This window comes from Rhea pennata, chromosome 3 (assembly GCF_028389875.1).
Source record: "Rhea pennata isolate bPtePen1 chromosome 3, bPtePen1.pri, whole genome shotgun sequence".
Taxonomy (NCBI): domain Eukaryota; kingdom Metazoa; phylum Chordata; class Aves; order Rheiformes; family Rheidae; genus Rhea; species Rhea pennata.
This window is the reverse complement of record NC_084665.1, coordinates 79816257-79888345: the sequence shown is the minus strand read 5'-3', so window position 1 is coordinate 79888345 and position 72089 is coordinate 79816257. Positions and strand designations below refer to the sequence as shown.

At 45.0% G+C, this 72089-nt stretch overlaps 1 protein-coding gene across 1 annotated transcript; it reads right to left on the bottom strand.

Moving 5' to 3' along the window:
• Positions 1 to 22122: 22122 nt before the first annotated feature.
• SCML4 (Scm polycomb group protein like 4) lies at positions 22123 to 71633 on the bottom strand. Its single transcript, XM_062570991.1, has 7 exons — positions 71478 to 71633; positions 62108 to 62237; positions 60212 to 60412; positions 56571 to 56765; positions 36237 to 36503; positions 27092 to 27237; positions 22123 to 22248 (listed from the first exon to the last, which is right to left on the bottom strand). The coding sequence occupies exons 1-7, from the start codon at positions 71631 to 71633 to the stop codon at positions 22123 to 22125; spliced, it is 1221 nt and encodes a 406-aa protein (XP_062426975.1).
• Positions 71634 to 72089: the final 456 nt, after the last annotated feature.

The window sequence follows — 72089 nt, the reverse complement described above, 5'->3', positions numbered from 1 at the left end:
ACTGTTTGTGTGGCAATCTTCTAGCTGTGAGGCCAGAAACCTCCATGTGAGAGAAGAGAAGGAGGAATACAGAGATGATCATTGGTTTTACTGCTTTCTTCCAAATCAATGAACAATTGCATTTACAGAGCAAAACTAAAAACTGTCATCACAAATCTGACTCAGACTCCTGATTGACAGACACCAAAAATGTATGTATATAAATATAGATCTATACTCTATGCACAACACTGTTTATGTGGACACAAGAGTTATACAGATATATAAGCAAAATGCGGCACTTGCAAGTATTAAAATAAAAGGGGAATCCTGGACAACATTGGACCTCAATGATGTTTAATGGCTAGAGAGCCCAAAGGACAGAATTTTCTCCTGCTCTTCCCCTCAGTAGTAGTGTTAAGACTATGTGTATTGTTCACAGCCCTGTGGTGAGATGGTATTTTGCCAGCTACCTGCTTTCCAACAGGCCTGGTTTTACTTTGGATTTGATGGTCACTCCGAGGATGTAGTGTTTGTACAGACTGCTCTGTGCCTGCAGAACAGCAATTTAGTCCTAGAAAAGCTAGGACAAAACTTCATATTCTGAAGTAAGACCAGAAATTAGTGGTCATGGCTGCTCAGCTCTCTGTTTAGTTCAGGACTATGCCTGCCTACCTCTGTTTTGTAATGACTTGGGTATTCGAAGGTATTTATTGCTCTTCTCTGGTACTGGGATACCTAAATGGTTGCTTAAGTCCTACAGGAGGTCAATGCATTGCAATGCAGGATGTCCCTGTGGGCAGTGGTGTGTGAACTCTGTCCCTGCAGTAAACTAATCCAAAGCCACATGGCCATGACTGATCATGAGATTATATACCCTGCCTTGTGATTGCCTGGCTTTTGTCTGGCTCTGAATGGAAGCAGAACAAAAACATGTTTACTGCTCCATGTTCTACAGTTATATAGGCTCCTAGCATACCCAAATACCAAATTCCAAATACCTTTGGAAAGTAACACTTGGGGATAAACCCAGGGCATCCCCATCAGGTGAAATAGTAATTGCTACTACACTGTGAATTTCTTGTGGCCTTGTGGGAACATAATGATCTTTGAAGACTGGCACTAAGGCCCTATACAATGCTTGAGTGGACCTTAAGAGAGGGAAGGAAGCTACTCAGAATATACATGGGGCAACTGCCTGAACTCATTCCTTGGGCATGTTGGCACCTAAGGTCTTCCACCCCTTAGACACTTTGCTAGCAGAAAAGTGTGCTATTACATAGCTATCTGCTCTCTCTTGAAATTAGGCACATTATAAGAAAATTAAATACATAATAATAAAAGGAAAGGATCTTTTTTTTAGGAAACATGAAGATGAGCAACACTGAAATCCTATAAAAATCTGGGCCCAAGATTACTGTTTTTAAGTGGTGAGTAGTAATCCAGTAATGGATTGTATGTGAATCAGACTCTCAGGTAAGGGAGTCACAAGTGGTCAGATTTTGCTCTCACTGGAAACCAGTGGGATAGTGTCACGGATAGTGTCAAGACAATATGGTTACATTATAACCAAAAGGAAATTCTGCATTGAGCTGCACTGAGATTCACGCTCTTGACCTTGCCTGAGCTGTCAGGGAGCAGCATGAGGGGCTGCCCCACGAGGGAGGGTGAGCCAGGAGCCGAGGGCGATGGTGCTACCCGCCAGGGTGATTTTGCCGGATGCCCAGCTAAGCATCCAGCAATTTTGTTCGCCACTTTTCGGTTGGAGGAGGCTAAGTGTCCGTTCCACGGAAACTTGGCAGGTAACTGGGCAGCAGGTCCAGGGAATTTGTCCAGAGCAGCCCTGCTGGTGTTTGGGGAACACGGACAAGATTCGCTGTGAAACAGGAACACAGAAAGCTCCTGCTTTGGGCAACTCATCAGGGCTTCCCTGCTCTGCGCCTCTCCCTTCCAGACAAAGCAATTAAACTCAAGGCAGAAGTAACTTTCTTCTGATTTTGTCTAACATCGCTATTGAAGTCCCTTCTGATACTGGGTTTCTAGGAGAAAACCTGAGCAATGTAAATTATTCCTTTGCTCATGAAACGCCTGTCACTTGGCTATGAGGAGGTGGGCGCTAAGTCCCACCAGCCTGGAGCCGGGAAGCGGGTGGGCAAGAGCCTAAATCAGAAAAGTGAGAGGAGCCAAGGTGCCGACCGTGCAGCGATTTCCATTTCAGGGGGCTTGGGCAGCCTTTTATCAGCGATTAGGTCAGGAAAGGCCCTCTTTGGGTTAATGTGTCTACCCCAGCCTTACTTCAGGAAAGTTTTCATTAGAGCTGGAGTGTTAGTGACAGCTAGAGCTAGAGCTGCCAAAGTGTTTCCATTATGTTATATCTCCCTGTTCTCAGTTGCTTAGTCCTATCCAAAAGTTTCACCTAAAAGGCTGAAATTTTCCAGGCCTCCTCTCTGCTCAAAGGTGAAGGTTTTTTTTGGAAAGCTGGAGTGAAAAAATAGAGAAAAAAATGATTCCTCTTTTTAAAATGACAGAGTCCAGGCTGAGGTGATAATTTAAGAAAACAAAATTTAATAAAAGCAAACAGAGCTATTGCAACCTCAGAAATGACTGACACTGAATTTTGGATAAAAGTCGGAGTAATTTCTTCTTTTGAGAGAGCCAGCTAATTTCTTCTTGGCCTTTTCGCCGCCTCCCTCTCTGTGGCTCAGGGCCCCCCTCAGCCCATCCTCCTCGCTCTCTCTGCTCAGCCTGCGGCTCCCTGCTCTGTCCCCCACCGTTTCCTCCCCAGGGCCTGGGGCTCGATGCCGGCTCTGTGACTATTTTCCTTACCTGAGAATAAGCCTGGTAAAATGTGGAGATCTCTGTCCTGGTTTCTGCAGAGGTGGGTCTGGAAATTGCAGTGTTCTCCATGTAGAGCTTTAATACAAGTATCCATTCAGCACCTTCAATGGTCTGGAAACAGCAGACTCTTATGTAACATGACCACATAGCATGAAACTCTAGGTAATAAATCTACAGTGTAAAAATTAATTAGCATTAATAGAGTTTTTATTAGCGCCAAATATAGATGCTATGATTTCTCCAGTAGCTGTGCAAAGTGGAGAAATCTGAAACTAAATAGGCTGTAGCAATTAATTATACTTTTTAATTTAGTTTACTTCTTAAGCTGGAGAATCTCTTCCCCAGGTTGTTTATTTGAAATTGTTCCTGAGCTAAGCATGGGTTGCAGTTCCAGGCCTACACAGCTGGTCTGTTCAGCTATACAATTGGTTAAAATGAGCCAGTTTGCATTTAAAACTCACACTTCACAGTTCTTTGCAAGAGAAACTACCAGTGATCTCACTAACATTTCCAGTAGACGCTGAAGGAAACCCAGAGTAATCCATTCACTGAAATGGAGTTGCTTCTTATGTAACATGCTGACTTGGTGGTTTGCCTCCACTGTGAATAGTTTTTCTCTGGAGAAGGTAGAAGCCTGCTCGTAGCTGTTGGTGCTGCTCAGGCTGTAATGGGATATGGTTTTGGCTGTGAAGGACCCATTCTCGGTCCCTGCTGATGACTGATGGTGGAGCCAGCAAAAATACCCAAGGCAATAAAATAGTTTGAATTGGATAATTAAAACATAGGAGATAGACAGCTTCACCGGCATAGAAATGGAAAATTGGAGTAAGGAAATTTAGGAAAGAAAAAGGCTAGAAAAAAAGTAATCCCCTTCCTGCCTTCTCCCTTTCCCCGCCGCTATCCACTGTGACAAAACGGTTTTCAGGCGAGGGCTTTCTCCCAACTCGCACCACACTTAGCAGACTGTATTACTGCTCAAGAGGAGATCTGTAAATGACCTGTTACATTGCAGTACTCAGCTATAAGATCTGACTTTATGCTCCCAATCACTGCCCAAGAACTCAAAACCCCTGCGTTTGTGTGTCTATGAAAGCAAAGATACCTGAAGCTTGCTAATACTATGGACAAGGGAAAACCTTAAATTTTACATCCTTCCCGAGTGGATGGGTTTTATGAGCTGAAGGAGGTGATTTATTTCAATCAGGACTCACAACCTTTTCCAGGGGCCAAAGCCTATTTGATCAAAACCTGAAAGCAGCTCAGTCCTTTTGAAAGACAACCCGGTGACACAGGGGCAGGTCTTTTATTTGACAGGTCAGTAGCTAGATCACTCACTGAGGCAGGGAATAGCCAGATTAGATTTTGAGCCCCAAGTAAAGTGATTAAAACCTACATCTCCCAGGAGAAAGCCTTAAAAAATCGTGTCTGACCAGGTCCTGAGACAAGATAAGCAGAAGAATACTTATTTTGTGGATCTGGCAGGATTTTGATACCAGTAAGGTGCTGAGTCTCACCCTTATGAAGGCTTATACATGCTGGCCATACACAGAAACAAACTGTTAGGGTCTCCAGGGAGTTTCAGTGGTGCAAACTGAAGTACTTTTGATAGCTGTTGGTGGAGGTGGCGTTAAAAGAAAGCTCTGAGGATCACACTTTTGGATCTTCATCCCTAAGGTAGAAGTAGCTGTTCATGGCGATGGAGAAATCAGTCATAAAGACAGACATGCTGGCTCTGTTGCAGAGAGAGCTATTTTATCTGTGTGGGGGCTTCATACATAAAAAACCAAACTCAGTGCCCCCGACTAAGTTTTGCCAACTGGTCTAAGGGTTAGCGGGGAGAGGGAGCTTAGAAGAGGATAGACATTAGAAGAAAGAAGAAAGAATAAACACCATTCCTTCCTCAGGAAACCAAGCTGAAGTGAATTTCATTGGCATGTTTGTGATTGAACCTCTTTATTTATGCTGTTGCACAAATGGAACCAGCAGTTTGGGAGATCTCAACACCTAACGGATCACCTCCGGGGTACTCAGGGGAAGGCGGTCATCCCCCACAGCTGCGAGAGGCTGCCACGGGGGCCAGCTGTGCTCTCCTGCCCCCCTCACAGCTCATTATTTAGTCTTGAAAAGACTTCAGATACGAAGCAGGTTCGTCCCTGGTCTTCCGGTTCATCCCCAGTCTTTCGGGAATGTGTGGTTCACCAGATGTGGTGAACACCACTCTGGCGCCAGGTGCAGACAGGCACTCGTATGTACATGTGTATGAGGTGTATAAGACTCAATCTGCACTGCTTCACTGCGCCCTATTCATAGCATCTGTGACTTAGAGTGGATTCCAGCACTTGAGAAATAATGTGTAAAAGGCTTAATGAAGAGAAGAATTGTTCTTAATTCCCCTTTGCAGGTGGGTAGGCTGAGGCAAAGATCAAGAAACGTGACTGAGGGAACATCGAGCCTCCTTGGCAACTGCAAGAGAAACACTAAGAACGGCGGTGGAGGTCACTGGGCCGCTCTGAGGACCACATACCCTTTTATGTTGTACAGCTGCAGCAGAAAAGGAGTTTCCGGCTTTCCAGATCTGCTCCCTGGGACTTGAATTTCAGGCCTGTCAGTGTTTCCCAGTTTGAAGCAGAAATCTCCCAGCTGAAATCCTCTTTCCTAGAGACAGATCCTAAAAGAAAGGCCCACTTGGAAGTGTGTTTTTCAGGTGGAAAATGTAAAGTTGTAAGAGAAGAACCGAACTGTTCTAACTAAGGAGAGGGAAAGAGAGGAAAGTAATGATTAAAACAAGCTCAGCAGCTAAGTGAGGGAAGGGTACAGAGGTGCAAGCAAGAAGGGGAAAAAATGTGGAGAAAATGTAGAAAGTAGAGCGTGGCCAAAAAATACAAAGTTCCACCCAGCAGGAAACTGTACACAACTCTAAGACATACCAGCAAAGACAGAAGGTGTATTAACAGAAAAGAAAGGAAAAAAAAACCAACAAAAACAGCAACAAAAAAACCCACCAGACATCATCAGTTAGCATCATCTTGAATGCAAAATTCACAGGTGAATTTTTCAGTGCCAAGTAAAACAGCAGCAGGAATTCAAAAGGCACTGGGGTATCAAGCTCTGACCCTCTCGTCCTGCGCTCTTCTCACCTTCCTACAGCCACCGCTCACTGGGGCAATGATATCGTGGTGGGCAGAGCACACTGCATATTCTGCTGGGTCACAGATGCTTCTCATTTGAAACATTTTTCTTTTAGCTTTTTTGTCTGGGGGGGAGGGGATAAGCATCCCTTGGACCTGAGCACAGTATTTCCTGACTGCCGCCCGTGCACCATTACACCACCTCTCCCTCCCCAGGGGACCGTGGCTCCATGTCCAGCAGGAAGGTACTGCGGTGCAGGCTTAGAGAGGAACGGTCTTTCCGTCCTGTGCTCAACACCTTACCGGCCCCAACCCCGAGGGCCTCCTGCCTGCGCCAGCCCCAGCACGGAGACCAACAATTTGCTTCTGAGCTTCAAACCAGAATATGCGAACGTTGAGAGGGAGTCATGGTTTCTCCTGCCATAAACGTGCACCCTTTTCTGCACAGACTTATTAGAGCAGGGCAAAATCCTGCTTTTGCTGGTAGCAGAATAAATCTGGAGACTCTGCTGAAGATAGTAAGGGAGTGCCAAGGGAGCAGAGGTGCAAAGGCAGCAAACTTTCATGTTAAGCCATCAGCAGAAGTGAGGCTGCTGCATCGCTGCAAAGATCATTCGGCACTAAAGGAAGGAGCTTTGTCGAGAGCAGCTGAATTTGTATAGCTATCACTGGCAATGCAGATAAAAGAACATCTTATACTGGAAAAAAGCCCTGCCTTCTAGTTAACTATTGGCATACTTCATCTTGTATTTTCAAGGAAGTGGCCGGTGCTACCTGGTGCAAGGAAGGCAGGATGAGATGGAGTGGTAATCAAGGAGCCCTTCCAGCTTTCTAATAATAATAAAACAGTTTCCTTTACTCTTCTTCGGATACTTATGGCAAAAAATCTGCTCTCCAATAAGAGAGCTGAAATCTGGAATAACTATTGCACCAGTGGATGGAAGCCAGATTTGCAGCAGCGTAAGTGTGTAAAAAATTTGGCTGACAACCAAGATGCAACACTATAATGAAACTTTTGATTTGTTTCTTTTTAAATTTTGTCCTAGGTGACTGGTCCATGTTCTGATTTCATTTACATCTGGCTGGATCTGACTTTAGAGTGGCTGTCAGGCAGCAGCAGAGCGCCTGAGATCAAAGCTCAGCCTTCTAGGTTTCCGTTCCCCTCCTAAATATAAATTTCAAGATGGTAATAAATTCTGTAACAAAAAAGATATATAATTTTAGTGACAGAAAGCAAATCGATGCTGAATGTATATGACACTTTTTCAATTTTCCTCTTGTTTTTTCTTGATGGTGTTTTGTGCTAAACACTACATTTGCAGATGCAAAATTTAAAGAACACTTTATCTTCAGCACTGAGAAACATAACATGTAATTTGTGACTTCAGCCAAGAGTGATGGCCTTATTAGTAATGGGAATTTACTGATTAACTGCTGTTAGCAAAACATCATCTTCAAACCCGTTGGTCTGAAACTGGCAGCCGCTCTGTCGGCAGGAGCTTTTTTATTTCATCTCGAGGGAGTTCTATAGAAATATCTCTCATTTAAACAGCTTTAGCCTTGGCCTTTCAATAATTTTTATGGCCTCAACTAATAGGTTAACAATTAGTTAAGAGCAACTATCAGCTTAATGTCAAGTCATTCACAGGGAAAAGTTCAAGGAGAGAAGAGACAGTATTTCAAAAATGGTTTATTTTTCTAAGAAAGTGGTCAGATCATTCTGAAAAGCCAGAGGGATAAAAATGAGCATTGGAGAGAAATCAGTAATTGAGAGGAAAGGCCTGGGGCCCAAGTTAGGCTGGAGAAGAGCTGCAGGAGAGAGCGGGGCTGGCAGGAGGTGCAGCGCAGCCTTGGGGGACCGTGCTCCCAAGGCATCCCGGCCAGCTCTCCTCCATGCGGGGCTGTGAGGTTGGACCTAACTGCTCCTTGCTGCCCAATTTCACCCCTCGTGGTTGCTATTTTAGGTCCTGCTTGAGTTGTGCTGAGTTTGCTTGGAGCATGTGGCCAGTGTAGTGTAGTCAGGGAGCAAATTGAGGCCTTTTCATGTTCAATGCCAGGCTACAATTATATGCTTTTTCCTTGCTACTAGCTCCTGAACGGCTTGTCCTCACTCAGACCACACTCATCTCCTTACTCCTTGTCCCTAATTCTTTCACCAGCTGGTCCCAGGTATTCTCTCCTCATTTTTTTGTGTTGGCTTCTGCTTACAATTCCTGTCTCTTCTATGTTCTCCCAGTCTCCATTCTCAAGCAGTGCCTTCCTCTGGCTCTCAGTCTCTGATTTATCTCCACACTACTCCTTGTGTCCCTCAGACCCAAAGGCCTGGGATGCTTCTTTCTCCTCTGTGCTCTCTGGGCACTAACAGGGCATTGAGCAGGTATACAAGCTATATAGATGTTCTTCCTGCTAGCTTCTGCGCCAGATGTTGCAGTGATTGACAAACAGCTGGGAAAGAAGTCCTGCTCAGCTGTAGGTGGCATGTGTGCCATCAAGATGGCACTGTCATGCAGCTGTGTTCATTAGAGCTAGTGTCACTGCCAGAGCATGAAGGGAGGGTTTGTTTTTATGTTTTTTGCTTTTCTTCCAAAAGCATACAAGCAGACCTTGGCATTATTTACAGAGTTGGAGAAGTGCTTATCATTGCCTCCAGAGTAAATTTTTGCTAAATTGCAGCTCCCTGGTCCTTCTCACAGGTGTGCAAAGTCAAGAGCATGAAAGCAACTCCTACCTCCCAATACTTTTGCCTAGCTTAATTACTCACCTTGGCTGGACAAATTTTTAATCAGAAGTTTTGTCCAAAATGCAGGCAAATGCAGATCCTTCCTGGACATGGTCTTTGTAAGTGACTGTGATGAAAGTGGGCAGGCTTTCCTTGCAGAGATCCGAACAGGCTCAAACACCCTTGGCACATTGCACTTCAGTTTTATCCAGCAGTACTGTGGGGGTTGCATAAAACTTAATCACCTACCATTTCCAGCCCTTGGAAATCAGGTTTCTGACAGGTGTGTGAGAGGGAACAGAGCAGTAATCAGCAAATGCTTGATTGCTCTTACATGGGAAAGGTCCTTATACAAGAACGAACAGTCAGGCTACTGTTGCCATCACACCAAATACAAAGGGAAGAAAAGAGCCTGCTGTATTTTCATAACAATTGTAAAGTGCATACAAATCTTTTGCTTGCTTTGGACTACCATCTCAATCACACAGTGTTTGTGTGTGTGTGTGTGTCTGTGTGTGTGTGTGCACGTGCGCACACGCGCGTGCATGAATTTAGGTATGTATAAATATACATATACATATATATTGGTATCTATCTATCCATATATTCTTTTTGCATGTGTTACCTGAGGTCTAAATCTTGGCCTGTGAGCTACGCAAGGCAGGAATACTGATGTCTTATTTCCTGTGTAATTCCTAGTGGAACTGGGACATGAGCTCCGACTGGGATCTTCAGACAGAATAGCAAATGAAACTGCTACATGGCCCTTACTGTTCAATGATCTTCAAGATCAATGCAGGCTTCCGGAAGTCCAGTCTACTCTAAAGACTTCTGATAATCAAAGGAAGGCCCTTTCCCCCTCCCCACAATATCTGACACCGTCTGAGCTTCAAACCAAGGTGACTGAGCACTTTGCAGACACACAGACCAACTATGAAGTTAAATTGCTTCACCACAGAAACCAGGCTCTAAACAACTTCAGACAGCTTCTGCATATTATCAGTGAGATGCAAAACTTCCTTCTGACTTTAAAGACTGGAGATCAAAGAACTGGCTGGTGAAAAAGACCAATTTCTCACAGCCAGAAGAGCCAAAATTCTGCAGTCTTTTGGTTAGGGGCACAAGGAAGGTACATGACTGAGGTTGGGCTTGATGTGTGCATGGAGTCCCAAAGCAGTGATTTACTGCTAGCATGAGGACCCATGTCAATAGAAAGGACTCTCTGGTCATCGACAGGAGTTGCCGCAAGGCATCACACTGAATTTGCCCAGGGTTTTTGCCTTCTCGGTGCGGACATGTAGTATGTACTTCCCTGTTCTCTCGTCCCTTGAAGGAAGGCCCAAGTGACAAGCAACAGCTGGATAAAATAGCACTGGAGCAGCCAGGTTACTGCATGTCTCACAAGCTTTCATTTTTTTCTCTTCAAGTGGAAAGGAAGGACATGAGGACAAATAAGACATTTTTTAAGGTCTACCTTAAATTCAGGATTCATAAAGAAGGACTAGGGTCAATGAAATCAAGGGGTGATCTGAACTCACTTTGATTTAGGAGAATTTCTTAGACAGATTCATCTACCTTTTCTGTAATGCTAGTTTTTGCAGCTGATTTCTATCAGATTACAGAGAGCAATAATAAGATAGGACCCAAAGACTATTATCTGGAGGCCTATTCTCGCTTTCGCTGACGTGGATGGCAAATTGACTTCAAGGGAAACTTCATCATGCTGTAGTGTTGATAGCATCATAGAAGAAAGTGTAATTAAAGGGCAAAAAAGGGGGATCATTCAATGCAATGTATTTCTTGGATAGCTGGGGACGACTCTACATAACAGGGAAAGCATTTCTTATTTTCTAGGGGAAGGTTTTTAACAGTAGTTGAGCTGAGATTTTTTTGGCTCTTTTTCAGGCCTTTTATTAAGCCATTGCTAGAGTATTCCACTAGCTGCCAATGTGTAAAGTGGGCAGATCAACCCTGAAATATTATAGTCTGAGGACAAATTTTGCTCTTGTTTTATCCCCAGTGTAAATCCAGAGTAACAGTAATGGCTTCAACCGACCCGGGCCAGTTTTACATGAGCATAAATGAGAGCAGGGTCTGTCCATGTAGATGCATCCTGAGGGATTATGAATATTCCTGTGCATTGCACTCTTGCTTCAAGTTGACACCTCCATCCTTAATTCAGTGGAGAACCAAAGAAGCTGCTTGCCCTGCAAATGAACATTGATGCTAATGTATTGCAGTGGAGATTTATCAACAGGCTGACACCTCAGTATCCATCGCTTATTTGCATACCAGCGAAATGTGAATAAAAATGTGAGATTCTCTGCACTGGACAGGATAGGAGCTAATTCTGGCATTAGCAGAGCTGCAAGCTGAGCCACAGGGAGTTCAGCAGATAAAAATGCTTTTGCGTGTCTATGAAGAATGCAGGTGTGTAAAGACTGAGACCAGGCACTTATTAAAAAATACAGTTTATTAGATAAAACATACATAGAACCAAGTAAATCCAATTCTTTATTAAAAATACAGAAATCATTTTGCAATAGTAAAAGAAAGTACTGGCTTTTCCTATGAAACATAAATCTGGAGGTTTGGGACCTTTGGGCTCTATCACAGCTGGTCCCCCTCTATACTACATTCTTAAACATACTGCATCGAATTGTGAAACCCAAGCAAAAGTCCATTGTACAAAATTAAGAACATTAAGACCAATAATACTCAGTTTAATTAAGATGCAAGCAGTAGCATACAGCACACGGAACAGTCAATATACAGCTATACATTAAAACATGCCTCTAAATAGTGACAGAGAATCCACTGGAAGGAATAAATTACAAACAATGGAAAAACCCCACTGTCTGGAGAAATAAAAGAAAGAAGCACAGCTTGACACTATGTTCGCTATGTGGCAGTGTATGTATTGAAACACTGTACATATTAAGAATGGTCGTATTGAACCCACCCATACAGAACATGCTAAACTGAAGGATTTTACTTTGCTTGGAAGCGTGCATGTATGATACGTGTCTGTATAGAGGGCAGGTGTGTATCTGTGTGCGTACATTACACCAGTGTGTACATACACATAGAAAGGCACACGCCTCCGAAGCTGAAAACAAATCACTTCAATAGAACTGTTTGGGACAAGGTGAGAGTAGTACTAAGATGCCGTTCGTCATAATTATGCTGTTTCTGGGACTCTGGACATTTTACTCTCATGCTATTCTCACCCTATTCAACTTCCAGTCTCTTTTTTATCTGAGCACTCCCTTATTTGCGTATGTGCAAAACGAATACAAAACTATTCAATATAATACAATGTTCACTACCGGAGATGATTTGTTATGGGAGGTTTTAACATCTGAAAAACAGGGAAATATTATAGTTGGCATTGCATTTCCAATAAGTGGAACTAAGGAGCAGATGTTCTTTTCCTGATTTTTGTTATTATCATATGATAACCCTGACATAATTTATTGTATATGCTATATATCATCTTTAGTAACTATTCTTGATCAAAAATGGAGAACATTTGCATTAAGAAAAATCATGGGCCTCTACGCCATTTCTGTAACCCAAAATTATTTGGCACCTCCTGAAAATATTACAAAAATAAAGTAATGATAAAATATTGCACTCACTAAAATGAATGAGCAGCAGGATAAGTGTTAAGTGAAAGAATTACTAAGACTTCATAGAATTAGAAAATACTCAGATTCTGAAAATCATGCCTAATGGTCATGGAAACAAAGTTCAAGACACGTTGATGTCAATGATACATAGGTGCGTGCACAACATTAAATGTCACAGAAGGGCTTCACTGGATTGGGACCTGAAAGAGTTCACAGAACAAGATGCTTTTTTGTTTCTCTGTCTTTCATTGAAAGGAAGCAAAACAAAACAGTGCTAAGGCAAAAATGTATAAAATATGAATACAGAAATTCTGACATTTCTCTCATAAGTGAGTGTGCCATCTCATTGGCTCTAGCAGAGTTATCCTAGATTTATATTGATGTGAGAAGAAAAGCAGCCATGGGAAGGTTTACACTGCAAGACATGAGTGAAGCTCCCTGGATGGCATTATGCCCTGGGGATGGGGGCAGGAGGGACCATCTGAGGGCTGGGGCCGATGCGTTGAGAGAGGCAGGCAGACATTGAGTTTTCTTACTAAGTTGGATAATGTCATAGCCCATAGTGCTACTGTCACAACTTTATGCTGTCTGTGAAATAACTCAAACTGCCTTTCACCATCAAGAAGAGAGTAGGGAGCCTGGTGACACCAGTGCGGCAGCATGGACTGGAATAAAACCGAGGAGGATGATGAAAACCTTTAGGACAATCTGACCAAGGACTTTCAGGATAAATTGACCTTAGCTATAACTTACCTTGAGCCACAAGACACAATACTGCGGTCAGTATCGTTCAAGCCCAGAAACTCACCGTTACAGCAAATTTCTACCGAAAAGGCAATCTCATTATTTACATTCTGTTTTTAATGCACGCACCGACTGATCAACGAAGCATGGTATTCTAGTGTGCATTAGCTGATTTCTCCATTTAGAGACTAGTCACAGACGAGAAGCCTGAGGCACATGCCGAACAGGCTCTTGTGGGGTTTGGATGAGAGCAGTCATGAATGTATTTTTCTAACAGTATGAGATGTGGAGATGTCGTGTCTGTCAGTAGCAAGCAGCAGGGACTCTAATAAATTTGGGAGTAACTGAATGTGAGTTTGGGATCTTGATTCTAACCAAATTGTTTGTGATTTCAGTTTTTTTCCCCTCTCTGGCAGATTTTGTGTATATTTGAAAATCTAAAATAACTCTATATATTCACTTGATATCTGTTATCCCTTACAAAATGGCTGTTCCTAAGGTTGTACAGTACTGGGAAAGAAAATGTCATTTACCATTCGAAGTGGACAGAGTTAACATATATTAGATATGTAAAGAAGTCCAAGATTGTAAAATATCTGCATGAAATGATGAAAGCAGCCCCACTTATCCGGTCGCTGCAGAATCTGAGGCTTATCCAGCAAATTGCAGTACATTAAAAATCAAAGCTAACACACTTTGAGCCCAATTAGCAATACAAAAACTGATAGCTGCACATACATCAAAAAAAAAAAAATCCAGAAAACCTGTGCACGCTTCACTAGCTTTGGAAGTCACCACTGAGGAGTTGGAAGGGAGCTCAGAGCAGCATTAAAAAAAAAAAGAAAAAAAAGTGTGAGCAGGAGTTGTGCAGTTTTGTGGCCTGATTTAAGGCTGCCACTTTCCAGCTGGATAGAAACTGTTCTGCTCTCATCCTTCACACTGTTTGGAAACAGAGACCCGGAGCCAAAATCTGATCTCATTCCCGCCATAGAAATATGCAGTAGCCCCACAGAAGCTACAGTCATTACTCTAAACTCACACTTGTGCATCCATGTGTGAATCTGCCCTGCGTTATTGCACGTATTTCAGCATGAGGGATGATGCCGTTAATACTGCGATGCCCGTTGCCACGTGGATTTTCTCACAGTGCCTAACGCAGGCTTATGGACACGGCCTTCCCTCGCAGCCAGTTTTGTCTATCCCACCACCGCCTCCCAGCTGGCCATCGTCACTTCTGTCCCTTCTCCAGCCCAGTGGCTCTTTCCCACCTCCTCTTGCCCATATCGTTGGCACGGCCCTGGGCACCTCTTCTTTCCAACCAACTTCTGATGCTGGCGGCTCGGTGCTCGGCACGCACAGATGCCTGCACCTGCCTAATGGGGTGTCGTTCGCAGGGCCAAGCCTGGCCCGCGTGGCCTTGACGTGCACCAGCAGCGAGGCAAGAGCCAAGGGTCTGTCCCAGCGTGCAATGTAACAGGGACCATTCAAGCCAGTAAGCATTTAAACAACTTGAATATCAAGCGGCAGCAGGGAGAAAGCTGAAAGGAGGAGGGGGGAAACGGCACTCATCCTGTGTAAAAGCGCTGAGCCTTTTAATGAGGTATTTATTGCAAACAGTAATTAGCCAACCAGTTAAAAACCTTGCTCACAAAGTGCCTTTCATGCTCGTGAATGAAAGCAGTGGAAGGTTTTCCGTGCAAGATAAAGAGGAGGTCAAAAAAATGCAGACAACCTAATTCAAAGACGTCAGTGGGAGGTAGTCTTTGTCACAGCAGAACTGGTGCTAGACTCTCCTGTGACGGACACTTTATTGAAAGGAAAGAAAGGTTTGCAGAAAACTAGAGAAAGAGAGGAAAAACAAAGACAAAGGAAGGGAAGAGTTGAGAAGAGACAGAAGCTCTGGAAAGGTAGAGAAGCAGTTGCAAAAGGAGTGAGGGAGACATATATTGTCACTGAGAAATGGAAAGGAAGGAAAAGAAGACAGAAGCTACAAGAAAGAAATAGAGGAGAAAAGTAATTACAGTGGGGGAATAGGAGTGGGAAGTTCAGGGAGAAAGACCAGAGGGCAGAGGAAAGCTAAAAGGGAAATGAATGAAGACTCGATAAAGAACTGACCTTTCAAGGCCCGTGGGGTCCTAGCCTTCAGGCTGCGTCAGGTTTTAAGGAAGATGCAGGCAAGGGTTGTGTGAAGACTAAGTCAGAGGTGGAGAAAGGCTGGAATACCATGACTGCAGATGGTCTTGTGGATAAGGCACTAGACTGAGACCAGGAGGCTTGGGTTCAAACTTCTGGCTTCACCAAAGGTCAGAATTAACAATGTTGTGAGGCAAATGACAGGATTTTCCTAACTTTTCTGACCAGCCTACAAAATTTCCGATCTTTTCTAAAGAAATTTATTTCTGTGCCTTCATAGATACCTTTCATAAAACTTAATGGAAGTTTTTCTCGATTTTTCTCAGTTTTCTGCTGTTTTTCCCTCATGTGGCCATGGGAAATTCATGCAATGGACTTCTGTCTGTTTCCAACCTTTATCTGCAACCAGGAAGGAAAACTGCCCCTAGGAAACTCTTCTCCTTCTCTTGTCCCCATTGCCCCATTAGCTGCCCACTCTCAAGGGCAGGCTGAGTCTCTCTTGTAATACCCTTGTCCAGGGCCAGCCACAATCTCTACATGCCATTGTAACACAGTGGTGAATTTTAATACCAGCAACCTAACTTGTCTGTATTTGAAACATTAGTATTAGCAGAGGATCAATCAGATACTGATCTCATTTACACTGGTAAAAATGTGAAGTAACTCTACTAAATTCATAGCAGTGACAATGGAAGACTGGAATCTGGACTGATCTCTTACATGCATGGGTAAGCAAGAGACTTTCTTTTACTACCGAGTTTCTAACAGGCATAAAATAAAAGTCACCAGGATTGACCTGCTACATAGCTACAACTATAGCTGCTCTCTGAACTTTTTGTGCCACAAGAAAAAACAAAAATCTTTAAATACTGATGCTCACCAGGCTGGTTAGAAGCCTTCTGAATGCTACAACACATTAGAAATGCCATGAAGGAGACAGATAGGTTTTAGAGACAGTCATTTGGTTCCAGTCGAACCTGGACACATGGATCAGTTCACAGTACTACCACTGCAGCAAATGCTCAGGGCCATAAAACATACTGCAGATCAGGAAACCATCAAAGTGAGGAATAAAATTAATCATTAGTCCGTCATTGGCATGGACTGACCTCAATTCAAGAGTTCTTTCTCCCCCCCTTCTCCCATGTTTCAGCCAAAAGACACAGAGAACTGTGAAACTGCTCCATTCTGAGATGCCCTTATTCCTGTACCACTCGGGCTTCAGGCTTTTCCCATTCCTCACTCTTTTAGAGCTCTCTGACATTACAAAGTCTGTGGCCAATATTTCACGTTCAGAAAGAGAAGGGCAGCGTGATCTTGGTTCTTCAAAACACCAAGGGAAAACTCCGGTTAATAAAGACATGCTGAGAGAACTCAATACGCACTGGGAAAGCGGGCACAAACTATGAGGGACCACCGGTGAAACCTGGGACCTCCTTGCTCTTTGAAGCTCGTCCTTCCTAGCCGCTCTGCATGGCCTCTATTGCACTCGCTTCGCGTCCTGTCTATGTGAGCAGGCCGGCCTCGCTGAGCAACACACCCGCGTGCACACACGCACATACACACACACGTGCACACTCCTGGCCAGCCTCAGATGCTGCTTTCTGGCAGCGGTCTAGGAACCAAGAGGAGCAAGACCACGGAGTCGTTTCTGAAGTCCTGTCAGCTTGTACATTTGACTGCGACACTACCAAGAGACGTGAGAGTTTGAAGTGTGATGAAGTGCTGTGGCTGCTAGAGGAGCCAATAACTGTGGGTTGCAAGGACTGATTTTGGCATGTTTTATTTTTAAATTCCACCGAGGGCTTCACCTCAGGAATGTGTGGAAATCTCCCAGTGAAGTCATAGTCAAGTCAGTGCGAGTTCTCAGCGTACAAGGTTTGGTTTGCTGCTAAGTAAAAAAAAAAAAAAAAAAAAAAAAAAAAAGACCACAGAACCGACAACTAAAATACAAAATTAAATGGAGAAAGTTTCAGAATCGGGTGGATCTGCAGCGGGTAAAGCTCTCTGCCAAGAAGCTAGCAGGTTTCCTGGGAGTGGAGGGAAAGGGCTATCCGGCAGGCGATGGTCTCCCTTCCTTGTAAGGACGGAAGAAATAGCTTGTTAGGTTCTAGTTACTATCAGACATGGTAGTCTGAAGCTTGACCTGGTTTATGAGCCAAGTCCTAGTCTTATGGATTCAATAATAAAATGGACCTCAGTGGGACCAGGGTTTGGCCTTACACGCTTTATTTAGCATCTTATGTGAGGGAAACATTTTTCTTTAGATTACAGTTGAAAGATTCTTGGGTTTCAGTTTAAGAAATATGGTGGCAGTGTATTACACCCTAATATTTCTTTTTTTTTTTTCTTTAAGAAATCACATTTCTTGTGCACTTAGCCTCTGCAAACCCCCCTCTGCTTGAACTGCAGTGAACCTAACTGGTCAATGACATCTCTGCCGAAAGCAACCCCCTCTAACCACACTGCACATGCACTGACTTATCCCCAGGGTCCCACGACCCCACCCAGCAGTTTTGCTCCAAGCACCTGGTGGGGAGCTGAGACGCTGGGAACAAAGGGAGACAGGGCCTGCAAATTCAGATTTGTGTAGCTGTAATTCTGAGTCAAGGGAATTTGCTGGAGCTGGTGCCAGAATGAATGAGTTATCCTAGAGTCTATCATATTTGTGAAGTACATATGTGATAATACCACTGCAACCACAAAAGAATCTGCAGCAGGAAGCAATGCAGCTGGTGCTTATTAGCATTAGTACAAATTACACAAAGCAAATTGTTAGCAGACATGTTTCCATAATATTTAACTCATGGCAGTGAATAAAAGTGATTCTTTTTTTCAAGCAAAATTTTAGATTTCCTAGGGAATCAGTTTCCAATTGTCCATGAAGGGAGGATGAATTAGAAAGCAGCATGTAACTATTGCAAGGAATCAGAGGCAAAGTGTCACTTGCCTGCTTTCTCTGGCAAAGGTGTGCAAATTTAAGATTGTATTTCTTAGAAAGAGAAGCAGATTTCCTACAGCTCCGTATGACCCGGTTACCCACAGCGGGGGAGTGATGGTATGTGGGCCCCCAACTTATTCAGGTTCTGCACACGGAAGCGCTTGGAGAGGGACAGGGGTTCTTGCTGACCTGCCGTTTCTCTGAATTTTTGCCCCCAAAGTGCTGATGGTGAATTAGTTTCCTAGCAACTCCAAGCCTGTTGATATGGAAGTAGCGTGAGCCACCAGAGCAATCCCCGGACACCGAGGGCCCGTTTTCCTCTCTCCGGAAGGGGCTGCTGCCTGGCTCCAAAGGACACTTGTGGCTATCGGAGTCGGGGGCAGGCTTTCCATCCTTCCTGCCTATGAAGCCAGGTACCTGCTTCTGCACTGCCATTCTCACCTTCCCTTGCATGAGTGGCACTAATTGAACCAGATGATGGTTTATACAAGCCAACCAGAGGGCTTTTCTCACGCCGGAAGTTCATTGACTCTTTTCTTACCGTTTTGCTGATTCTTACTCTTTTTGTTAAAAATGGTCAGCTTCACTTTTCCCAGCCATTCTTTCTTAAAAAAAAAAAAAAAAAAAAAAAAAAAAAGGAAAGAAAGAAAGAAAGAAAGAAAAAAGAAAAGACAGGTAACTCCTGAAGCCTGCTGCCAACCTACAGAAATTCAGCGATTGGTTTAAGGGCAACAACAGCCCAGAGTGATGCTTTATGCGCCAGTCTCAAGGGCTCCTATCGGCATTAATCATGCTGGACAGCTCTCTCCCTACATCCTTAGAGTTTGCCTACTTTCTTTTTTTTTTTTTAAGCAAATTCTCATGAAGCATTGAAACTACCTGAAGCACCAGAAATGCCTTTCGATCCAGCTATGAGCCCTTAAAAGGAGAAAACAGACACATGTGTTGCTCTTAGGGGTATGCACACCCACCCACTCATTTGGAACAGTTCAAAAATGCAACGTGACTGGCTACGATCCGAAGGGAGGGCTGCAAACAGAGCGGCAAGCAAAGTAATTTGTACAAGCAATGTCAAAAATAGCAGCTAATTGCAAAACGAGTGGCATGCATGTTCTGACTCTTTAGTGCTTGTTCTGGCAAAATGGCCTGACACGCTCTGCACTCTGCTGCTTAACTACCCTCACTGACAAGACTTGAGAGGGAAAAATTAGTTATAATTACAATATTGCTGCAATAATTTTTGCCTCCTAATTGCCTTTCGGTTGAAAAACATACAGCAAGGAATTTTTGTTATAAGCCTTACTTACATGTAAAATGAATCCACTAAAAGCCTCCCCTGTAAAAGACAGAGCATTAAATATCATGGCTTGAACAGTCCTGTCATACCTAAAAGTTTAATATAAAATGAAATAGCACCACTGACTGTTTGTATTAGACCCCTACATGAAAATTATTTCAGCATATTAAATGTAAGAACATCGCTGCCTCTTAGGAGACTATAAATACTGTGTAGGTATTAACGGGCTTCTTAGCTGTAATGTCTGGAGTGGGGGAGACGAAAGAAAGAGAAGGTGAGAAGAAGAACTGAATGGGAACATTTTGTTTGCAGGAAATTCTGTCGTTCATCAAAACAAAAATGGGTGGCTGTGAGATCTCCAGGGAAATGCAATAAAATAAAAAAATCTTTTTGAAATAAAAAGTTTTGTATCTAAAATGTCAAAATGATATTCTGACATTACCAAAAATGTAGTTTCAGTTAGATAGAGTTTTATGTTTGAAAGCAACATGCTTTTGTGAAAAGTTTTGATTTTGACAAAGTGGTGTTTTCCAGCACTGAAGCCATCTGATGATAAATTCTAGTCAGCTCTGATTACTGATATACTACAGTGAGCTGGGTTTTCACTGGAGAAATTAAAATCACCTTTCTGAAAGAGCAGTTAACTATATTCAAAAGTATGTGGGGGAAAAAAAGAAATAGGTTGTCTGAGGACTTTCTGAATGTAGCATTACTAATACAGCAAGTTTTTACATATTTTGGAGCTCTTTGGAAGAAAAATTAATTAAAAAATATGTCAGAGTGAAAAATGAACTGAATAGTTCTCATCTGATGTTCCCATCATGCGGATACAAACCGAGGTTTTAAGTTCCAAGAATCAGCATGTTTAAGGTTCAATGTATTATGTCACTTAATATTATAGGATTTCTCATTTAACACACTCGTTCAGCTATTCATTTTAGAGGTGTTTCCATGTGCAGACAGAATTTGCTGAAAGTCCATCAGTCATGAAGATCCAGTTCTGCAAGGATATATAGACAACTTTATTAATTTGAGGGAGTAGTCCCCAAAAGTTTAGTGAAAGTCTTGTGGGATGTGGTTACACATATTCCTAAGTGTTTTCACAATTGGTTTTTGAACTGATATCTTCTTGTAGGAGTTTTGTTCTAGCAACGTATATCAAACTGAATGTTATTACATGAGGTATTTTTGGTAATATTCTGTTCTCCACAGACGGAGTCGGGCGGTATGATGTCTTGCATATTATCAGGACTCCATTTCCCAGTTCAGTCAAGGCTGACTCTCAAATAATCTGTATGACTTATAAACACTTGCTACCACTCCTTGCCACCCACTGAGGGTTTAGACTGAATGACTGGACGTGCCCCTTCTTCATAATGCTAATTTCTGAAAGACGAAAATGAGGGCATACCCCCTCCACAAGTTACCTCCTCAGCCTAAGACCTGCTGTTCTCCTGGCCTGGCTACGTGTGATATCAATGAGCACACTTTGGTTTTGTGTGAGAGGCAGATATTATTTTTAATCCACTTGAGACTTAAAGCTTGGTTCTTCACCCTCTGCTGCAGCTCAGCCAGGGAACAAACCTGGGGCATCCATCTGCCCTGGACTCGACCGGCACTGCAGAACTGTAGTGTGCCTGGCACCGCCAGCTCCTTGCAGGGGACACTTCCTCCCCGGTCTCTTGCTTTTTTAAAAACACAAGCAAAAAACAAAACCAGAATTTCCATTTTTTCCCCTAAAGACTGCCACAAGCTATATAGCAGAGCAAAATGGCTCGAGGAAGGATGCGGGCTGCGGGGAACGCCAGTCGCCGCGGGAGCCGTGCACCCCTCTCCGGCTCAACGGGAAACGCCCTGTCAGAAACACTTTCTGCCTTTGGGCTTCTCTTGAATCAGGTATGTGTGAACGGTGACGGACTCATCCTGCCGGGAGCCTGCGATTCCTTGTCACAATTGGAGATGTGCCACACACACGGAGAACCGTGATGGCCAAAGCTCCTCAGCCAGAAAGCACCGTGTCCTCCGAGCTCCAGCCTGAAGTCTATTAGGGCTGCTCCCTCTAGTGGAAAAAGAGTACTTTGGCTTGCAAAGAAAACATTTTCTTTCCCTTATTTTCTTTCTTTCTTTCTTTTTTAATTTTACTTTCTTTTTTCTCCCCCCGCCTTTTTTTAACTAAAGAATTCAAGTTTTCCAGATAGTGCAAGACATGGGATAGCTCCCATAAGACAAGAGCTGACCAAAGTCCGGATTTCTTCCAGGCCCCGCGCATCGGTGGTGGTGGTGGTGGTGGTGCACTCTCGCTACAACTCTGCCGACGCAGGTCAGCAGTTATTCCTCAGAGGCGGACTGATGGCAAGTGAGGGACTCTCCGATCATCTTCAAGCAGTCCTCAGTATATGCCAGAGCTGTATTTATTTCTGACTTCCCACTTCTGATTACAAAAATAGGACTTACTATAATCATAATAATATTAATGATACAAAATAAATATTGTAATTATATACTTTTTGGCAAATTATTAACACAAAGCAGCCCAAGACACCTCATTGGATTAAAAAAAGATGAAGATGTACAAATGCTAAAAAAGACAAAGTCTCCATTAAAAAAGAGGGGAAAACAATCCGCAAATGAATGCATGTCTGTAAGGCAACATGTTACCTTTAGTTTGTTGTCTAGATTCAGGTCAGGTTATGCTGTTGTTTAAGAAGTTATTAGAACTTGGCTTGCTTGAGCTTATCGATGTGGTAGCAAAGTTTCAGTGCTGGTCCCAGTTTCAAGCCCAGATATTTCATGATCATGTCACTTTTCAGCAGCAGCAAAGCATTGCCATCAATCTCCTGGTTTCAAAAGAGAGAAAGAGAATCAAAATGTGTTTAACTCGCCCTCTACTCTCGCAACCAGCAAGAGAGCGCAGCCACATCCTGACACATTAAGCAAGGTGAATCAGTTACCGCACTCCCTTTAGACTAGAGCTGGCTGAATTGGTACGCGTTTTGAACTTTCATTAAAAAGGTGGGGAAAAAGGAAAATATAAAGGAGGTTTTAATCAATATTATTTTTTATTTTTCAAGCAATCATAAGGTTTGACTGTTTTCAATAATTCTGCTATAAAAATATATTTTTTAACATCTGGATTGCTGTATGCCCTATTCTAATTTTGAGAAGAGCAAATTGACCTTGAGAGAAAGAAGGAGAAAGATCTGAAGGGCAAGAGAGAGACGTGGCCTCACGAACCACTAATAACGGACCGCCAGATCTCCACTCCAGCTTTGTCACTAACTGTCAGCATGTTTCACATATCTGCAATTCACCTCTGTCAAGTAACACATATCTTTATTTCTTGTTCTTAAATTGAAGAAAACAGCTACTTACATATTTCATTGGATTTATTAGTAAAATGTATCCAAATTTAATTTAACTACCATCTATGTGGCAGAAATTGCCCCCAAATTCTTTTTTTTTTTATCCCAGACCTGTTAGCTTGAAAACCTTTTTGAAATTACAAGGTCGCTGAACTGAGCACAGCAAAGCATTCGTTTGCAGGGAAATGGACTCTTTTGTTTCACCCACTCTCACGTGGTTAGAAAGCACACAAGCTTTCAGAGACACTGTCCTTTCTTGGATCCCAAGCTTGCCTGCTTTTTTCTGACCATTTTGGCAGATATCTGGATCTGCCAAAAATTACCACCTCTCCCCAGTCTCCTCCTCTCTTATATCCTTGGGCCATCAGAGCCAGTGCTGTATGTGCATGTGTACATACATACACACGTTTACCCATGCAATAATGTATTACAGATTGAATTCTATGTTTCTGATGGTCAGATCTTTCCCTTGTGATTCATTGCCTATACTATGGATCCTAATTTGCCCTGACCATCTTTATTCCATTCAGTAGGTGATTTAGCTGATGAGCAGTTAAGGTCACTTTCTGACTAACTCAATCAATTGATGCTCTTCTTTCTGCAACCCCCACTCCATTCATAATAGAAACTCTTTTCCCCCCTCTCTCTCCTTCCCATCTTTTCAGGGAAGCTGAGGGAAGGGAATATTAAGTGTTACATATAATTAATATTTGTATAACAATGGAAAACAAACTCCTGGAACCATGATACTATAGGGTAAAAACACTGTTAAGGGTTTGGTGCAAATGCAACTATTTCTAAATGTTGAGTTCAGCATTTTATTATTTCCTTTATTAGTACTATGAGGGGTCAAAATTAAATGACAGGAGCGTGCCGGAGGGAGCATTCATATCCAATTAAGTGTCCCACACTATCTGTGTCCCTGTGCAGCTTGTTGGCTTGACTTTTCTACTGTAATACTCTGTCAGCCCTTTTAAAAAATAATTAAAAAGGAAGGATTCTACAGCGTGGTCCACAAGTATGCAGTAACTCTTGCAGAAGATCTTGAATTAGATCAGTGCCATCAGTGCAATGAGCTTGTTTCACATGAACTGAGATCTGGCTCACTGCAAGTTAGAACATTGCAGAACGCTGCCGTGTCCCGGCAAGGGGATGGGAGCAGCAAATGGTGTCTGAGGTAGGAGCTGCAAGGTGATAGTACTTGGGGAATTAAACATACAGCTTCTGTCTGCCAGAATGAGTTTGTCCCTGTTCCCTGCAGCACTTATTCTGAGGATGCTATTCAAAAAGCAGAGCAGTCCCTAAAGAAATCTTATGTAATGAGAGCAAGAATTGTAGCTGGCTGTGTGTCTCTTCCAGGATCAGGCTTTTAATGAGTAAGATGAAAGTCTGGATCCTTATGGGTATTTAAGCATCTAATTTTGATTGAAATCAAAGACTTGAGGATCTATACAGCAAACAGGACTGAAATTCCCTCTTTTCCACTCTGCAATCTCATGAATAGATACTAAGCTCCTGATCATGCCACCACCTGCAACAAGAGTGCAGCGAGTGGTCACCTCAGTGGACAATGCTAAAACAATCGATGTGAAGGAGGTCTAGGAAAAGATGCATGTTCATGTCTGGCATACGCAGAGGCAGCTTGCTATTTGAATAAATGGGATTAATCACATTAAACTCAAAGATTTTGGTCTCCTTCATACATGCATTTGTCAATCACTGGCCATAATTAAACTGTCAGACCATAACATTGCTTTGATCCCTTCCAGCTTGAATTTTCCACCTGCTAATTCTCCTTGCAACTCTTTTTCCTCCTATTTCCCTTCCTCAGTCTTTCAGCCATCTCTTGCTTCTTACTGAGAAAAGGTCTTGCCGAGTGGTGCTGTGAGATCTCTGCCAGGCTGGTGGTTCCTTTGTGAGAGGCCAAAAGATCTGTCAAGTATGGGTTAGCCTTTCCTTGTCACACAGCCCTGCTGAGGGAATAAGGAAACAGCAGAGGGGAGGTAGTGGGCAGTTTCATGGTCTTGGTGGACTCTTAGGAGCTGCCTGTGAGAGCTCCTTCGGTGTCTTGGCAATAAGAAAAGCTTCTGCTGAGAAGACCAGAGCGAGAACCACACTGATCCTGTAATGCATATTGCAGCTATGACCTGTGCAGACTACAGCTTCCTACTTCACACTGGGAGATCCCACTCCACAGGCTACAGTCAACACCCCAATCCTGGTAGTCTTTTTTTCGTATAATGACATGAAAGATTACCGTCCTCATCCAGTATTCCTCCCCTGACCCTTTTCTTCCTCATGGTCCTACCATCCTCTCCCTCCCACTGTCATAGCTCAGATTAATTGATGGCCAAAGCGACAATTTTAGGTGATAGCTGGGCCTTGTCAATGACAGTAAGTGCTTCTAAGTAAATTATGCACCTGCTTCATGGAAAGATTGAACATACAGGAAGATATGACTAAGGTTAATGGACTAATCACTTGTCTCTCACCCCTGGGGTCTCCATGCTAATCCAGATGAGATTTGAAGCCTGAAAAATTGCATGGACATATATAACTCGAAGGCGTAATTGAATTGAGTTGTGTGGTAATTTTGCTCAACTTCTCAGACCTACTGCATATTTTACAAGGAAAGCACTGATAAGTACAACCAGTAGGTGTGAGGTGTTCACAAAGGATGACAGCAACAGTCTTTAGTGGCAGTTTAGCTCGATCTCTTTGGTCACAGAGCATCTGCAGTATTGCGGCATGCTTCAGTGCAGCTGGCCCAGTAACTGCATAGGCTGTGACACAGCCCTGTTGCCATATAAAAAGTATACTGTGCCGGCTTTTGCTAAAAATGTGAACTGCACCAACATAGTGCTTTTGTACTGTACGTATCTTACAACTTTAGCTTTGAACTTTTCTTTGGGATGCACCTGCAAGCCTTGAAGACGATGACAATTCTCTCTCCCTCAAAGGCAGATTGTCTCTTGATGCACAGCCCCTCCTGTCAGTCTCATGCCAAAGCAAGTTTCCTAGAACCTTCCAATGCTCTGCCTGTTGTCCTCATGGCCAACTTGTGCCACATTTTCATAGGCAACTTACAAGACGGATCTGACTTATCTGCAGTAGGCAGAGAAAATAGGTTAGCACCTGACGCATAACCGCAGGTTTGGTCCTGGCACACTCATACCTTCTCTTCTCATCATACTGAACTGCCTGCAGAACAGTAAATGTCTTTGAAACCTATGTAGGGTAAAGAGACATCAAGACCTGTGTTCACAAACATGTCTTATTGTCCATCTGTCCCTGCTCTTCAGCCACATTCATATCTGGAAACCCTACACAGTTATGCAGCTGGATGTCCTCAGTTGTTTCCCTAGGCTCCTATCTGCAGCTTCATCTTCCCACCAGTCCCTGCTGGCTCAGAGGCAAGGAGCGGGACCTGGCAATCAAACTCTCTCCCTTGCTTTACAACCTGAAATGCTTATTGGGGTCAGAGCTGGGGAGCTCTTTTCATTTAGGGCGAAGTCTAGACACTTACATCTGAAGGTATGACCTCCAGCTGAACACAGGTGAATCACTTTTAGGGTAAAATCCATTTTCAGAGTCAGACTGAATTGATCAAGAAGGCATAAGGGGATGTGTAAAGATACTATTAGATACAGTGGTGCCAACTCTATGTATGGCAACAAAACAAGAAACTCCTGATCAGATGTATGTTTACAGCTTTTCCCTTTACTAATTGAAATGCTAGAGGATAGTATCATTTCCACCACTGGAGATTGCTTAGCGAAAGCAACTGTTATATTCTCCAGTGAGTAAGCAGGTCTGTTAAATTCAGTTATATTCTTATATAATACTGTGATAAAGATGAAAAGCATGGCTCTTTTGGGTTTCTCCTGCTAAATATCCACAGACACATAGAAAATGCTCTTCAGAGTAGAATCACGGGTACCCTGGGAAATAATTGTCACTGAAGCAAGGCTTTTTGTGCCAATCTGACATTGAAAAATGAGCACCAGATCCTCTGTGCTTTCTCTAAGGCTTGGCACAGAAACAATTTAACTGGCGTAGTTAGGAGCAGATAGTAAGCATTTTATAAAGACATAATTAGGGTCTTCCTATTGAAGGATAAGTGAACCTTTCTTCAGACTAAACCTCCCAGTGGTGCTGAATTCCTTGCACAACCCTGTCTTGAACCTGGCTGAGACACTGCCTATTGCAGCCAAAGGCAGCTGAGGACATGGGTGTAATGTGTGATGGCCATCTCTTGGGAGTGCCTGTGCACTTGGCATAAATTATCCAGATACACAAATGGCAGCCTTTTACATACATGTTTTCTGAAGAGCTCCACGTGGGGACCTAAAGCATGAGGGTCTGCATCCTTCACAAACCAAACCACGTCATCCACAGTCCAGGTCAAAGGATTCTTGCTTGATGGCCGAGCCGTGTCTTGTCTTTCAGGTGAAGGACTTGAGGCTATCAGTATAAAAAAGCCCATAACAGCACATTACAATGGTATGCAGTGCTTTTCTTGGTCTGCGAGTGTGCAGCAGTATGGCAGCCTTACACCGCCAGGGACTTTGGATCTGCATGTGTGAGTATTAGCCTGAGATAGTGAGGCAGGGAGAGAAGGGGACTTGGCAGTTTCCTATCTGAGCACTTACCAGGAGACATGATCCCAGCTGGTGAATTGTGTTAAAAAGCACAAAATCCTCAGGTTCCTGATGGGGAAGGAAAAATGTGCCAGCTGTCAGGCTCTTAAACTGAGCTGCTCTTGCTGTCTGATCTGTGAGCAATGGGGATATTGGCTCAAGAAGACACCACCCTCCCACCTGGAGAGAAAGCGCTTGGGCACTGAACAAAGGAGATCACCACTGAATGCAAAGGCTAGAAGATAAAATGGGTATTTAGGAAAGAGTTTTTCTCTTAGCATTCAGATTTTCAGACTTATCTTGGAGCTTAAAGAAGTATTTCTAATCAATATCTACCTAATCTTAGGCTCTCACCAAGCTGGGGGTCCCCAATGAATGCCTATTTGGAGAGCTACTAAAACATGCTAAGATGAACATTGCACGTGTGACTTTTTAATGGTATGAGCCCAGGATGATTTAAGGTCACTTCAGCTTGCTGTAGCTTTAAATCAAGGGAATAAAGGCACATTGGAATGAAAGTGCATTTATGTTTTTATTCTTAGTCTCTGCAGAATTATAAATCTCAGCCTCCATGTATGTGCAATTCTCTCCCTCCCCTCTCCCCCTTACAACTCTGCTTCACTATTACAGGAACCTTATTATGCAAGACTTGAGGAAAGCTGTTTACATTTGTTTATATCTACACAAAGCAAACTTTGCATTAGCAGGAGGAAGCACATAGATATATAAAATGTTATTTGCCTGGACCTGCTCATCTCTTTTTGTTAAGACATGATTTTTGATGAGAGCGATGCAAACAGTAAGAAGCAGATACTGCAGAAGATAGAAAAAGAAACAGAAGAGTGCAAGTAGATGGAGATCAGAGATATCTGACCAGTTACAAAACTGGAGCCTGGAGAATCCCCACGTAGCCAAGAGGGAAATCAGAACAACTCAGAGCTGAGCTCACTGCAGAAATACTGAGCTTACAAAGATAGATTAAAATATATTAGAATACCATGCAGGACTCAAAACATCATAATATATGTGAGCAAATGTACTGGGCTGGGTTTGCGACTTGTGTAAATTGCCATTTCAATGACTTCAATAGAGCTGTGCTGATTTATATTATCTGAGGATCTGCCCATATATGCACAATAGCTGCTTTATGTGCATATTGGTCCTTTCTTTCTTGCCACCATCCCCATCTTACAGTATAATGTAATGAGGTGTATTTTGCAATTACGAAGGATGAACTCCAGTAAGCAGCAGTGCTATGAATGTGCAAATCTGGTCGATGGGTTTCATAATGGGATATGATGTAAATATCATGATAATTACAGTCTCATTTGCTAAGTCACTGTTCTGGATATAAAGGACAAGGAATAGCCGCAGGTCTTCTTAATTAGACAGCTAGGATTGGTGTTCGTACAGAGCCACGCGACCCTGGGCGCCGCTCACAGAATAAACGCAATACACAGTGGTAAAGAGGCCATCTGGAGCCTTAGGCACAAAATGACGGAGACAAAGAGTGCAAAATGCACGGGGCAATCTCAGCCAACCCCTGGATCATCAGTAACGTTAAGTAAGTTTGTCGGGGCTTCTCTGAGGCCTCTGAGAAGTCTCTGAGACTTCTCTTGGAGGCAGAGGTGCAAGCATCTCGAAAGGGTTTTGTGGGCTGACTTGGTAACAGCAGTGTTTCTCCCCCACCAGGTCTGCTGGTGGTCCGGATGCCAGCTGATGTGTGCAGATATTGCCCCTGGGCAGCTCGAACCAGCGGACGGGAAGAAAATTGGGCTTTTGCAAAACAATAGGAAACCAGAGGAGAGAAGGGAGGGCTTGGCTGTGCCCAAAGGATTGCAGAGGCAAGTTTCTACGCTATTACCACGGCACACTTGAGGAGATGTTGTGCCCCTACAGAGGGCCAGGTGTTTTTTCCCCTGGTTTCCTATTCCAGACAGAGCAGTCCTTAGCCCCGTGACTCTTGCCTGAAATACACTGCTTCCAGAAGTGCCAGGAAAGGGCAAAGGGGAACAGAGAGCCCCCTGAGAGCCTTTACAGGTATAGAAATATCTGCAATAAAAAGAAGGAGGGGGAGAAGAAAAGGTTGAAATGACATGGGAATACTATTCACTCCTTTGCAGTATAACGATCAATAGCATAAATCTGATTTTTTTTAAAGACAAAAATAAAAATGACCTTTCTAAAGAGAGCATATGGCTAGAACTTTTCCAGGTCCCAACAAGTTAAGATAAACCTTTCAAATCTCTATCTGAGGTATCATGTAGTGATTTAAAAATATGAATTATGCATAGATATTAACACTTCAGAGATTACTTAACCTTCATTTACCTATCCAGAATCAAATATTACATTCTCTGCTGCTTTTTCATGAGCAAAAAATGTGTTATTTTACTTGTGTGTACCTGGTTATCTTTAAACTTCGTTAGTAAAAATGGGATACCATCAGTTTGCGGACAAGTCTCTTGAACTCAGTTCCTAGCCTGGAAATAATCTGCTTTCCCATATCTTTTAAAATGTTTTTTGTTGTTTATTTGGCTCTGGCTCAGTAGCTTTTTAGTTTACACATTTAAGTGGAATCTGTTTATTTACAAAAGAAAATTAAATCATATCACATTTACACAAAGGCCTAGGTTTTATGTTTCAATAGCATCATTTTGTTAAAAGATTCCTATATTAAGCACAGAAGTGTTTGATGGCAGCAGAGCAAGTGCTATACATTTTTTCTTATCTGAAGCTATTCACACTTAACCTAAGAATTAGATAAATGAGGAAGCCGCATGTCTCCCGGGTATCCTATGCCATCCTGTCATCAGAATTAATCAAGATGATAATGAATACTCAGATTACAAAGAGATGGGAGTGCTCAGGACCAATAATTATTTTTAGAGATCGTAATCTAGGTCAAATCCAATTTCCTATTTTTGACAGGTGGCAAAAAAATTGTCAAATTAATGGAAGGGGATATGGAAATCTTGGTAATCAAAGGGGAGCACGTCTCCGTTCTGCCTAAAACGGTGCGTGAGAAAAGAAGGGGAGCACCTTATCCTTGGGGGGAGGCTTCACAGGGAGCCCCGACGTCTCGGAAACAGCAGCCGTTCCCTGCATGGGAACAGGAGCTGCATTTGTCAGAAAGACCAGGGTTCAACCCCAAAACACCACGGCCCGGTGAAGCCAACGGAGAGACGGGACCTGGCTCGCTCCGAACCGAAGGCGCCTCCTCGCACGCGGGTTTTCCTCTGATCCCAGGCTCCAGCTTCGGAGCTGTCCTGAGAAGGGGGCTGGAAAGAGCTAAAGCCAACAGCCCAACTGATGCAGGGACGTGCCAAGGAAACACGACGCTAAAATGGAGTTAAACCTGTGAACGGGGTGAATAACAGCCTCCTTAAATACATTCTCGGCAAAGAGGCAGACCCCGGCGGGAGCGCGGTCATTGACAGGTAAGAGTGAAAAGGGAATGACAGATGAACTTTAATATTGCTGCAGGCCTAAATGATTTCCGTGCCTCGGGGGAAGGGGAGCAGGACTGAAATTTTAAAAGGTTCTCTCGGATCGCACTGGAGCGGGTAATAAGGAGAGAGACCTACCGAAAGCAAACAGAACTAGCAGGACCTCGAAGGTGCAGAGAAATGAGAAACACGACCAAAAAAAAAAGCACCCCCACAAAACTCGCTCTAAACAGGGACAGGAGGAAGGCTTTGTAGGAGAGACTTTCCTAAGAGGATGCAGCACAATGAACAGGAAAAGATGGTGTCGCTAGCGGAGAAGGCAGGAGGGAAGTGGGAATCAAGACCGTATGTCCGTGTCCCCTATGCAAGCCGGTGGCTCCCAGTTCCCCCAGATGCCATATGGGGCACAGCCCCTCGGCGCACGGGGGCGGCAGGGGCCGGTGCTGCAGCCCCACGAGCAGCCCCAAGTCCGCCTGGGCGAAACGCAGCCGTGAATTGGCATGAAATATTCGCTTAGGCTTTTCTTGTTTCGTCTCTCGTTTGCAGAGAGGAGAGAAAAGGCACCTCACTGAAGGCATCCAACCTTTCGGGTCATGAACAGCCTCCAGAAGAGACATTTCTGCGTTTGCCGAAGCAGCGGCGCTCAGCGCTGAGCCCAGCGGTGCCCTCGGGACCTCCTTTGCCACTGCCCCGGGGAGCTGCTGGATCCGGCCCCTATAACATGCTCTTTGCTATTCTGCAAAAAGGGACATTTCAAATCCTGCACCCCAACATATTTTCAGGAAATAAATATGTTAGCAAGAAATAATGCCTCGTTGCCAAGGGCCCCCAGGTGATAATAATTAACTGCAGATATTGGATAATGAAATCTAAGTCAAAACAATGAGCCGAAGGACAAGGCTAAGGTTATTATGTTGTGGTTAAATATGCAAGTCTTCAAACTTGGAAGTAAAGGGTTTGTTTATCTGTTATGTAAGCAGGACTTGGAAAAGTTTATGATGTTCTTGACTATTCCTCCTCTGATTTAAGAGCTTCCATTTGGCAAATGATGACAGGAAACTGCGTGTTTATCTGTTAGCAGCCCCAACTGGCTTTCTGAAATGAGTGGTTTTTTTTTTTTTTTTGGTTTGGAATTTTTTAGTATAATCACAGAAAATTAGGCATCGAGCTTCTGATCGCATTAATGAGAGCTTTGAGGCTTAATCTCATCTACTGCGCTTGAAAAACATGTTCTACTAGGCCCTGTGATATGTTTTATAGCTATGATTTTTCCATGATATTTGCCCACCACGATAAATAAGGCATGCTATTTTTTTCAAAATATCCATAAATAAAGGGGATTGGTTTGAGGTTTCAGAGACAAATTCTTTCTTTTTAATGAGCCCTGCCCATCTCTGCCTTGTAAGTACACAAACGGAGAAGAATAAGAACAGAGTCTAGCATGCACCAATTACTCATCTTTGCTTGCTTATGATTCAGCAGCATATAAATTATCTCTAGAAAGAAGACAAACACACGCAGAAGCATTATAGTGAGAGCGCAGCTCACTAAGACCTTTGCAGGAGAGATTTTGCAAAGACAGTAATCAAACTCTCACGTAGCTGCACTAAGGCAATTTCAGAGGGATGCATATTTTAAAAGTCCAGCATTGCCAATAAAAGCAGAGGGAGCATGTTAGGTGACAAATTCACAGCTATTTCACAATAGCTGTGAAAAAATAGGGGCTCCACATTTAAGAAGAAGCAAACAACGCTTTGTGAAATTCTGTGGTAAGACTTGCAGCGTTGTTGAGAAGCACGTCAGAACTGATGCTATCACAGGCAGAAGAAGAGACAAAACTAGGCTGTTGCTACAAACAGGATAGTTTCTTTAACACTAGAAATGTTATTGTAATAAATCTGCGGGCACCTTAACTTCATGGATGTCACTGCATTGCAAATCACAGCTGCTGAGAACAGCCTGGCTGTAGTGGAGAGAAAAATCACTCTCTGTGAACTGCAGGAAAATCTCTGCTGAGGTCTCTAGAAAGCAGCTGAGGAATTTGGAGGAAATGCAATGGATATTAGTGGGACAGATGTGCACTAGCTGTTTGGGCTTACTTACATTGGGGCATACTGGTAGAGAACCCAAAGTACAAAAGGAGATTGCTAATCCTCTTGTTGGAGTCCTTGGTGGGAAACCCATCTCTGTAGGGGTTTGCATGTGCTTTTGTGTGCAGGCTCTAATGTACAGTGGATGATACCAGGACTAAAGTTGTTAATAATTATAAACAAGCAGCATCAACAAAGAAATAATGGTTTTAGTGCTCTCCATTGCGTAACTATCAGTTCTAGAGGACCCACATTTTTTCCTGAGCTGGTCAAAATGTCCCAGTGGTCAGAGATGAGCTAGTCTTTGCAAGTATAAAATGTGTGAGTCACCTGAAAGAATACTAAGCAGTTTTGGGGGAAGCCCTTTTACCCCCAAGTGTCTTAATGTAGCACCTTGAAGCCACTTACAAGTGTTTCAAAATCACTTAAATACCCTAGGTGCCTGGGCCCAAAGCAAGCTCTTCTTCTTTGCACTCAACTTCTGTATTTTTTCAAGCCAGCAAAGCCTATTGTGTGGCCACTGTTGATTCAGTTGTGGAAGAAAAGACCTGCCATCTTTTAGGCTTTCATTTTGTAAAGATTGGAAGTTGTGTAGGAAGTTCAGATAAAAGAGATGGAGCTGTCCTCTGAAGCTTAGCTTCTCTCTCAAGAAATCCCTTAATTTTGTCCAAGACCGTGGAACAGTTACCTGCACAATCAAAACCAAGAAGGGAATGTAAAGCAGCCATGTAAGCTTAAGGAGCTTTGATTTTAAGTGTCAGTCCCTTGGACATGGATTCAAAGCCCTGATAAGAGGGCTTTTCTCCACACAACACATTTTTATGCAGTAAGACTCTACCACCGTACTTTGCAGATGCTGAACATGTGCAAAGTGTTCAATAAGCCATTTGGTAATCCAGGGAAGAAAAATCTACTGAGGGTTACTAAACGTGAATCTACCACTCCTGGCTCAGGAGGTCCCTGAGCCACAGATTTCTGAAGGCGGAGAGGATATGGGGGATGTATTGCTACCTTTGCGCTTGTCTCTTCCCTGGGTGTGTGCTCTCTCACGCAGGAGACAGGAGGCTGGGCTAGACGGGCCTCTAACGAGACCTGGGATGACCAGTCTGCAAAGAGAGAGCAACTGATCCCAGCAAGAATGGTAAAGACTTTCGAACCAAGCAAGTAACAACACCGTTAAATCTTGGCCGCTTGCAGCGGCCCACCAAAATGCTTGACGAAAGGGTCCCATTTCTCTCAAGAGGTACTGGGGAGGCAATGGGAGAGGGGAACGAATCTTCGTGTACAGCAGGCCACTTTTTGCCTCTCAGCATCTGACTATGCTTACCCTGGAGGCATTAAACAAGATCTGAAAGAAAGTAGCTTTTCATTTCCTTTTCTCTGTAGCTGAGGCCCCAGCGTTTGAACAAGAACATTTTAAATTTTGTTTGCAGCAGTGCATTTCCATGCTATCTACTTTGCTTTGAGTTAAGTTGACTCTAGAAGCAAGGAAAAACAACAGTGAGAGCCAAACGCTAATCTATGTTAGATATAATAGAGAAACACAGGGATAAGCCAAGGCAACAGGAGTTTGAAAATAGTATCAAAGTGAGAGTTTTTGGCAGGTATTTAATATTTAGGAGGGCAAACTTAGGGAAATAAAGAATCCAGGGATAAAAACTGAAAAAAAATATTTTGGAAGAGTAATATTCTAAAATATTAAAAAAAGTCAGTAAAAGTTCGGGAGCAAGAAATAATACAGACACTGAGGAGGAGAGCTTTGTGAAAGAAGTATGCAAAGATCTGAGGTTACTGGAAAGAGATGCTGGGGTGGCTACCAAGCAAGAATACTCAAAGCCACTTACAGTTTTCAGGGGAAATGCAAGGGCAGAAAGGCAGTGTTAATGCTAGGCAAAGGGGCTAAGGGGAACCAGCAAGGATTCTGCAAATATATCAAAAGAAAAAAAAATACTAAAGTGACACCAGATTCCATTAACAAATGAGGAAGAGAAAGAAATTAATGACTTAAAAATGGCTGAGACTCTCAACTCCTTTGTTAGATCTATCTTTAAGATGAAGAATGCATAAATGAAACTTGAATAATTAGTAAGGGGTGAAGACACTGTTAGAATCACTACTGATAAAGATCTGTTAATGGAGAATTTGGAAAATGCAAACAAAGGCAAAGTTAACAGAATTTAAAAGCATTAGCTAACAAAGTGGAAGAACCTAGGTCGTTTCTAGGGGAAACCAAGGAGAACTGGGGATGTAGCAAAAAGCTGAGGAAACGCATGTATAATGCCGATTTAGAAACCAAAAGAGGAAGTAACAGTGATGCTCTGATCACTGCACTCAGACTTGGAAGCCTCTGTCTGAGCTACTAAACCACATTTGCAATGGCCACAGCCAATTTTCTCCCAGTTCTGTGGGCCCTCAGCTGCCTGGTCCTGCAAGCTGCAGTGACGCACAGCTGACCCCCTTTTGGTCCCACTTGCCCCCAGTTTGGGGGCCTCTCAGCTGCCAGATGCACCTTCCTGCAGCCAAAGCCACTGAGCCCATTTTTAAAAGGAGCTTTGCACCAGCAGAGCAGCACAACTGGGCAGAGCAACCAACCCAGCAAACCTAAATCCCAGCAGGGCGATAGGACAGAAATACAAAGAGGGAGGAAAAGAAAGGACATTGATCCCCATGGCATCCCTCGCATTTAGTGGAAATACTGGTTGTGACTTTGCTTCCCTGAAGGATAACAGAGCCTTGAGCAGAGAGCTGGATGATTTCTAAAAATACATGTTCTGCTGGGCAGTGTTTTGCAATCAAAATCTGATCTAGTTTATGACTAAAGGGGTGGAGTGGGCTATGCAGCTAGGAAGCAAAACCTTTTGTTGAAACGATTTGAGGTTGGCACTGATACTTGGGTTCGCTCTGCATCATACCTTGTGCACAGATGGCATCATGTGGTTAAGCAGTATCAATCTTAGGGAGCAATATTTTATATATTAATATTTATATCTGTAAGTTGATAATGACAGTTGTGATTGCTACATGATTATACATAATACATCTGTTTACATAATTAATAACAACACTAGAAAATATTCACCTTTTTACCTAATGATGAACAGATTGATTTTCTGTCTACACAGGTTATTATTTCTCCTTCTAAGTGGAAGCATGTGTGGTCTGGATGGATGTTAATCCAGACCCATCTCACTAATTTTCCTGGGGGTTTAGGAATGAGTAAAGACTCTGGTGTGGCACTAGCAGAGCAATGTATACCGCTAAAAGGGAAGATGTTATATTACCACTTCTGTTTCCTTCTGGATAGGTCCCGTTCCTAGTCGGGCTGGAGGTCGGATGCCGTAGGCCAGTGGAGGAGGATCCCCCTGAAGACATCTGGGCAGGACGATGGCTGCAGGCGGACGAAGAGCCTGCGGCAAGACGCCCGTCGGCGGGGCTTGGCCGCGTGCTGTACATGGAGCTCACGCAGCCGCAGGCCGAGTCGGCAGGGTCCACGCTGTAGCGCTTCGCGTTCGCGGGATCGGCCAGGTAATCCTCAGGTACCGCTGTTTCTGCTCAGGAAGCCGAGAAGGAGAAGAGATCAGTAAAATGGAAGCCGTTTTTATTTTATTATTTACAGCCTTACAAATACATATATATTTTTGCCAGCACTCTCGTTTTTTTGGCAAAAAGTGGAGCTCTATTTCCAGTTACTCATACAGCCCAGAGGTATCGTTGCTGAGCATTAATAACTAATGAAGCACAAATGCATAAGTAATAATAAGTAATGACAAGTGATAAGTAACGAGGCACAACAGCTCGGGAGTCAGCAGAGTCGCGACAGGGAAGGCTGGGCTTGAGACGACTCTTCGGCGTCCGTGTTGGTTCACAACGATATTCTCTGCGCAGTCCCAGGGCACTCACCGGCAGGCCCCGAAGGAGGACAGTCTCATTTGCCTAATGGTGCTCCAGGAATACTGCGGTTTTATAGCTATTGCTCTCTCTGTCTTTCATTTAAAAACATAGAAGTTGAAGGTAAGGAGGACAACTGGACAGGCAATTTATCGCTTATTAATGCCTGACATCCAATAGGAAGAAAAAAAAAGGTAATAAACCAAAGTGTTCTGGCTGCAATTACCAAAATTCATCAGAAAATGTACTCAGCTCCAGACATCCATCAGGTCCTGTATTCCACAGGGAAAAGAGACATGGTGACTCAGGAGCACTCCACAGGTTTGTTACTGGTGGAGATGTACTGGTGGAGCTGAGCCGCTCAGAGCCGGTTCAGGTTCAGGTTCAGACACACGCGCTGGCATCGCAAATGCAAACCACTGCTCTGATCTGTTCCTCTTCAGCTACGTACTTCTGGAACGGTAACCATTTAATCACAGTTTCCTTTCCTCTGCACGATAGTTTCATACTGAGTAGGTGGGGTAGGTGTAACGTTTCCTACTCACAGGTGGATTTTCACCTGCTTCCAACTTTGCCAAGATACATCCATTTGGGGTGGGCTGGGCTGGGCTACACCTGGTGCCTGCCTCAGGCCAAACCGGTCTGCAAACTTTCAGCCAGAATCGTTCAGCTCCTTCCAGAAGGCAGGGAAGGAAAAAGTGCTTTATTCTTCAGTGTTAAAATCAAACTTAAAATGCTGCTGACCTCTCCTTTGTGAAGTGCTAGTGCCCCCCTGACATCAGGGTCAGGTGAAGCATATGTGTTGCTCGTGGGCCTTGTGGAGTGGCACGAGGCTGGAGAGCCTCAGGAGTCACAAGTGCAACCCCAAGTTTTGCAGTACAATTTTTTTTTTTTTTTTTTTTACCAGTTCCCCTCAGACTTGGGTGCTACTACCAGCTCCCTGCCACCTCCTTTGGCTGGACTGCACAAGCTCCATGTCTCTGCCCCATTTTCCATGCCTGGCTAGTCTCAATCTCCTCCCAGCAAGACTTGTCCAAGCGCATTCTTGCATTTTTTGTCTTGGTGAAACATAATAATAGCCTTTTTTCCCGTCTTGCCAGGCTCTTCCTCCACGTCAGTCACCCTGCCCTTCTCCCTGCCAAATCAGCCCACCAGGCTCATCTCCATCCCCACCACCACAGGTGGGATGCACCACATCTCCCCACTGCCAGGGAGCTCTGGCCAGGGCTGAGCGGGGAAAGGAAAGCACCCGCCAGGCTCCTCCCTGCAACAACCTGACCTGTCTCAAAGCCTTGCCTTTTTCTTGGGGCTGCAATTTGAGGGTCCTGTAGATTCTTGGAGGGGAGAAAGAGGGAAATCAGGCTTCCTTTGTGTTCCCCCAGTGACACGTCTCTTTCCTTGCCTGAGGTCACATTTTCCTTCTGAGGTATTGCATAGCCTTGTCGAGTAATTGGTAGCATTTATGCCATAATATACACTCCAGACCCCAAATCCTATGGCTAATACACACTGAGGCTGTATATAATATGTTTTTTTCTTCCAGTTTACATTTTTACTCTTCTCCCTTAAAAAATCCTTGGTGGTTGCATAGAATAGTTGATATTAAACAAATAAGATTTAGGTTAACAAGTCAAATACTCAAAAGTTGGTCCATGCAGGCATCCTTGTTCATGGGTCATGCCATAATCTTTTGTTACATGATTACCTGGCTTTTCATTTGTTTACTGCCATCTTTTAAAGCTTTGTCTTATTTTGGGCCAAGGCTGGATTCACTATAAAGCAAACATCAGATATGAAGGGTGGTCTTAAATATGACGTTTCCTACTTTTGGGCACTTGCCTTTGCAACTGCAAGCAATTTTCTTTTAACAGCATTTTTTTGCCTGACACAATTTGGATTCTTACAGCATACGTTCAGGTATCCTGCTGCTTTCTGCCAGGGCTTTCTGAGCTTGATTCTTGCACAAATACAAATACAGTGTAATTCAGATGAATGCAGCAAAGTTCTGCTAACATAATACTAGCGTTAGAGAAATGGGAATCAGACACTCTGAACCTTTCTCCTTAGCTTCCAACAGATGCCAAAATTGTATAGCAATTGAGCTAAATACCTTGCTTTTCGGACTCCTCCCAATAAACCAAAGAAAATCTCATCAAGCCTTCTCATTCAAAGGAATTTAATTACTGTGTAGAACACTTGCAATAAAAGCCTCTTACGCATAAAGAAGACAGCCCTTTTGGTAGCATCCTGCCTGCACCACATGGAATAATTATGCCTCTTGTGAATCATTACCTCTTTATTCCAGGAAAAGAATGCTCTTTTAATATGATTACAATATGAAGAAGATACAGACTATCAAAACAACAAACAGAACATTAAAAGAGCACTGCTAGATAAATAGCATACAGCTATTATTACTATGGATATCAATGACTCCAAAATTTGCAAGTGGACACTGGGGATTTTTTGGCTGATGTCAGCATTCTCAGTAGTATGTATAAAATAAGTCCTACACTGATGAATTCCCCCATGGAAGGACACCTACGAGCTGTGTAAGACATTATGATTAGGAGCCAGACAATGTCAGTTATGTCCTGACTCTACCTAAGACTCTTTTCTTGATCTAGGTGAATTTATTCCACCTTTCTCTGCTTTGGGCTCCTCAAGAAAGGAAAATCTGAAAAGTGACATTCTTGTTGCCATTAGACAGTGGAAGAGTCTCAAGCAGCCAGGTTGAAAAACAAGCCTTTTAAGAGTCTTCAAGTCGATATGTCTTGTCAGTCGGCTAGAAGAGCAACGAACCAGAGAGTCACTTCCCCGATCAGGAGGAGCTCTTGACAAAATGCAAGCCATGGTTAGATTAAGGAAAAATAGACTGTGCTTTCAAGTACGTGTGGTTAAACGTTTTGACTGATATAGCTTCTGTGCTCCCCGCTGAGTGCAGGCTGCTTTGTAAAGCTGCACTAGCTGATGCACCCTGTGCAACCGCATCTTCTAGCTAGGACATGTCAGTCAACAACTGGGGCCATGCTCACACGCTGCCCAGGGGAGGGCACCCTGGGATGGGACATGCTCAAAGCCTCCACACGCACAGCCTAACTCCACACACAGGATGCAACGTTAGTTCACAGAACTGCAGGACCACAGAATGGCTGAGGTGGGAAGGGACCTCTGGAGATCATCTAGTCCAATTTCTCTGCTCAAAGCAGGGTCACCTAGAGCAGGAAGCCCAGTACAACATCTAGTTAGGGTCTGAGTCTCTCTAAAGATGTAGTTTTACAGTGGATAAGTAAGCAAGAGGTTTGTCCTGTCAAAGAAATCACCCTCCATTGACTTGTAAAACTATTGCATTTCACAGGAAAGAATGCAGGGTCTAGCAGAAACACTGGTGAGAGATGAGTATTTCCAGACATCAGGTGGGGATGTCGTGAGTCTTTTGTCTATGTAGCAGTCTTTGCCCTGACCGCAGCGCAGACCTCTGTGGAAGAAGTTTCCTCCCACCCCTGGTAATACTGCTGCCTCCTTATCCTCCACAGCAACCCCCTTCCCAAGAGTAACAGTGCACATTTGTCAAGGTAGGCTTTCACTGCATCTATGTGCTTTTGGTGATGGGGCAAAGCGACACCCATGCATGCTTTCCTCACCCTGTCTCTGTACATCTGCTCCCTTCTTTGCCCTCAGACAGGATGGGATGAAGAGCGGTTCCCAGAGTGCGCTTCAGCCCTGGGTGGGGGTGATCTGAATTCTGAAACTGAATTTTTCCTGCTCCAATCAGTTATCTAGAGCTAGGTGGGAGATGCCTGACACATTGCCTTCCTCCCAGCACTGCTTTCCCTTGGTTTGATCAAGTGAGGAGCTTGAGGCCCAGACTAGAGCCCGTCCCTGCAGGTCTGTGTCACTGCAGGACCCAGCCAGGGTGCCAATTCTGGGCGCTGCTTACAATCTGCACTGCCATTGCTTTAAGAAAAGAAATCTCTAGACTTCAAAGCTTGACATCATGACCCGAATGCAAGTGACGCTAGAACGTATGTCCCCATTGGTAGAATAAATGATATTCTTCCGGAATGAATAATTTTCAGAGGGAGAGACTGCACAGAGCAGTACGAAAGGGGGGGTATTTTCTCTGTGTGCCCTGCAGTGGCCTTCCACCCCCAGCAGAGCTCCCCATGCGTGGCAAGCAGGCCCACGGGACGTCAGCTGCACAGAGATTTGTTATCCCACCAGCACTTCATGGCAGGAGGAGGCAGGTGCACTTCATGCCCCCATACCAGAAGCTCGGAGAGTGTCGGGGGACATGAAGGAGAAGATGTGACTGGGAACCATCGGTATGCATTTAGCAAGGTAAATCTTGCCTGACCAATTTGATTACGCTCTATTGTAAAATGTCCGGATTTCTGGGCAGGGACATCATTCACCTTGATTTTGCCAGTTTTTAAACACCATCTCAGGTGCTGGGGGTTGTAGCAGACAGTGAGCTGTGTGTGAATCAGCTGGGGGCCCTGACAGCAGGGGCCAACAGCATCCAGGGCTGCATTAACAGCAGCACAGCCCGCAGGTTGGGGACAGCGATTATCCCCTTGCACTCAGCGCTCATGAGAGCGCATGTAGGTACTGTGTCATTTTGGTCTCCCCAGTGCGAGACAGACATTGCCAAACTGGAGCGAGTTCAGCGTAGGTCAGGACAGGCAGGGGCTGGAGCACTTGTGCTGCAACACCTGCAGGGAGGTCAACCAAGAAGATGAAGCCAGGCTTTTCACTGATGGATGGTGGAAAGTAAGAGACCAAGAAAAGAAATGAAACAAGAGCAATTCAAACTGATAAAAGGAGAAATGTTTTCCCTATGAGGACAGTGAGGCAGTGGAGCAGGTTGCCCAGAGAGGTTGTGTCATCTCCATCGTTGAAGGATTTCAAGATCTGACTGGACAAAGTCCTGAGCAACTCAGTCTGATCCCATGGTTGACCCTGCTTGAGCAGATGACTGGATTAGAGAAGTCCTGGGGTCCCCTCCAACCTCAGTTATCCTCTGATCCTATGATCAATGTCTTCTCCACTCTGAGAAGCCACCCCATGGGGTGAGGGAGGACTGCAGCAAGGGCACATGCAACAGGGGCCCAGAGGCTGCATTACCATGGCACAAGAGGCAGCAAGAGGGACAGGCTCTGCTGGCTGGAAGTTCCCAAAGACTTTTGGGGTTCATATTTCTCTATCTTCCTGTTAGTCTGCACCACAAAGAAGAAGCTGCACGAGTCAGGACTCAAGCAAGGATCTGTATGAAAGTATCTGCATTTTGTAAGCTCCCAGAGGGCCTTGTAAAATGCATGGCTTTCACAGCTACTAATCCCACTTTGACCAATTAGGGAAAAACATTTTCTGAAGACATATTGAGGTTTACAATGCAATAGTTTCATAAATCTGTAGTTCAGCCCTTCTGTGTTCTGTTGCACTACTATATTTTATTTTCTAGGTAGTCAGCAGAAGAGCGCACACCACTGAAAAATTAGTATGCAATGTCTTACAGCAGGTTATGTGAAAGAACTGCTTGCAGCCTTTACTTTGAGCACAATAGTCTCCATTACAATTGTTCACCGACGTGGGGTGATCAAGCCATTTTGAATTAGTTTTCCTTTCCATAAATGGCCCAAAGGTGACTAGTTTGGAAAGTCCAAGGCTGTAATACACAGCACACTTAAGCTCAGCAAAGGAGGAAAGAAAAATGACCTGCTTCCCAATCTAAAATACAAGTTTCCTTAGCAGGGATTCTTAAAGTAGCAACTTCTAGGTTTCCCAGCAAGGCTCCTGAATATGTACCACTGAGAGTTAAACAACAGCCTGAAACCTTGGAGAGAGAAGCTCAAATCCCAGCTCTGTTACAGACCTCTGGGGTGACCTTGGGCAAGCCAGCCGTCATTTCTGGACCCCAGCTCTCCATTAGGATGAAGAATATTTATCCTGTCTCTCACATTTATGACATGTAAGTTCTTTGCCTCTGGGGTATTTGCATGTCACTGCAGTGTGCCACATGGAGGTATACTGTATGCATGTATACAGAATGTATATAATGGATCTTTGGTAGCATCTGGGAATAGGGATGCTCCAGAAACACAAAAAAATTGTATCTCCCACTGTGCATTAGAAAATCAGTTTCAAGCCAGGCAGGAAATGGAGAGCAGAGTACACCCAGGAAGGATGATTCTTAGTCGACGTTTTCTTAGGTAAATCTAATCTCTCACTTTTCTTGTTTAGTTTTTCTAAAATAAAATTAAATCAACTAAAACCTTTCCTTCCTCCTTCCTCTATCTGCACTCCAGAGTTACTCCTTTCCTCTCCAGTCTGTCCTATCTCCTCCCAGGCCAAATATAAGTGCTCTTGCCACTTTCCTCACTTGCTCCTGCTCCTATGTCTCTCCCATGTGTTAAATCCTCCTCTCCCTCGATGTATCAGACTTAGGCCCTTCCCTTGACTTCCTGTATATCCCCCACGTCCTGTTCCTCCCTGTACTCTTCCCCATGATCTCTTTCCACTGCTTCTTCCATCGCATTCCCACATTTTGACCTTGCACCAACTCTAATTTTGTTCTCCCATGCCAGCAACGTCACCCTTTTCTATTTTACCAGCTCCTTTTCCATTTGCCTTTTCTGTTTTGCCTCCTCCTGCCATGCTGACCTGCATATCCCTTTCTTCCACAGATTGTTCCCATTCAATTCATCTCACCTGTTCATTCATCTGTCTATTCCTTTCCTGACGCCATCAGGCCTTGAATTTGCCCAAAGGTTGATGCTTGGACAGCAGAACCTGACGTTGGAGTAGATTTACCAGCAAACTTAGACCAGAGAGCCTGTAGCTGCCCACACCTAATTAAAAGGGTCTCTTTTGTACATCCACAGAGAAGCTACATCCAGGTAAAGCTTGTTCACGCCTCGCCCGGGAAGTCTGCGCTGAGGATAGATCCTTTGTTTTCACTATTTAATCTCCCCCTGACTTTGCTCCCACCACCCTTCCCATGGTGGGACAGCTGAGAGACAAAGGTGAGCCGGCGCCAGGGCATGCAGGGGCTGGATGCCAGCAACTGCACAGCGCTCAGGGAGAGGGAAAGCACTGATCAGCTTACCTGTGTATGCTTTTACACTTCACATAATACAGCAGTGTCTTAACTCCACACCCTGAGCCTCAAACAGAGCCTAGGGACAGTCAGTGGAGGCTGTGCTGAGGCAAGAAGTAACCTCTGTGGATCAGCATTCAGAGCGATGTTAGCAGTTTTGCATGGCATACAACTACCTTATTTTTAGTTGTTTTTAATAACAATGATGAATACCTCTGCCTGCAGCACAGCTCAGAAACCGTCTGTCTGAGGTCATCAACCCAGCTCCTACAGCTGGGGTATAAACTACAGACACCAGGAGTGAGGCACCCCTATGCCCGGAGACCAGGGCATGTACACTCAGTGCCCCGTACTTGGTCTAATGAACTGTGTCTAGACTTGGGCATCTTCCGTCTGACTTTCTGTCTCCACAATGCCAGTTAATCTACAAATGCTCTGGCTGAAGCTGCACAGAGGGAGCCTCTGCCAAGAAATCCCAAGCAAGGCTCTCAGAAGCAAAATCCATCAGCCAGGCTTCTTGGCAACACCATAACCCACCAATGTGATCCAGGGCAACGGGCTTGTGCCCTCCTTGCACTGTCCCTGCCGCACATGTTGCACAGGGAATGCTCATGGAAACCCTCACCAGCACTTTTGAGATAAACTGGAGATTTCATCTTGAATGCACCAGTAGCTTCCTGGGACACCTGCCCTTACTTCTAGATTAATACTTTTCTCTAGTATCATTTCATAACCCCTTACTCCGCTACCTACAAAGCTTTATCATTTTACTTGCTCTAATTAAATTCCCCATTAATGTCTTTCCCTCTCAGCCCATATAGATTTCTTCCCTTCTTTTCTCCAACACACTCTTCCTTTTTTATCTTTTCTTCTGTTCCTCATAGTGTTTGGTGATGGGCTTTGCCCTTTGACCCTTCCCTGTACCTTTTTAAGTGCTCTCATATTTTTTCTATAATGGCTTGACCAGATGTGAACTCTGTATTTTAAGCGGCATGATATCATAGCTTTTTCAGACATCTCCTCTGTTGTAGCTGGGGCCAGTCTTTTCTCGTCTCCCAGTTGTTTTAAGAGGAGCCAACTGCAATGTCAAAATCCCTTTAAAAGGTTCCTTGTATATTTTTACTTTCACTTGTATTTTATTCTTCCTGAGCTTGGTTCCAACTCCCTGCATGAGGGTGGCATTTGTCGTAGTCGTATGCCAGCGGAGGGGACAGTTTTAATCAGCTGCTGAGAGTCTCTGAAAAGAGGCCAAGTCCCACTAGCCAAAGTCACCCATTTTGCCCCCACGCTGAGCTTCGGTTTACTGATTTGCTCTTGCCAAGAGGTGAGTAAAAGAGATGTAGGGTCTGACCCAGGACCCTGTCTCACTCCAGTGTTTAGACAGTGAGAAACACTCTAATTGTTACAGTTCTTGTTAATAGGCTCCCTAATTAGCTATATTTCTCCTCCTTTCGTTGAGACCACTAGGAGCACGGCTTTACAAACCTGTGCAACTCTTTCATCAAACCTCATACCCATTTCTATTTTCTTTAGTTATGAAGTTTGGAGTGAGTCACCAGATGCTCTGTGGCTTGGTAAGCAATACGCTTCAAGGAGGAGCTCCAGGCAAATACCTGCTTTTTTCATGTGCGCTGGGGAGAGGGTCACAGCTATATTAACTGTCCATTAGGAAGCTTTTGATACAACATGTGCCTGTATTTAGAAGTGATAATTTTGTCTAATGAGCTTTAGTTAGCAAGGGTTAAATAACCTGCATCTCAGTCTTCATGTAAGAATTAAAAAAACATGGGAAAACGTAAAAAGCAAAGACAGAAATGCAGAGAAATTACTTCAGTGGAGTTTAACCATCATTTTCAACTCATCTAAACCTGAGATAATGGAGAGGAAAAGAACAGAGAAATCTAAATGGTATTTACCAGAAAGACATGCCTTAGTTCTGAACTGCTATCTTCTATTTGAACCTCAGCTCTTAAAAGATTACAAAATAACTTTTTCCTGTGTCTGTCAACCACCCTCATGCATTTCCATCCAGTCAGAAATAGACCTTACACCTTATCTTCCTTGTAGCGTAAGCATACATCTATCCAAAGACAAGAGCCTCCTGTGATGGATTAAGATTTCCAGTCTGCTGTGATTTGCTCTGGGATTACAACACCGGCTCTTTTCTTTTAGCTCCATTGCCGGTCCAGATGTGCAACACAACGGAAATATGACGTGGCCCCTTCACAGGCATTTCTGCGAGGTGTCAGCACCATGTGCTCGCTGGTGCACAGCTGGTCGGGAGCCAGCTCTCGCACCCCCATGCCTACTGCCCGGGCATACAGACGCTCCTCAGCGCTACACTGAAACAGGCATCGTCTTGCCGTGCCCTAGCTGCTAAAAAATACTCTGCGGTAACTGAAATGCAGAATTCCCCCAAGAGATGCTACCAGTCTAGTTGTTAACATCAAGAATCTGAATTTTACAACATCCAGTGTTGTCCTGATTACAAGGACTTCAGTGTAGGCAATTTTTTTCATTATTTGAACAATTTCCCTTGTGTGTTTGCAGGCTAGACAACAGGCACATTGTGTTTAATGCAGTAGAACCGGGAAATGAAGCTGGCTGGGAGCAGATCAACATGGTTTAATTGTCCAAACTGAGTATAAAGGTAGAGCAAAATCGCAAGCTAGCTGGTGACAAATAAATCAGGTTTAATAATAAAAGGTGTTCGTGTGTATAAATAACCCATAGAGAATCTTTTTAAAGGATTTGAGGATGATTGAATAAATGGAGACTTCTGAGTCCTATCTTACAGTGTAAGCAAATTGTTGATACTGAATATCCATGAGTGAAGGCAAAGGGGCTTCAATGACCTAGGAATTTGGCTTTTAAAAATTCTTACTTTGGTCTCTTCCTGCTGATTTCTGATCTTCACCTTTGACTTTATTTTACACCAAAGTATTCATCATGAAAAAGAAATTTATCAGAGATGTTTAGTTTGGTGTCTTAGCATAGGACTACCTTCTAGCAGAAGCTGGAGGTGCTTTATTCTCCAGGTAGTTTATAATGTATCCCATATGCAATAATATAATAATCATTGATTAGCAGTGTATACATAGTAGCATCCCCCCCATATATAGAATGCACTCTATGAAAACTGTTACATTATTTGGAAATTATGCATTCCTATGTATGCCATATACTAGGATTCTGTGCAGATTAAGTACTTAATGCATTTTTCTTCTATTATCATCATGGTGATTTTCCCTGAATTTTACTGGTCAGTACTGACTTAAAATATTTAATAGTGATTTTTTGCTTGGAAAACAAATTATTTGAGACATGTTAACTGAGATGTCTAGAGCAAAGTGTAGTAACTGAAAAATAAACTGCTACCCATTAGTTGCCTAATAATAACTAACAGCCTCATCCAGAAATTAGGCAGTGTATGTATAAAGTATGGGCTTGTGCATGTGTTTATATGCAAGTATAGGGTATTTTATAAAGTCTTTCTTCATTTCTCTCTGTCCAGTGCTGCAGCTGAGCTGTTCTTTCTGACTTTTTTTCTGGAGTTTCTCCTATCACATAGATACCACATGGCTGGGCCCTAAAGCCTCGGCTCCCTTAGTCCCCCTGGCTCCCCGTGGCTCCCCTGTGCTGCCAGGGAAGCTGGCCTTGCCCGGGGCTCACCCCCAGCGCTGCTGCATTTTCCTTAACTCCAGCTTCCCCGCTCAAGTCTGCTGAGCTGCTGCCTCCTCTTCATTTAAATCCCTCCTGCAACCTCACTCCTTCCTTGATGCCCACCATAAAGTGCTGCATTGCTCAAAACTTGCAGTGGTGGCTTATTTTCAGCGAGAGAAGAGGACACGCTGGGCTTGATCTGCTCTGGAGCAGTAACGCTCCTCACCTCGCAACCTTACCTTCCTCATTGCTGCTGGCTTTTTCCTGCCAGAAACACTGAGCTCCCTGCCTTCGTAGCCGCGTGATGTGCTCCCGTGACTCGCTTAATTGCTTTAATCTCCTGCTCTGCCCTCGTTTTGCCGACAGATGAATGTTCTCGAGGCAGATGCTGCATGTTACTACATTCCAAAAAGCACTTTGATGCACTCTGTATAATTACCACTAATAAATAAATCCTGAGGAGCTGGGGAGCACTGTTGATTTAACAGGGGCCAAGACTTTTCAAGAAAAAATGGATGTTTTATTTCCACAGAACTGGAAATGCAGTGGTGCAGGGGCTTCCATTTGCTCAGTAGCAAAATGAGGTTGGAAAGACAAAATAGGTAAAGGAGAAGGAGTCTTTTTATCTTTAAATTCAAAGGTTAAAAAAGAACGAAACACGGGGAAAAAATGAGCTGAAAAACTGAAGAACATCCAAGAAGAAATTAGTGAACTCCTCTGGAAAAAATTCAAACTCTGCTTTGAAACCTGTAAATTAAAATGGCTTAAACACCACACTCCCCTTTAGCCCATAGCAAATGGCTCCACTTCTTTCCCATGGAGATGGAAACCCAAACCCTGCTGCAGGCTGCACGCACAAAGCAGTTTCAGAAACTAGAGAATCGACAGTACGACGAGACCTTGGAGCCCTCTTATGCAGACTCACGAAACATGAGCAAGCCTATATCTCTCATCCAAAACATTCCTACTTCTGTGTTTAACTTAGCAAGCACTGGCTTTGGTGACCCTCATAGCTCCCCTATATTCCCAAATCCAAATTTTCTGTTATCTTGGTTACAACTGCAACCCTAAAGCAAGGAAATATGTATCTAATCGCCCACAGATTTTGTGGGCCAGCAGAGCATACAGTGACACATTGCATGTGGCTCACAAGTAATGTTATCTAACATGGCATGAACTGGTACAAGGTAAGGGTCTTCAGGATCATCTTTTCTCCCTGGCATCTGTGAAAAATCTAGTAGGTCGCAGTGGCTAATACACATTGCACTTGGACAGGTAGTAAATCTTTTGGCATCAGTTGCGGCCTGTTGCCTGTCCTACATCTGTTGATCTGACTGCTTGAAATACAGCCGTACTGGATCAGAGATTTTTGTATCAATATTTAACAGTCTAAGAACAAGTTTAGGAAGAGAAATTCAAGCTTGATTTTTCATTTAAACCATTTAAAACGAAGGCATTGACTACTAACTCCTAACACTGGACACCGCTTAAAGGACTCATATAGCCCTACAGAAAGAGGAAGCCCCTTTCAAGCTAAAACAGAGTCACAAACATGTGATTCACTGACCAGGGCTCTCAACGGTGTCTATGCATGCTCCTGCGTGTAGCTGGTCCCACGTTGGCCTTGCTCCGCACAAGCCATCGCTCTGAAAGCGTTGCTGGTTGAATAAAGAAGGGTACTTGTGCTTCGCCTCGCCTGTTGCTGCGTAAAGTGTTTAACCACTTGACTTTGAACAGGAGCTTTTCGAAAGTGATTTTTTTCCCCTACCCCAGACTGAGGAGGTAAAATAGCCTGAAGGAGGCTGGGAAGGAGGGTTTGGTTTGGACTTACAGTTGGAGGGTGTATCTGTTCATCCAAGGAAGCAAGACAGCTTTATTCCTTGGGATCCACAATTTTATAAACTTAAAGGCACAGAAAGGGATTTTTTTCTTCATGTGAGGGCTAATAAACAGTAATCACACAGCTTGTAGATCAGAAAGGCCAATGTATCCAGTCCTCTCAGTTCTATAAAATTCAGGCAAATTATACCATAGGTGACCTTCATCTGTCCCATACATTTCTTGTCTTGCAGTTTCTTGTCAGGGCAAGATTTGCCCCTTAGTGTACATTTCATTACTACACTAATCAGCTCTGTTGGTCTAGATTTAAGGAGCTCCAGTGCTAGACCCCCTACTACCACCTTCAGGAAAACACCTCACAGCTTAACAGATCTCACTGCAAGGAGCATTGCTTGACTCCCTCTTTTAAGTCACCCTCTTGTTTTGACTTTCTACCTCTCATACCATCCTAAGCAGTTTCTATCCCTCCCTGGGATTTTTGAACGACCAAATAAAATGCAGCTGAGCTGAATTTCCATCTCTTTCTGCTCTGCTGCAGAGTTACCACCTTTGATTTCAACTCAGGGAATCAGTCCTGCACCTCTGCTGCTACTGGGACCTCAAATCAGGGTGTCCTCGGGGTGGGACACCCTTCCATGAACCTGCCAGGGTTGGGTCCGGAAAGGGCTGATGCAAGGAAGGAAGAAATGCCTGCAGCCATTCCATCCTTCCTCTGCCCCGCTGCAAGCTCTGCAGTCAAGTGCCCCAAAGATGAGACAAACATTTTACATTAGACTTGACTGTGACTGAATGGCTCACGCAGTTCCTCTGCTCCCTCTTTAAGTGTGACCTTAATATTTTATTTATTGTTTAAGGGATAATGTTCATGGTAAGGGAATATATGAGGCAATAAATGGCCTTTGAAGGTAATTAAATGCTAAAGAGAGCTCAAGCAATAGCTTGATAGCCATAAAAGCCATTTATTCTGAGTGTGCTGTGAAGCCAGGAGCACTGTTCCTCATAGCATGCAACAAGACAAGATTAAACAAGTCACAGCACTAGGAAGGGGAAAGACAACATTTTTCTTGTCCTCCTAGGGCTTGAAATTTCAGAGCCACTGTTTATTTGGTACTTTGAGCAGAAAATACTTATCCTAACAATATATAGTTTTCTATCATGTTATTCTTTTTCCTAGCATGGTTTCAGAAGGGCTTTGGACTTGGTGCCAAGAATCATTGCCCTCATTGGAAAGATGCTGAAAGAAACGCATGGCAGGGAAGGGTGACCTGCTCGTGCAATCAATGGGAAAGTCTCTGACAAAATCCAGCTCCTGACTCCCAGCCTGGTGTCTTGCCAACCATGAGTCACCCTCTGTCAGTGCACTGCTATGGCACTTCTCATACAAGCTTTTCAAGTGCTTATATACGTGAGGAACTCACCCTCCTATATATACTGAGGCATGGATGTAGCATAAAGTGCTTCCACTGCTATGCTTCTGCTCCATATGGGGGCCCTACCTCCAGCCACTAGCAGAGCAAGAGGTTTTTTCCGCTGCAGATAGAGGTAGGGTATACCATATAGTATGTAACCATACAACAGGTCTCTCCAACATACATATTTGACCGGGATTTGGGAGAGGAGCAAGGCTAGAGGGCTCCTTCTTCACAGACTTTCCTGTCTTCCCCACTGCGGAGGACAAGGATAGATGGTGGCCACATGAGTCCTTGGGCAAAGCAGCAGCTGCAGCTACCACTTAAATGCAGCCATGCTCTCTGTGTGGAGCAAAGCAAATGTCTAACAACACAATGGAACGAAAACTGAACATTCAGGACAAAAAGAGCAAGGAAAGGATTGACTGATAGGAAAAAGCAGAGGATGCTTGTCAAGTTCAGTGCTTCCCACATGGGACAGCATCCTAGATTTTGTGAGAAACATTGCTTCAGTTTCTGCACCCACCATCAGAATGGCAAGAGGAAGTTTTATAGAAAACACAGCTCCTTCCAAAAAAATAACAGTCTAACATTGCATAGGTGCATATCAAGAGCATGTGCGTGCTCCAGAAATGTCTCTTTTCCATGCATGCACTAAGGCCTCTGTTGGCTCAGCATGGGAGGCCTAACAAAAGCTGAATGCAGATGGTGCAGTTGGGGGCACTTAACAGGGTACCCTCCGTGTTGGCATCTTATCCATGTAGCACCTGACACTTTACAGCAGTAACTGTAGAGTTTACCCAGATCTTGCCATCATTTTAACTCCAGCTTCACTGCCACTCACACAAAAAAGTTTGGGGTGCAGGGCTGGATGTGCTTTGAATCCAGGTGCCAGATGACATCTCAACCATCACTGAAACTCAGACATGAAGCCAGGCATCTCCATGGGTGAAGTCCTGGAAGTCGTTCCAGGAAGCTGCTCCCCACCATTGCTCTCACAAGCCAAGAAGTCCCCTCATAGCTGACAAAACTATCTGGGAGAAAGAGCTGTGGGATATGTCCCCAGACATGCCAAGTCATTGAAGCCACTGCCTTTAGGGGCAGGTTAGCGAGGGGCACTCATACCACGTGTAGGGTTGCTGGACTGCAATACGTGTTAGCAGGGCATACAGAGTGCAGGAGGCTCAGGTGCGAGGAAGGCAACATGCCGCCGACAAAATAACTGCAGAAGCGAGTGCTGCATGCAGCTTTGTGAGTGCGTCGTTCTCAGACACGTAAAACATCAGTCTAAGTGATATACGCATATATCAACAAATCCCACCTGGCCTTTATGGAGCAATTAGCATTTGGCAGTTTACTGTGAGCATAGGTGAGTAATGGCTTAGGGGCATGTGCTTCAGGGCAAGGTTAAAAGGTGCCTCCTGAACAGTATAAGTGGATTAATATGACTGGACACGATGTCGGCTTCTCCTTCCACTTCTGCGGATGTAAATCAAGAGTAACTGCGCTGAAGTCAATTAAATTCATTGGTTCACAAGGCTGAAAGGCACATGATTTTGAAAGAAAGAACATCTCCATTACAAGCTGGAGAACACCAATAATGAAAAATGTGGCAGCTTTCCACACTTCCCTGTGGTGCTTCATTATGGCGCCGCAGTGTTCACAAGACCTACTCAGACACAGAGGGTCTCCTAAACCCATCTGTGTGAAGAGCTCCCAGGGTCCTTCTCACTACTACGGCTACAGGGAAATTGCCTGCTGTGCTGGTGACACACACCGGTGGGGAGGGGGCCTGTTTCTGCCTGTGTGACCTTGCTGCAGAGAAACACTGGCTCCTGTGGAGATGGGAAGGGGACTCAGAGATTGCAGCATTGACGATAAACTCAGTGGTTCAAGCTCTGGCGCCTTAAACTGGAATTATTCCACTGGTGTCAGCAGAGCTACTGAATGTCATTATGAATAGGAACATAATTTTTTGGGTTGACTCCAGGAGAGAGCCGCGTGAAGGGTGGTAGGCCTGTCCATGTGCAGCACAGCCACAGACAGACTGCTCCTGAGCTGCCACGAGCTCCCTGGAGGAGAGGCAGGTTTTCCCCTCTCCAAAATACCCCATGGCAATGGCTTTACATATTGGAGCTAATTCCTCCTTTACTACCTTTGTGCCCACTCTGAGGCCGGCCAGCAATCTTGCAGATTGCCCAAATTATATACTAACTGTACCGAAACCAGCCCCAGCCTTCCAACCTACACCCTGGGGCACAATGCAAAATGCTCTACACCTTGTAACCAGGCTGCTCCCTTACTGACTTAAGCTCCCTGTCCTGCTTGTGTTAAAACACTAAACGAGACTAGCACCCAGTCTGGGATAAGCTGCTATGTGAGGTGTGTATGATGACAGAATTTGACACTCAACAGTCAAGAAACCTGGACATGTCAGAAAGCTTTTTCAAAAGGGAAAAATATATCTAAATTGTCTAAGAAAAGATAAATGCAAAGCAAAACAGTAATTTATAACCAGTGACTCCTGGAGCAGGATTAAAGTACACAGGCTCGCTAGCTGTCCCTCATATTTCCTATACAAATATGACGGTGAAGGTAAGTATGTTTTCTTTCGTGAGCTATTCAGTCCTAAAGAGCTGGAAATGATTCATGTGGAGCTGATATTATCCATTTCAAACTAATAGCAACAGGTTGCTGTGTAATAGCACTACACTCTGTCAGCCTCCTGTGTTGCATGGTAAGTGCCAGGGCTAATGCAACCGCAGATGAAAGATGAGGATAGCGGAGTAGACACAAGTGCCTGTCGCCTCACACACGGATGTGTCCAAACCACATAGAGACAGACACCTAGGTAGCTGGTTAAGCATCCAACCAGTCTCCCCCGCCTGTGGTCAGGCTTCTGCAGAAAGCAATGCAGAGCGCCTCCAGAGGTCTTTCCTCCAGAGGTGGCTCCTTCTCTTTCTCTGCCAGCTGGTGAGGACGATGTGCCTGCTGAAATAGCAAGCTCAGTTTTAGGCTTCATGTGTTTGTGAGGGTGAAATCCCCATAACCCACTGCCACCTGTCTCTTTTGTGGGCTGTGTGAGAGCAGAGGACACATCCCAGTGTGGTCCTGAGGGTACAATATCTCCACCACAAAGCCCACCACTGCAATTCCCTCTGGGGCAGTCTGAGCAGACTGCACCTGAGACTCTCTCCACCTTAAGGACATGTCTTTAGGCCAGGAAAGGAAGGAAGGGTCTAGCATGAGGAGGAAATCTCACCTTGCCAAAACACACTGAATTTGGAAGGGAATTTTGCAGCTCTGCCTCCTGGCCCTTAAATGAACATTAAAAGCACTTGAAAACTCCAAGGGAAACCAGGGAAGCCACCAGTGGAAGCAAAAGTGCTATGACATTCATGCAAGGTGGGTACGGCAGAGCCAGCCTGTAACCACCTTGGAGCTTAGTTGCAAGCACAGGTTATCTAGACCTCGGTCTCATTCCGCTGTATTTCTATCAGTCTTTGGTGAGAGGAGAGTCACTTCTTGCGGCCAGTGGCTCAGGGAGCTGTGAGAGCCGCTGGAGCTGCTTTGGGGACAGCACTGCTCACTGCCGGCCAGCAGCCCTGCAGCAGCCACAAGTGGCAGGGCCGGGATGCTCTGCCGCCCGGCGGGGCAGGGAGTGCTGCTGAGCTGCCAACAGGACCGATGCTCCCCAGGAGGTGCCTATGCCACCGGCCAAATCTTCACCCCTCCACGGCAGCAAGGCTGGGGAGTTTACACTAATAAGGGTTTGTTTCAGGAACTGTTGCTCAGCACTTCCGTGAGAGATTGCTTTCTCAATCATGTGTGTGCTTGCTATTATTTTCGGCAATATCCTCCCCACCGCTCACTGGGGGACCAGGCGTCTCCCCCGCCCACGACCCTGGTGCAGCAGGCAACCCCCTTCTCTGCAGTCCTGCTGAAACACGGCAGGTTGTGCTGCCCTACCGCTATTGCTCTCTCCGGAGCAGGCCAGTGCATCTCACCACTGCTCCTACCCCCAGGGATTCGGCTTAGTCTCCTGCAGAGCAACTGGGCTTGAAGGTAGCGAGCTGGAGCCTGGAAGGGCTGGAGTTAACCCTGTGTTTGGCCACTGCCTTCAGCTGTTTCACAAATCCAAAGAGCCGCTGCCTCTTCTACCATCCCGCTCCCTGGCACAAGGAAGGGAGCCCGGGCTAGCACTAGCCATGCGAAGGGCTGCCCAAGCCCAAACTGCCCTGAGGAGGGCTAATAACTGCCCGAGAAGCAGCAGCAGGAGAGTCCGGTGAGGAGGGTCCTTCCCCAGTCTACATCTCCTGCCTGATCTGGGGCACAGATAGTATTTCCTCGATGGCTGAGGCAGGGTCAGTGTGAATGTTTTTAGTTAAATTGCATAGGGAAGGAGATGCTTGGAGTATAACACAAGCATGTAAAGTAGTAGGAGAGTTCCCTCTCATGCAGCCTGGCTGTGCACATGCAAATGCCTTCTGGGCTGCAGTCACACAGCGCTGCAGAAATCCCTGAACTTCTCATAAACATAAATCCAGTTTGCTGCAAATGAGAACAATGTTGCTTTTCAATTTGGGTTTCTTCCTTTCCTCCCCTGTAATATGCCTTCACAGAGAAAAGGGGCAGCTGGATTGCTCCGGCCTTCCTCAATTTGCACACTTTCCCTCAGAGCAGTGCCTCTGCATGGCATCACCACTGCAGACATGGGGCGGTACTGGGCGCTTGAGTAGGGGGTGCCCCTTACCACATGGAGGAAACCCAGGCATGTATCCGAAATGGGAGCCTGGGGGCTGCTCAGTGTAGGTGCCTCTCGGCATGGTAATGGCTGGGGATGCTCATGTACCCCCTGGACTGCCAAAGCACCTCTGCTTCAAGCACCTTCCTCACCTGGTGAGACCTCCTTCTGGCAAAGGCAGACCATGCTGCTTTGCACCTCATATCTCTCCAAAAAGTGATGTGCATGAGCAGGAGCTCACCACTATCCAAGCTCTGGGGCAGTACCAGGCCAGAGCCCTCCAGCTGTGATGGTCATTCCCTGTTCACACTCAGGTAGCCCCTAGAGCATAGGCTGGGTTGTGCTCGCTGGCACACATGCGCACAGCAGGAGGCCTTGCTCACCCAACCTCACCACCTCCCATCAGAGATGAAGCAGCAAGCAAACACAGTGAACAGCCTCCCCGGGGAGTGGGGATGAGGGCAAGCAGACATGAGAAACACTCAGCTGGTAGTGGCACATTCCCAACAGTGCTCTGCAGTAGGTCTGTGAGAAGAGGAAGCTTGGTAGTCTATGGAGATTCTCTAGTGTCTAATACAGGGGTCGAGCTGCATGGAGACAGCGATTTCCCCTCTGTCTACCTGTCAGCCTGAAAAATGTGGGAGCTTAATCTCTTTGAGAATTCTCCACTGAGTCAAGTATGGCCCAAAGTTATGGAGAGCATTTGGAGAAAGATGGACAATATGATCACACGAGCTTTGTTTACTTAGGAAAAGAAATAAAATAAACAAAGATATATAAAATCATCAAAAAAATTATCACTATACTGCTAGGGCTCCTCCACACAGTTGATCTCAGCTGAAACCTTCTTCTGTAGCCATTAGGGAAAAGTACTACAAATCAGACCTATAGCTTTCTAGGATATACAGTATAGGACCAAAAGTAGACATTTTTCAGTCATATTAAATCTTGAGCACAAATTCATCAGACTGCCTACCTGCCTCCATCCGTCTGTTTTCATACACCTCTGGGCTTTCTGGCACAGTGTTGTACTGCTGGAAAGGCTGGTTGCTGAAGAGATTGTCACACAACAGACTGCGACAGAGCTTCTTCAGGAAGCGCAGGACATACCCAATGCTGTTCACCACCAGCAGGCTCAGGAGGTGCTGCTTCCCCTCAAAAGAAGCTGAAACTGGAAAGCAAGCAAGAGCACTTCAATACTCAGGCATGCATGGCAGAAGGAAGAACAGGATGGGTGTCTTCTGAGAGCAGAAAAAAAGATTTAACACAAACATTTGTTTGCATACATTAAAATATTTTATATAATTACCCCACCTGAAGCAGAAATTAGCTGAAAGAGTTTTAGGAGCTGAGTTTGTGTGACCCAAATCACCTTCTTCTGGAAACACTGAAAGATGCAGATTGGCATGGCCAGCAGTGTAGGGATTTCTAATACGTGCACTGAGCTGAAAACTGTGCAGTGTGATGGGAAGAAAGCAATTACAATACCCTAGTCTAAGGAAGGGGAAAGAAAATGTTCTGCCAATGACAGGTGATTAGGCTGATTTCAACAGTGCCTAAGGTGTTAAAAGAAAATTGGGAGACAAGAATGAAAGACATGACTATGAACAGAATAAAGTGCACCAAGGTTTTACCTAAGAGAGGTCTGCCAGACTAATCGGGGATTTTTATTTGCTGAGATAATTGCAGTTATAGGCAAGGAAAAGGTGGTAGCTGTAGTTGTAATTCCTATCTGGAATTCAGTAAAGCATGAGAAATCTTTTGTTAAACTGGGAATAGTTACATATGAAAGGTGGATCAAGAGAGGAGAATAGGTTCTGCCGGTGTGAGAGCCATAGTGTTGGAGAGGAGCTAGCAGTGGAAATCTCTGCTGGCCCCACAGCTAGCAGGATGCGAAAGCATGTCATTGATGCTGTGAACTGGAAGGCATTGCTAATGGAGAAGAGGATCAGGATACTGCACAGAAAGCACTGGATGATCTTGAGCACCAGAATAATAAAAATGGGCTGAAATACAAAGTACAAAGCACAAGGCTATGCATCATTCCTGGAAGGGGGGAGGCCTCCACAGGAACTGATGGGGGGAGAAAAACATGCTCAGAAATACTCATGAGGCACCAGGATGGCACAGTGATGAAAAAGGCAAATGTATTTCTAGGAGGCATCAGACAAGGCATCTCCAGGAGAGACAAAGGCGCGTCACTTCCAGGATATACACTGCTGGTGAGACCAGGTGGAATGATATGGTGCCATTCTGGTAATTCATGCTCAGGAGAGGTGAATTCACGCTTAAATAGGTGCACAGGCAGCTCACAGGAGTATTCAGGGAGCACCAGATTTCCCTCATAAGATCTTGCACTGCAGCTGTCAGATCTAAGCCACCATCTCTGCTATGTGATGCCGTGGAAGACACTTGTGCCCAGAACTGTCACCAACACAGCAGTGATCTTCACAATGTAGTGAAGGCCTGAGAGAAATTGTCTATTGCAGCCTAATAAACTGATGGACAGGACTCTATCTGTTCATCTAAGGGTTAAAACTAGGATTGGAGCAGGGAAATTAAAATTCCTGGACAAAACAGGCAGTGACTACATTTAGCCATGAATCAAAAAGGGCCTAGGTCCCAGCCATCAGAAGGAGCAATCGTGACAGGGCATGTCCTCATGTTCACTTCTCAAAGTTTGCAGAGAGGACTATAGGACATGGCTGCCTGAACTCCACCACCCAGTAGGCTTTTTCCTGTCCTCCATCCTCAAGTAATAATGAGTCTAAATTGCAACCTTAGGCTCATAATCTTTGAGATAATTTAAGAGATTTTCCACTGCCCTGAGTTGCTGGAAGGGATTATGCTCCACATCCAGGCAGCCTGGCACTGGCAGCGATGAGACCTGGCTGGGAGCTTTGCGAGTCAAGTCGTGGAAAGAGGTGATGTAACTGGAAAGCCAGTAGCAAAATCTGTCCGTGCTGCTGTTGGGCTAGAAGGGAACTGTAATCTCAGAGCCACACTGTGACCTGAAGATTGTTCACCCCTTCTAAATATTTAGAGATTTCCTGGCTGATTAGGAGACAAGTGGAATTAGGAGCAATGTAGATCAGTCGCTTTTAATTCTGGTACTTGAGGCCAAGCCAGCTTAGAGGAATTGAGACAATAGGATCTGGCAGTCCTGGTGCACATGGTTCTCCTGCTGATAACACAAATCATATATGCAACACAGAGAGGCAAAAATGAAGCCTTGTGCTATACTGCATCAGTCACAAATTCCTGCGAACAAATTTGGATTATTCTTAGAGTACTTCTGATGTTTCCTAGGGAAGGCTCACCTGGGATTAGAGAGGACGAAAGGGAAATAAAGGGAAAGGAGAAAGCATCATTTATATGCTGCACAGCAGGCCACAGCCTGGGCTCTCAACCAAGAGGGTCCCAGCGGCACAGCAAGCTGATGTGGTCCCCGCAAAACTGACTGGACTTTCAGTGCTTGGCTTTGTGTTTGTGTCTGACTCATCCATGGCAGCTCGTTGGAGAGTGTCATGCCCATATTCCCGTCATAATTTTGTTTCCACTGCATCACCTCATGCTAAAACAGTGTTGTGAAGCAAAACTTTTGGGTGTGATTAAAGGGAAAAAGAATGTTTGCATTCACTCTGAGAGCCGGGTCAGCACACGGCATGGGAGACACGGGACACAGTGAGGACTCCTGACGCAGTGAGGGCTGTCCCTCCAGGAGGATGAAAAGCTCCTGGGAAATTCCCTCCATCCTTTGTCTCTCCTACTTCTGTTTCCCATCTTTCCCTCCCCCCTGCTCAAGATCTTCCTGGCAACGCTGTGAAAAACACAGTGCTTACTTTGAGCGAGAAGGGTTGGAGAGAGGGCAGGTAAGCAGGCTGGGCTCAGCTTTCCTGGAGTTGGAGAAGAACAGCTGTGTCAGGCAGAACAGGGCACTACCTGACACAAACAGGAGTGGCTGGACAGTCGGATCTTGGTTCATGCCTTACGTTTGGGATGTCCTTCACGTTTGAGGGACAGGGTGAGGGGAAGCAAACTAGCACAGAAAAAGAGGGGGCTGGAGAAAAGCTTGAGAGCTGCAGCTCCAGGTCACTCAGACCTCCACCCCTGCCACCCCAGGGACTAGGTCAAAATCTCTCTGACATATTTGTGTAGCCCTGCTGCATGGGGAACTGCTGCAGGACTTTTGCAGCTCCTACAGCTGAGAGCAGATTTGGCTTGTGAACTGCAGGCAAGGGACATATGAGCAGCTCAGCTCTGCTACAGCAGACTGTGGCCTTCAAGCAGACTTGTAATGCTGCTTATCATCATACAGCGGCATTAAAAACCCAGACCACAGGGCTGACCTGGGCGTTATTTCAAAGAGCAATAACCAGTGCAGGACTCTCAAGCCAGCCGTATTCCCACCTTGAATCACCACTGCTCTTTACCAGTATAGTCTCAGCTCCCACCTGGCACCAGTGCAATGCCTTCAGCAGTTCGTTTCACAGGATGTAAGCAAGGTTCAAATCCTGCTCATGTGAACAGGATGGATAGGGCAGCCAGGATTAGCGATCAGGTTAAGATTTCTAGTGCTCTCCAATCAGTCACAAACCCTTCACAAAAATGCTTTACCTGACACCATCTCGCCTCCGTAGCCCTGCTTGATGAGGGAGAAGACAGCCTTTTGCTGGAGCGCGCAGTCGACGCAAGCCTGAACAGCCTGCTGCAGGACCGCCGAAGGTCTCTCGGGCCCAAAGAGCTCTGGGAGCTGCTGCACCTTTTTTCTGTCAAGGTACGGCCCCAGGTTAGCCTGCTTGTTGACGTATATGCAGACTGTGGACACAAAAGCCCCACCAAGTCATTACAAAGTGGCCCTCAGAGCTTTCCAACCCGTGCTAATTTTACACCTGGGCATTTAATTCGTGTGCCCTTTCGTTCGTTTGGGGTTTGCTGCCTTTTGCGACGGCACGGCCGGGCCACGCTCCCTCGCAGGCTGCCCCCGCGCACGCAGCCGATGGCCAAAGCGCATCCCCGGGGAGCACGGGGCAGCGGCGAGCAGGGGTGACCCGGCAACAAACTGGCAAACTCTAGCCTGGGATTTCTTTATTCTGTGTGGTTTTAGATTGACTCCTTGAGCCCCCCGCTTTGAGAAGCAGCGCTCTGAGCTACGGCACAGGAGACCGTCAGCGTCCTCATCTCGCTGATTTGAAGCTCGTCTGAGGCCAGCTCCGTCCCAGAGGAAGGGGAGATAACGCTGCGGTAACGAAGGGTGACTAAGACAAAGCCTGAAGTCAGGCTAAAGTGAGACATATTACGGTGGCTGGCTGAGCGTGCTCGAGCTGTCATCTCCCAGACAATATAACATTACCCCCTGACAGAAATCAGATATGTGACAAAAAACATCAAGCGGAGTGGAGGACATGATGACAGCTGTGTAGAGTTGGAAATAATTTACAGTTTGCATCGCCATAATGAAAATCTAGTACGGATGTCACAGCGCTCGCTCTTGCCGCGTCTCTTGCTGAACAGCAGAAGGGGCCCAAGCAGTATATCCTGGTAAACAGGAGTATAATAGCAATCATACTTATCATTACATCGCACTTCACACCTTCAAAGTGCCGAACAAACAAAAGGATAAAATAGCTAAAACCAGCAGCGGCACGCGGGAGCCGTCAGGGCGCAGCTTTCCTGGCGTAACACCGGGCGAAACCTAGCCGAATTTGCAGGATGCGGCTTCTTTGGCGGCCGCCCGGGTGCTGGTTGCCTGCGCCGCCGGGAAAGGCTGCCCGGTCAGCGCTCGCTGCGCGGTTTGCGGTCTTTGAATGTGGAGGCGTAAATGAGAATTGAATTTGTTATTATTGTCACTACTTTTGGTATTGTTTTGCTACCAGAGCTGACAGAAAGCTTCACCTCTGGGTATCTCAGCTGAAGAATGATGGGGTTTATATATTATTTTAGTTCTTAATGTTATCAAATCCATTTCTTTGTTGAAATGTCAGGGTAAAATCAAATCTCCTGTAAATTATGTACTGATTTCTTCTCATTTACATCAGTTTAACCCTATATTACTTCTGGTATACTCTTCCCTAAGTGCAATTTGAAACGATCAGGTCTCCTATTGCCATAAGTCTTTGGATTTTAGGTGCTGTTAACCCTGGCTACAGCCTGGCCATGAGTGCTCCACTCTTCTCTTCCCCTGAATGGTTAATAGATGCTTCGTGTTCACAGCAGTGTTTAGCCTGGCCACTACTACACACTTTGCAGCATGAGCGTGAGGTACGAGGCGGTAGCACTCGTGAGAGATCGATGCTCATAATTCAAGAGAAGTGGGTCTGAGTCTGTCCTAACGTGTGCAGTCAAAACGCCGGGTCTGGCAGAACATCTCTGCTCTGTGAGCCCAGCCATCCATCCGGCCATCCATCGTCCCACCTCCGCGAGCTGTGCCTGCTCGGGAGAGCACGTACCTGCGTACGCGTAGAGCCGGGTCCCTGCTCACCGCCTCGCTGAGGAGCGCGTGAGCGTGCGTACCTGTGAGCGCTTGCGGGGCAGCCGAGGTGGGTATGGTAGCTGCGTCCTGCGGGATTGAGCTAATATCAGGCTCCGGCGTGCTTCTTGGAGGAGAGATCGCTAACGGCGTCATCAGCACACGGGACTTCAGCTACAAAAACAATTAACCAGGTCGGGTAAGGAGAACATACGCCAGGTATTGCAGTGCTGCTCCGTGCACGTCGCTGGCTATGAGCTGCCGCTCGTTAGCAGTTTGCTCTTGTATCGCTTTCTTTCCGGCCAGCCGTCTCCTTCCTGCTCCGCGGAGGGTAGCGGGAGCCGAAGGCTGACTTTGATTTGCGACACCCTAAGTAACAGGATGCAAATATTATGCCACCCACTGGGTAGTTATTTACACCTGAGCAAATTGAGTGTAAAACTCTAACAAATCAGAGCGGTGGCATTTTACAACCCATTTCATGCGGGTGTAAATAATTTTACAGGACTTGGAGCAGGGGGAAACTCCGGATCTTTAACTACACCATAATTTAGGGCCAAATTCTGCTCCTAGTTACAAAGGTGTAAATCTCATGCAAGCCCAGCAGCACCAAGGGGCTACTTTGGACTGCCACCCCTGTAAATAAGGAAAGGATTCGTCTCAGACCATGGTCGATAGTGTGTTATTACTAGGTAGTAAATACAAACTGCTGCACTGTTGCACACAGTAATCTTCATGGCCTGCACTTCGGGTTAGGAACATGAAATGCAGTGAGAATTTACTGCGCGATACTACTGTGTCTTTACACTGCCAATATCTAGCAACATCTCACCAGTAAATGATGTGCGGTTCCTCGTAATTATACAGGGCTGATGTGATGAATGAGACCTGGAAGTATCACCCTCATTTTTCCTTTTGCTGCAGAAGGAAGTAGGAGGGGAAGCAGACTCAGCACAGAGGTGAATATTTTCTATATTTTTATATTCCACACCAAGCTGTTATGCTGGCAGGTGATATTTTTGGTGCGGTTTTTCAATGGCCAAAGGTGAAATGCTGCAAGAGACAAGCCTAAGAATGAGAATGATTTCTTTAAGCCCACTAAACTTACCAAGAGCGTTGCTTCTCTCAGGGCTTACACCCAGCCTGGAAATAATGTAGAAAGTATATTTTTGGTAGAAATGAAGCCAGATCATTAGCTACAAACCCAAACATTGAGCAAGTCCTGCTGGAGAGTAGAAGCAATTTTGGATAAAGATTTATGTTGTCCAATGATTTATGGTCGTATTTAAAATAATTGCCACTCCATTTCAGTTTAACAGTGAAATTTGGAAGCTGAGGGAGGGAGAGGCAGTTGGATTTAGCAGCATGCATATTTCTACAAGAGTTTCTTTAATCATTAAATTTTGAGGCTTTTGGATCATTCCCCTGATACTGCATTATTCGAGCAAGGGTTCAAAAAGAGAGAAATCAGGGTCTCCCTCACTTTCTTGCATGACAGCCTCCGCTAGGATGTTACGCATTAAAAGAAAAAAAACAAACAAAAACGCCCTGCTTGTCGAGGCGGGTGGGATTTCTGCCCGCCGGGTCGCCACCAAGCCCTCCTCCACCCTGCAGCTCTGCACGGCGGCTGCAGCCTCGGGCATGCCCAAGGGAGCAGCCACGGAGCGATCGGTACTGCGGGCCCCAGCCGAAATAAGAGCTGGGCTGCTCCTCCAGGCACCAGCCCCTGCGGGGCCCTGTTGGCTCTCTGGGGCACACTGTTTCTGGACTGTCTTGAAAGCACCAGGCTTGCTGGTAGCGGTCGGAAGGGCTCCACGGACTGTTTATTCAAACCCAACGTGAGGATGCTCGGCAGAAGTCTCTGCTTTTGGTGCTCTGAGTGTCTTTAGGTATCAAACCAGGATGATGAGCAGGACGCACAAAGGCAACGTGCTCTTTAAGGCACGTTTCCATCGTCACTGTGCAGTTCTCCAAAGCAAAGGCAGCCTGGGCTCCAAGAGACCCCCCCTGTAAAATCTTGGTGGGAGTCCGGGCAAATTATCTAAAAGCGGCTTTGCTTTCTTTCAATCTTTTAGTAGATGTATCTGAGATGAGCAATGGATTTTACCTCCCTAATGAGTGCAAGAAATAAGGTGAGTGCAGCAGTTCCTAAATTGTTAAGGTTCGTGGTGTGGAACGGTGGGACTGAGACACGGCGTACCGGCATTTGGGGAAGGAGCTCACTTCGTTTACTTGTTCAGAAGGTAGTTGTGATGTTGGTGTGCACTACTGCTCCTACTCAGGCTACTCTGTATGGTGGCAAGAAAGACCCTGAAGTTTAAGGGATCCAAATCAGGGAAAGACAAGAGGGGACTAAATACGCTTAAACTTAATAATTTGCTGAAATACTCTGCCAAGCCCAGGGTGAACCACTCAGTCCATTACTGAATTATGTCCAGTTTGTTTTCCCAAAGACCATCAGTGACATGGAGTTCTGCAGGCTAAATGTTCATGGTTATTAAAAATTCCTCTTTTGCTGGATCTAGTTTGGGTTTTTTCACATGTGAGAAGCAGCAAGACATGTTTTTGTCTGTACCCACATTCAATGACTCATTTTTTTTGTGGGGAAGTGGGTTGACACTGTGAAACTTCGGGTAACCCTTATGCTAGGCTTCTGGTCTCACTTGTGCTCACATGCATATATGCATATGTGTGTTTATACATAATATACACATATATACATGTATATGCATTTACATATGTGTATATATCATATATATAAATCTATTTATCTATACATATATAAATATGCACACACTCGCACATACATATAGACGACATTTTGGAGACAGCACCCCTAATAACTTCTGTTTCACTTGTATGTCAGCTCCCCATCCCGCCCCGTGACTCGCAGCGCGGTGGCTCAGCCTGTCTCCCACGCCGGCCCATCAGCCGTCTCCGCAGAGCTCAAACCTCGCAGCCCCGCTGCAGGCGAGCTGCTCTCTCAGCACATTCGGCCGAGGCGAAGCACAGGTTTGGTGGCATCACCCTGGACTGTTTTGCTTGCTTCTGTTTCTTGGCTCTTGGAGGCACAGCCAGGCTTATGTTGAAGAGCAAATAAACATAGGACAAGACTTGTGTAAACGCTCCAGCTTGGAAGCCCCTTCTTGGCAGTTTGCTGCTTCAGTGAATGGTTTACTGCAAATTTAATTGCAACAGTATGTGCTCTACAGCCTCTGGATACAGTTAAATGCCATTTTTATTAGGGGTAGTAGGGAATGTTCCTTCATTAGATCAAAATAAAACAACGCCTGATTGCAGAGGACAGTACAGTAACAAACACTGCTGAAATATCTTCCAGACGCTGAAATCCTGCATATCACTAGGTGCAAACCTCCAAGTATTTAGTTTAAAGATGTCTTTTCTTGGACTGCTTCTTCTCTATAAAAAAATCAGCCCAACCAACCAACATTGACTGAGAGCCTGGCAATAGAGAACATATCCATGGAAAAATGAAAAAAAAGCAGGGAAGAAGACAGAGAGGGAGAAGGAGCCAGAGCAAATCTGTCAGTGAACTGTGGGACACCTTCGCAGTACAGCATTCAAATCAGCTTTTGAGTATCAAATGTCATCAGTTTTAAATGCACATGGCAGCAAAATAAGGCAGTGGTTGGTTTAAGACAAGATGTGCACCCATTCACCCAGTCTTATGGACCTTCTACTACGGAAAAGAGATCAGAGAACACTGATCGGGGATTTCAGGAAGAAAATAAGTGTGGCTACTTCAGCGAAGTCCCAGAGCACTAGATGCAGAGAGGACTTGGGCTGGTGTGTCATCAGTGCCGCCTGGATGCACTATTTCAGCATGCAGCTGCTGCAGAAGGGGAAGGCACCTCCAGACTCATGTGGGGGCTTGTGCTACAATTCGCGTATCCTTACTGAGGACCCAGGAAATAGCTGGGGGGCATTTCTATCATCCCACACTGAAAAAAGTGAAAGAAGAGGAAGAATATTCTCAAAATAGCTTTTTTCTCTGAACCAGTTCTCTCCCAACTTCTAGAACAATATAAAAGAAAAGAAAAAGGAAAGAAACAAGATAAATCATGAAGTGAAATGTCCCGGTGATTTTTTAAACCACACAAATTATTGATCCTCATCTTTATGGCTCCCATTTCCTCTGCTTTCCTTGTCCCTTGTCCTGACAAAAAAATCTGCTAGAAGAAGCTAGGGTTCGCCCTGTTCCACAGGCTTGCATCCTTCCAGGTAGGAGGGCAGAGGCACATTCAGACTATGATAACTTTTGCTGTTGGACAGAAAACTACCTCGAGCCACTTCAGACATGAATGAAAACACATACAGCTATGAAAATCTGGGCCAGTCTGGTGTAGGGTTTCAACAGCTGAGCGGAAAGGTAGCACTAAACCTTGTTGTGTTGACCCTGCACCCAAAGAAATGTGGAGATTTCTTCTCACTGACTTGATTGAAGCCAGAGGAACTTATTCAGCACCAAGTCCTAGCTGTTCAGGGGGAGCAGCTATCACAGGATGGAGGTCGTGGGGGAAATCTTCCCAGCAAAGATTAGATCCATAATGTAAAATGCTCCAGATTTGTAGCCAGCCCATAAGGTGGCAGGTGGCACCCAACCGCAGCATCCCTGCAAGCAGTGGGACCTGTGCATCAGGTTTGATTAAGGGCTCAACGTCATGCCTTTCCCTATGGGATGGGGACCACCAGTGGCCTGTGGGTATGGTGAAGGTCCCCAGTCAGAAGGGAGACAAAACAAGCGCTGCAGAGCTCCAGAGCACCTTGTACTTGCCAAAAAGGGTCTGTTTTCTCTTTAGATCAAGCACCAAAGTCTGTAGAGGTTTTTGTAACTTCAGGCTGCCCTTCTTTACACCTTCCCATTATGGCTATCTTTGTGATGAATCTTCAGTCAGATAATTTCATATTGCCTCTCCCACCTCTTGGATCCCTGTGTTGTTCTGGCAGGGAATTTGCTGATCTCTCCTGTACCCCCTGTGCAGTCCCATTCAGGGTGAGTTTGACTCCCACCAAACCCAGCAAGGAGCTTCCAAGATCCCTGTTGCCCATTCACCCCGGGCTGGACAGACATCTCGCCAGGTAGATGCTCTTGGCATGATACAGGAGTAGCCCCAGTGGACAAACTGCCCTTGGGCTGCTCTGACAGGGCCCTGGTTTGGTGGTACCTCGGGACTGTGCCATAGGGAGGGATGTGGTCCACCTTGCTGCAGCGCCAGCCCCGTCTGCTCTGCCCCGCAGGTGTCTCTCGCTATGATGGCCTCTAATGTGGCTAATTCCTCTAACAATGCTAATATAGCCCTAATACTACGCTAAGCTCAGCACAGCCTTCCCTCGTACAGCTGCAGCACTTTTCCACAGCCATTCCCACGTGCCAGGTCTTGCCAGGCAGCTGTTAAGAGGAGCCTCTTATTTACAACCAGAGAAGTAAAACCAGTCCTGGTTAACTCCACCCTCGTTTGCCAGCATAGACATTTTCCTAAAGAGATCTAGACAATCAGAAAGAATGCTGTGTTTAAGGAAAACATAGGATTTTATGGCAAATAGCTCTACATCAGATACAAAACATTTTTTTGGAAAGGCAGCTAATGAAATTTTATAACCACAGCTGTGAAAAAAATAAGCAGGATAGCCATGAAAAGGTCTTTACTCTAGTGTGAAGCATGATGAAATGCCATTTGTTGATGAACACCTTAGGAAGACATAGGTATTTGCTTTTAAAATCAATGAAAACACGCAAAGGGTCATCTGGCTTTCTAGAGCATGTGATTAAAAATGTCTGTTATTCACATTTTGGTCAAAATAATTTTAAATCTAGGCTGTATATTCCTAGTTTGCTGAAAATTCAGAAGTATTTTTCCATCTGTTCTGTAACAATTCAGATATCTGGTTGCTATAAAGAATTTGGTTGTTTGCCATTTGGGCACAGAGTCATTTTTTAAAATGCGTTTAAGTCTCATGGTATCTCAAAGTCATACAATTAGTAAGCTAATTAAATCAAGCTTGAGTTACCCATCAAAAAATGCAATCTTTGACTCGTGCTCAGAAATTGTTTTTTATGGAGAGTGGTTCACTTCTGCTGAATGCACCATGCACAAAGATTCCTAGTGGAAAATGTTGCCTCGGTGTACAAATGCTATAATGCAAATAAACAGCACAAGGCTGCATGTCTCGGATGTTACAGATCATGAGTGTCAGGTTCAGAAATGTAAGCCGTGATTTTTGAAAAGATGCCTTTTCTTCTAGCTTTTGCTCACCAAGAAACAACACTGGGCCACTGAAGATGCCATTCACACATGCAGGATGCCAGAAATCATAATCTTAGAGCAGGTCGATAGCGGGTGACCCCGACTCCCTCCTCTCTCCCCCTTCCCCTCGCATTGCCACCAAGCATGGGGCTGTGCTCCTGCAAGGATGCAACGGTGCCGGGCGGCGGGTCCTGACAGAGTCGGCAGCGATGCGCTGATTTACACCGGGCAAACATCTCGGCTGGGAAGGTGGCCCTCGTGCTCCCGAGAGCGCCGAGCACTGCGGCCAGGCGAGACACGCCGTTGCCCCCCTGCTGAATCTCTGCAGCCTGAGAGCAGGAATCGGCACAGCCCCCGGCGTGCGGCCGAGCGCTGGGCTCCTGCTGCCCGACGGGCGCCGGGGATGTGCCTGGGCACTTATTAATCAATTAATAATTAAAGTCTAAAAGAGACATGAGTGATTCAGGTCATGGACCACCAAATCCCGCTTATTGAAGGCAGGCATACTTGGTCGGTGACACTGGGCGCATGCGAGCATGCCAAAAGAAAAGCTTCTCCTTGAAAGAGGACGGGGGCAATGGAAGTCCCTCCTGCCAGCTGCTTGGACTGCTGACACCTTCTAGGTCCAGAGTGCAATGTTACTGCAGCGCTTTAGCAAATTCAGCTCCTCCTGTTTGCTTCTCCGGTGTACAAATAATGTGGGTGTTTGGTGAAAGGCTTTTTCACAGGTGGGTGAGCGCATGTGAGGTGGAACAGAATAAAATCCCCAGCATTTTTTTTTTCAGATTACAGATGAAATGTAAATGTGAGAATAAGAAATGGGGGCAGCCAGAGAAGCAGGGGCAGAAGGGCTGGAGTCTGCTGTAACTCTGCATGCAAGCTCCTTGTGATACTTGGCAAATCACTTAGTCATCTCAGGGACTCACTTTCACCACATCTCTGAAGTATTTTTATGGCAGGCTTGGAAAGCGTTTGGACAGTTTTGATTTGAAGACCCTGCAGCATTACTGGTAATAATTTAAATTACTGGTAAAGAAAAGTAACTAAAGTAAAACTATACAGATGTTCCTGTCCCAGAGTTTTAATCTGAAGTGAAAAATAATTCCTTAGTAGGTCCATATCCCATGTTTTATAAAATACTAGCATAATTGCCCCCAATCCTATCCTGGGCATGCAGTCCTATTTTGAACTACTGCTATATATCTTTGCAGTAATCCCGTGAGAGATATCTGAGCCTTCTGTCAGATTGGCTCTGCTTGGCCACTGCTGTTATATCATTCATGTTACTAAAGCTAAGGTTTTTCAGAAGAAATGGGAAATTGCCTCTTGAACAGTTCCGTAGTCATGTGGGATCTGCTTTCAGCACGTGCAGAGCTCTGGGTGGACACTTCCACCATGCATGGCAGAGAGTGAGAAGAGAGAAGGCGGAGGACGGGAGGAAGAAGAAAGACTGGCAGAGGGTGAGAAGGAGGGACAAGCGATGGGCTGCAGGTGAAGCCACTACCTGTGGAGTCAAGATATTTGGTCCCTGTGTCCGAAGCTCAGCGGGCAGAGCTGAGTGCAGTGACTTGCTCTCTCCCATGACCTGGCTGTCCCAGGAAAGGGCAAGGCTCTCCTGCAGCCAAGGGGCTGGTTATTCCCCGCTAGTGCTGCATATATGGGTATGGTTTCAGAGAACAAAACTGGGGGGTAAGGAGCAGCAAGACTCAGGGTATTGCAAGTTGCTGTCAGTAAGGCCAAGTATCAGAGGACGACATGCAGATTTTAGCAATACCCAGGGTTGAGCCCCCTTTTAAGGAAAGCTGGGAAGGTGCTATACATGCACTATTTGTGTTATTTGTATTTCTGTTTAGGCACTGAGAACTTAAGAGGTTGCTGTTACCTAGCATTCGGCAAACTGCCATCTTTGGGAAACAGATTGAGTATCTGCAAATGTTCCCCTCAAAAACAAAGTCTGTGAATAACAAGCATGTATGCAGCTACCTAGCTACAGAAATAGATGGAGAGAACAAGAAAGCACTTCTGTCACAAAGAAGCACCTCATTGCGGTGTAACTCATTTTCACCAATATAAATTAAAAATAAATTAATTCCTAATAATAAATTAATTCACTAATAAATTTCCCTCCTCTCAGCAGCACAATCACTTTTTTTGCCTAGTCTGAGCAGCGGTGATGGCCTATGCTGCGCCCTGGCTCATGTCTGCTGCAGCCTCAGGCAGGCTGGAGCTGAATTTGGTCTCTCATGTTGGCAACGAAAGCTAAGAATGACACTTTCCTCGCTAAGAAAGTTGTTCCAGTTCACTGCTGGTGATAGCTTTCAAATCTACACTCCTGGCCTAGATTAAATGAGGTTTGTGGTCTTTGTCCAGCTCCTGCTGGGCAAATGTCCCCGTGACACCGATTTACCATCACAGCCAGCAGCGCTGTCAGCTCTTTCAAGGACATGGAGCAAACTGTCCTTCGACCTTCAGGGCAGGTCCTCTCTGAGGACACATGGGGCTGGGAGACACCAGCCCTGCTCCTGCCAGCGCTGAGGTTGCCTACAGCCCTCCAGCAGCACAGCTTGGCATTCGGATCACAGTTTATTTATTTCTTCAGTCCTGCTTCCCTGCCTGGGTAGTATGGAGAGCTGGTCGCAATTTTCCACCGAAGTTAGCAGACAAATAATTAAAATAGCCTTTCCTTCAGCAATAGCAATCTCAGCACTTTCTAAAATGACCCATTTTTTCCTATGAAAATTGGCTTTGCTTTCTCCCTTCTTTTCCCCCTTTCCTACTTCGCCCTTTTCTTTCCTTTCCATTTTGTTCCATTTCTCATCTTTTTCAGTGAAACAAAAGGAAAAAAAAGGGGGGAAGTGAAAAATCAAAGGGAAACACTTCCCAGAAGATGTGCAGACATTTCACAAAATGCAATAGGAGATTATTTATTTAAAACACCTCAACATAAAACAATTTTAATGTTTGCCTTTAATATTTCTTTTTTACACCAGCTTAAACAGAAGAGAAACTTATTTCTTTTCCTTTTGCTGCATTGCTCTACCCAACACTTTTACAATTTTACCTCAATTCCTGTGTTTCATCTGAAATTCTAGGACAAAAATCATTAAACACAACAGGAGATGGAGCAAGTGTGTAAAAATGTATCTACCTTGTACCCGGGTTTTCGCCCTCTCTTCTTTGGGATCTTCACTCCTGGCAAAGAGGCAGCTGGTGCTGAGTAAAGATTGTGAACAGTCATTTTCATGGGAGCAGACTGGAGCGGGGGCCGTCCTCGTTTCCTCCCCGGTATTCTGGGAGATTGCATGTCAACGGGGTCCAGCCTCGGTGGCAGGGATGACAAGTGACTCATCTGCGCAGGTGCTACAGAAGAGAGAAAAAAGGAGCTTTATTTTTTTTTGGGGGGGGGAAGTTCATCTGAAGGTAGAGCAACAGAAACATTTTCTCATGTTAGCTTTTTCTCTTTTACTATCTCTCATAAAGCAGCAGTGAATGTGCTACACACTTCTGGGTGTGATCCACCTAACCACACTCAGCTCAGCTTCTCCAAAGCAGGACAAAAGCTAGTTACGACCATTTCTCTCTGAGACTGCAAATACAGTATAGGGAAGTAGCTCACATGGAGAGGTCCTTATTGCAGATGTCTACTAGGTGAATCCCATGGTTGTCATCTTAATCCCACATCCAGCAGGTTGGTGTAATGAAGGGCACAATCTGGTGCTGATCAGGATCAGCGAGAGTCTTCCCATTGCCTTTAGCAAGC

What these genes read in the sequence shown, in the direction of transcription:
- SCML4 (XM_062570991.1), bottom strand. Translation starts at nt 71,633, where the DNA reads ATGCAATCTCCCAGAATACCGGGGAGGAAACGAGGACGGCCCCCGCTC. An exon ending in GGCGAAAACCCGGGTACAAG is followed by an intron (nt 62,238 to 71,477) that starts GTAGATACATTT and finishes TTGTTTTTGTAG; the next exon opens with CTGAAGTCCCGTGTGCTGAT. An exon ending in CGGAGGCGAGATGGTGTCAG is followed by an intron (nt 56,766 to 60,211) that starts GTAAAGCATTTT and finishes CTTGCTTTCCAG; the next exon opens with TTTCAGCTTCTTTTGAGGGG.